Raw genomic sequence first — 72089 nt, 5'->3', positions numbered from 1 at the left:
ACAGCCCTTCCCGGTGGACCCTCGGAACCCTTCCGGTGGTCCCGGTACATTACCAACGATCTCCGAAAACTCATCCGACGATCAAAACTCCACTTAATATATATGAATCTTTACCTCCGGACCATTCCGGAACTCCTCGTGATATCCGGGATCTCATCCAGGACTCCGAACAACCTTCGGTAACCACGTATACTATTCCCATAGCAACCCTAGCATCATCGAACCTTAAGTGTGTAGACCCTACGGGTTCGATAACCATGCAAACATGACCGAGACACCTATCCGGTCAATAGCCAAAAGCGGGGTGTAGATATCCATGTTGGTTCCCGCATGTTTCACAATGATCTCATCGGATGAACCACGATGTCGGGGATTGATGACCCACAAGTATAGGGGATCAATCGTAGTCCTTTCGGTAAGTAAGAGTGTCAAACCCAACGAGGAGCAGAAGGATCTGACAAGTGGTTTTCAGCAAGGAAATATCTGCAAGCACTGAAATTATCGGTAACAAGTGATTGTGTGATGAGATGATTCGTAGCGAGCAACAAGTAACAAAAGTAGCAACGGTGCAGCAAAGTGGCCCAATCCCTTTTGTAGCAAGGGACAAGCCTGGACAAAGTCTTATAGGAGGAAAAATGCTCCCGAGGACACACCGGAATTTCTATCATGCTAGTTTCATCATGTTCATATGATTCGCGTTCGTTACTTTGATAGTTTGATATGTGGGTGGACCGGCGCTTGGGTACTGCCCTTACTTGGACAAGCATCCCACTTATGATTAACCCCTCTCGCAAGCATCCGCAACTACGAAAGAAGAATTAAGACAAAGTCTAACCATAGCATTAAACTAGTGGATCCAAATCAGCCCCTTACGAAGCAACGCATAAACTAGGGTTTAAGCTTCTAGCACTCTAGCAACCCATCATCTACTTACTACTTCCCAATGCCTTCCTCTAGGCCCAAATAATGGTGAAGTGTTATGTAGTCGACGTTCACATAACACCACTAGAGGAAAAACAACATACCACATATCAAATTACCGAACGAATACCAAATTCACATGACTACTATTAGCATGACTTATCCCATGTCCTCAGGAACAAAAGTAACTACTCACAAAGCATAATCATATTCATGACCAGAGAGGTAATGAGTAGCATCAAGGATCTGAACATAAACTCTTCCAAAAAATAATCCAACTAACATCAACTACAAAGAGTAATCAACACTACTAGCAGCCTTACAAGTACCAATCGGAGTCGCAAGACGGAGATTGGTTACAACTGATGAACTAGGGTTTGGAGATGAGATGGTGCTGATGAAGATGTTGATGGTGACGAGTCCCCTTCGATGAGAGGAGTGTTGGTGATGACGAGGGCGACGATTTCCCCCTCCGGGAGGGAGGTTTCCCTGGCAGGATCGTCCTACCGGAGCTCTAGATTGGTTCTGCTCAAGTTCCGCCTCGTGGCAGCGGCGAATCCTCGAAAAAGCTCCTCCTTGATTTTTTTCTGGATGAAACCCTTCATATAGCAAAAGAGGGCGGCAAGTGGGCCAGCAAGTTGCCCACAAGCCCTCATGGCGCGGCTTGGGGGGTGGTCGCGCCGTGCAGGCTTGTGGCCAACCCCTGGCGCCCCTCTCACACTTCTTCGGCCCAGTATTTTTGATAAATCAGGAAAAAAATCCTCGCTGATTTTTACAGCGTTTGGAGTTGCACAGAATAGGTATCTCAACTTTGCTCCACTTTCAGGCCAGAATTCCAGTTGTCGGCATTCTCTCTCTTCATGTAAACCTTGCAAAATAAGAGAAAAAAGGTATAAGAATTGTACCGTGAAGTGAAATAACAGGCCAAGAAGCGATAAATATCAACATGAAAACATGATGCAAAATGGACGTATCAACTCCCCCAAGCTTAGACCTCGCTTGTCCTCAAGCGAAAGCCTAGCTCAATAAATATGTCCACATGTTTAGGGAGAGAGGTGTCGAAAAAACAACATACGAACATGCATGCATCATGATCAAGATCAAAACAACAATACCAACATATAATCTCTCATGCTAAAGTGATAATTTCTTCACAAAGTAAAGAATGGATCAAGAACCTTACCGAGAAGTAACAACCGATATCCTTAGTCATTGAAGCAATTGCAATTTATCACAACGTCAGAAAGAGTCAAATAAGAGCTTGTAAAGCAAATCCACATACTCAATCATTCTTTCGTTCTCTACAATTGCTACAACTCACGTGGTACTCATGAGATCAAAGTTTCTGCAGGACACAGAGAAAGATAGGGGCTTATTGTTTTGCCTCCCAACTACTTACCTCAAGGGTAATGTCAACAATAATAATTCATGAATGCTTACCTCCAAGTTGACATATGAATGTAGATCTTTCCCAAGCATATGACGTTAGCCAAGACAAAGGCGAAATAGGGAATTGGTGAAGATCACCATGACTCTTTCAAAGGCAAAAAGTAAAGGTACAAGATAGGCTCTTCGCAGAGGGAAGCAGAGGTTGTCATGCGCTTTTGAGGTTTGGATGCATGTCCTCTTAGTGCGGAGCAACGTCACTTTATATTGCCTCCTCTGATAAAGAACTTTATTATGCAGTCTGTCGCTTTTATGTCTTCCTCATCACAGGTTCGTACAAAGCTTATTTTCCACACACTAATATATCATACATATTAGAGAGAAATTTTTATTGCTTGCACCGATGACAACTTACTTGAGGGATCTTATTCAATCCATAGGTAGGTATGGTGGACTCACATGGCAAAACCGAGTTGATGGTTTATGGATGCACAAGTAGTATCTCTACTTGGTGCGGGAGTTTTGGCTAATATGAGGTGGAAGCAATCGTCACATGCTAAGGGATCTCTAATCATATAACATTGTTCAGAGCCAAGCAAACACAATTCATTACGTTGTCTTCCTTGTCCAATATCTACTTCTAGGCATGTAATAGTTTAGTGAGTGTTCACAATCATAGATGGTGTGAGAGATGATATATTTATATGTGAACCTCTCCTTATTTATCACTTCCTATTAATTGCAACCATGACCAAGGTCTACGTTTGCCTACCCTCAACAAGTTTCAATCATCATTCTTTTTATATGTGAAGCCATCACTTCCCATAAGATCATTACATGATCTTTCATGCTTTTGTTCTATTCTCACTCTTTTGATCATGGCAAGAGGCAAAGACCTTCAACTAAGACACTCTTTATTATATGGTTCATGAGCAAGAATACATCGGGGGTGAGACAAAGCAAAACTCAAGACTAAAACACTAAGACTTTTAAACTACTAGAGAAAAAGAAAACTGAAAAGGAAAACTAGAACAAAGGTAAAGGCAAAAGATGTGATGGTGATACGATACCGGGCAACTCCCCCAAGCTTGCCACAAGCCAAGGGGATTGCCCATACCAATGCTCGGTTGTCTTCCTTTGGTGGTGATGGTGGAGGAGTTGCAACATGAGTTTGATCCTCCGTCTTCCAAGGCATAGGTGCTCCATCATGGAAAGATGAACGAGTCTCTGGAATCCTCTAATCTGTAGCCAACCGTATTGATTTAAATATATACTCATACTCACAGTTTTGGTTCTGCAGGTCATAGATCTAGGCCTCGAGTTGATCAATCCTGTCATAGAGCCTCGAGAGATGCTTCCCAATGTCATTGGCATCAATCTTGTGCTTGTTGGTGAACTCTGTGATCATCATGTGGTTGGCGTTAAGTCCACGCTCCACCATCCCTTGGCACTTGAAGACTTGTTGCTCCATTGCTTCGAGCCTCGTCTCCATGCTTCCGGTCTTCTTAGGCCCCTCAACATTACGGATGTGCAACATCCCCTCACGCATCTCGATAGATTGAGGGTGTTGCAGCACTCCCGTGAGGTAGGGACTGATGACCTTCTCGAAGATCTTGTCCTTCGGAGCTTTTGGGGAAGTCATGGCGTTCTAGATCTGCAACAGAAACAGGCTCGAAACGAAAAATAGAGGAAATCTGTGTGATGCAGGGGTCAGACCAAACGGAAGTATATATAATGATTTTTTCCAGACCAGAAGGAGTACCGTGCACGAAAACGGAGTCCGAGAGGCGCACGAGGTGGCCACAAGCCCTCACGGCGCAGCCAGGGGGTGGGCCCGCGCCGTGCAGGCTTGTCGCCTCCTCGCGCACTTTCCGGACTACTTCCAATTTCTGTATTTTTTCAAATATTCCAAAACAGAGAAAAATTTCTCCTCGAAAAGTTTTGGACTCTTTTTTCTTACCGAATCACATACCTCTTCGTTTTCGGAGTCTGAAACAGGCTGATAAATGTCCCTTAGGTATTCTTCCGGAGTTATCGTATTGATGATATTGCTTTCAACATTTATGGGAGTACCTGAGATATAATGCTTGATTCTCTGCCCATTTACCACTCTCGGACAATTACCTTCCGTGTTGTTGATCTTGATAGCATCGGAACGATATACTTCCTCAACAACATAGGGACCTTCCCATTTAGAGAGAAGCTTGCCTGAATCCTTACCTTCTTCAAGCTCCCAATCTTCAGAGCTGCGTTTAATTCTCTCCAATAAATTCCATTTGAAGTCAATATCTCTCTTCATAAAAGAACCGGTACAAGAAGTGTCAAGCATGGTGCGATCATCATGAGAAAGCCGAGCATAGAAGTTCTGAATGATAATTTCTCTTGAGAGCTCATGATTGGGGCATGAATATAGCATTGATTTAAGCCTCTCCCCAGCTTGAGCGATGCTTTCTCTGTCACGAGGCCAAAAATTATAAATATAATTCCGATCACGATGTACTAAATGCATAGGATAAAACTTTTGATGAAATTCCAATTTCAACCGATTGTAGTCCCATGATCCAGTGTCATCACATAGCCTATACCATGTCAACGCCTTATTCTTCAAAGATAAAGGAAAGACCTTCTTCTTGACCTCATCCTCGGGCAAACCTGCAAGCTTAAATAAACCACAAACTTCATCTACATAGATTAGATGCAAGTCTGGATGTGATGTTCCATCTCCTGTAAAAGGATTAGCCAGAAGTTTCTCAAGCATACCCAAAGGAAATTCAAAGCAAATATTTTCAGTAGGTGCAGCAGGTTGAGGAGCAACTCTTTGTGCTTCCGTTCGAGGTGAAGATACCCCGAACAAGCCCCTCAAAGGATTAGTATCCATAGTGACAAGTGACAATAAATTTCAGCACACTATATGAATGTTTCCTTACCTTGTTCCACTTATGAAAGGCGCTTCACTCCCCGGCAACGGCGCCAGAAAAGAGTCTTGATGACCCACAAGTATAGGGGATCAATCGTAGTCCTTTCGATAAGTAAGAGTGTCGAACCCAACGAGGAGCAGAAGGATCTGACAAGTGGTTTACAACAAGGAAATATCTGCAAGCACTGAAATTATCGGTAACAAGTGATTGTGTGGTGAGATGATTCATAGCGAGAAACAAGTAACAAAAGTAGCAACGGTGCAGCAAAGTGGCCCAATCCCTTTTGTAGCAAGGAACAAGCCTGGACAAAGTCTTATAGGAGGAAAAACGCTCCCAAGGACACACGGGAATTTCTGTCATGCTAATTTCATCATGTTCATATGATTCGCGTTCGTTACTTTGATAGTTTGATATGTGGGTGGACCGGCGCTTGGATACTGCCCTTACATGGACAAGCATCCCAGTTATGATTAACCCCTCTCCCAAACATCCGCAACTACGAAAGAAGAATTAAGACAAAGTCTAACCATAGCATTAAACTAGTGGATCCAAATCAGCCCATTACGAAGCAACGCATAAACTAGGGTTTAAGCTTGTGTCACTCTAGAAACCCATCATCTACTTACTACTTCCCAATGCCTTCCTCTAGGCCCAAATAATGGTGAAGTGTTATGTAGTCGACATTCACATAACACCACTAGAGGAAAAACAACATACAACATATCAAATTTCCGAACGAATACCAAATTCACATGACTACTATTAACATGACTTATCACATGTCCTCAGGAACAAAAGTAACTACTCACAAAGCATAATCATATTCATGAACAGAGAGGTAATGAGTAGCATCAAGGATCTGAACATAAACTCTTCCACCAAATAATCCAACTAGCATCAACTACAAAGAGTAATCCAGACTACTAGCAGCCTTACAAGTACCAATCGGAGTCGCGAGACGGATATTGGTTACAAGTGATGAACTAGGGTTTGGAGATGAGATGGTGCTGATGAAGATGTTGATGGTGACGAGTCCCCTTTGATGAGAGGAGTGTTGGTGATGACGATGGCGACGATTTCCCCCTCCGGGAGGGAAGTTTCCCCGGCAGGATCGTCCTGCCGGAGCTCTAGATTGGTTCTGCTCAAGTTCCGCCTCGTGGCGGCGGCGAATCCACGAAAAAGCTCCTCCCTGATTTTTTTCTGGGCGAAACCCTTCATATAGCAAAAGAGGGGGGAAAGTGGGCTAGCAGGTTGCCCACAAGCCCTCATGGCGCGGCCTGGGGGGTGGTCGCGCCGTGCACGCTTGTGGCCAACCCCTGGCACCCCTGTGACACTTCTTCAGCCTAGTATTTTTGATAAATCAGGAAAAAAATCCTCGTTGATTTTTACGGCGTTTGGAGTTGCGCAGAATAGGTATCTCAACTTTGCTCCACTTTCAGGCCACAATTCGAGTTGCCGGCATTCTCTCTCTTCATGTAAACCTTGCAAAATAAGAGAAAAAAGGTATAAGAATTGTACCGTGAAGTGAAATAACAGCCCAAGAAGCGATAAATATCAACATGAAAACATGATGCAAAATGGATGTATCAACTCCCCCAAGCTTAGACCTCGCTTGTCCTCAAGCGAAAGCCTAGCTCAATAAATATGTCCACATGTTTAGGGAGAGAGGTGTCGACAAAACAACATACGAACATGCATGCATCATGATCAAGATCAGAACAACAATACCAACATATAATCTCTCATGCTAAAGTGATAATTCCTTCACAAAGTAAAGCATGGATCAAGAACCTTACCGAGAAGTAACAACCGATATCCTTAGTCATTGAAGCAATTGCAATTTATGACAACGTCAGAAAGAGTCAAATAAGAGCTTGTAAAGCAAATCCACATACTCAATCATTCTTTCGTTCTCTACAATTGCTACAACTCACGTGGTACTCATGAGATCAAAGTTTCTGCACGACACAGAGAAAGATAGGGGCTTACAGTTTTGCCTCCCAACTGCTTACCTCAAGGGTAATGTCAACAATAATAATTCATGAATGCTTACCTCCAAGTTGACATATGAATATAGATCTTTCCCAAGCATATGATGTTAGCCAAGACGAAGGCGAAATAGGGAATTGGTGAAGATCACCATGACTCTTTCAAAGGAAAAAAGTAAAGGTACAAGATAGGCTCTTCGCAGAGGGAAGCAGAGGTTGTCATGCGCTTTTGAGGTTTGGATGCATGTCCTCTTAGTGCGGAGGAACGTCACTTTATATTGCCTCCTGTGATAAAGAACTTTATTATGCAGTCTGTCGCTTTTATGTCTTCCTCATCACAGGTTCGTACAAAGCTTATTTTCCACACACTAATATATCATACATATTAGAGAGCAATTTTTATGGCTTGCACCGATGACAACTTACTTGAGGGATCTTATTCAATCCATAGGTAGGTATGGTGGACTCACATGGCAAAACTGGGTTGATGGTTTATGGATGCACAAGTAGTATCTCTACTTGGTGCGGGAGTTTTGGCTAATATGAGGTGGAAGCAATCGTCGCATGCTAAGGGATCTCTAATCATATAACATTGTTCAGAGCCAAGCAAACACAATTCATTACGTTGTCTTCCTTGTCCAACATCTACTTCTAGGCATGTAATAGTTTAGTTAGTGTTCACAATCATAGATGGTGTCAGAGATGATATATTTATATGTGAACCTCTCCTTCTTTATCACTTCCTATTAATTGCAACCATGACCAAGGTCTACGTTTTCCTACCCTCAACAAGTTTCAATCATCATTCTTTTTATATGTGAAGCCATCACTTCCCATAAGATCATTACATGATCTTTCATGCTTTTGTTCTATTCTCACTCTTTTGATCATGGCAAGAGGCAAAGCCCTTCAACTAAGACACTCTTTATTATATGGCTCACGAGCAAGAATACATCGGGGGTGACACAAAGCAAAACTCAAGACTAAAACACTAAGACTTTTAAACTACTAGAGAAAAAGAAAACTGAAAAGGAAAACTAGAACAAAGGTAAAGGCAAAAGATGTGATGGTGATACGATACCGGGGCAACTCCCCCAAGCTTGGCACAGTCCAAGGGGATTGCCCATACCAATGCTCAGTTATCTTCCTTTGGTGGTGATGGTGGAGGAGTTGCAACATGAGTTTGATCCTCCGTCTTCCAAGGCATAGGTGCTCTAGCATGGAAAGATGAACGAGTCTCTCGAATCCTCAAATCTGCAGCCAACCGTATTGATTTAAATCTATACTCATACTCACAGTTTTGGTTCTGTAGATCATAGATCTAGGCCTGGAGTTGATCAATCCTGTCATAGAGCCTGGAGAGATGCTTCCCAATGTCATTGGCATCAATCTTGTGCTTGTTGGTGAACTCCGTGATCATCATGTGGTTGGCGTTGAGTCCACGCTCCACCATCCCTTGGCACTTGAAGACTTGTTGCTCCATTGCTTCGAGCCTCGTCTCCGTGCTTCCGGTCTTCTTAGGCCCCTCAACATTACGGATGTGCAACATCCCCTCACGCATCTCGATAGATTGAGGGTGTTGCAGCACTCCCGTGAGGTAGGGATTGATGACCTTCTCGAAGATCTTGTCCTTCGGAGCTTTTCGGGAAGTCATGGCGATCTAGATCTGCAACAGAAACACGCTTGAAACGAAAAAGAGAGGAAATCTGGGTGATGCAGGGGTCAGACCAAACGGAAGTATATATAATGATTTTTTCCAAACCAGAAGGAGTACCCTGCACGAAAACGGAGTCCGGGAGGCGCACGAGGTGGCCACAAGCCCTCACGGCACGGCCAGGGGGTGGGCCCGCGCCGTGCAGGCTTGTCGCCTCCTCGCGCACTTTCCGGACTACTTCCAATTTCTGTAATTTTTCAAATATTCCATAACGGAGAAAAATTTCTACTCGAAATGTTTTGGACTCTGTTTTCTTACCGAATCACATACCTCTTCGTTTTCGGAGTCTGAAACAGGCTGATAAATGTCCCTTGGGTATTCTTTCGGAGTTATGGTATTGATGATATTGCTTTCAACATTTATGGGAGTACCTGAGATATAATGCTTGATTCTCTGCCCATTTACCACTCTCGGACAATTACCTTCCGTGTTGTTGATCTTGATAGCATCGGAACGATATACTTCCTCAACAACATAAGGACCTTCCCATTTAGAGAGAAGCTTGCCTAACTCCTTACCTTCTTCAAGCTCCCAATCTTCATAGTTGCGTTTAATTCTCTCCAATAAATTCCATTTGAAGTCAATATCTCTCTTCATAAAAGAACCCGTACAAGAAGTGTTAAGCATGGTGCGATCATCATGAGAAAGCCGAGCATAGAAGTTCTGAATGATAATTTCTCTCCAGAGCTCATGATTGGGGCATGAATATAGCATTGATTTAAGCCTCTCCCAAGCTTGAGCGATGCTTTCTCTGTCACGAGGCCAAAAATTATAAATATAATTCCGATCACGATGTACTAAATGCATAGGATAAAACTTTTGATGAAATTCCAATTTCAACCGATTGTAGTCCCATGATCCAGTGTCATCACATAGCCTATACCATGTCAACGCCTTATCCTTCAAAGATAAAGGAAAGACCTTCTTCTTGACCTCATCCTCGGGCAAACCTGCAAGCTTAAATAAACCACAAACTTCATCTACATAGATTAGATGCAAGTCTGGATGTGATGTTCCATCTCGTGTAAAAGGATTAGCCAGAATTTCCTCAAGCATACCCGAAGGAAATTCAAAGTAAATATTTTCAGTAGGGTGCAGCAGGTTGAGGAGCAACTCTTTGTGCTTCCGTTCGAGGTGAAGATACCCCGAACAAGCCCCTCAAAGGATTAGTATCCATAGTGACAAGTGACAATAAATTTCAGCACACGATATGAATGTTTCCTTACGTTCTTCCACTTACCAAAGGCGCTTCACTCCCCGGCAACAGCGCCAGAAAAGAGTCTTGATGACCCACAAGTATAGGGGATCAATCGTAGTCCTTTCGATAAGTAAGAGTGTCGAACCCAACGAGGAGCAGAAGGATCTGACAAGTGGTTTTCAACAAGGAAATATCTGCAAGCACTGAAATTATCGGTAACAAGTGATTGTGTCGTGAGATGATTCATAGCGAGCAACAAGTAACAAAAGTAGCAACGGTGCAGCAAAGTGGCCCAATCCCTTTTGTAGCAAGGAACAAGCCTGGACAAAGTATTATAGGAGGAAAAATGCTCCCGAGGACACACAGGAATTTCTGTCATGCTAGTTTCATCATGTTCATATGATTCGCGTTCGTTACTTTGATAGTTTGATATGTGGGTGGACCGGCGCTTGGGTACTGCCCTTACATGGACAAGCATCCCACTTATGATTAACCCCTCTCGCAAGCATCTGCAACTACGAAAGAAGAATTAAGACAAAGTCTAACCATAGCATTAAACTAGTGGATCCAAATCAGCCCCTTACGAAGCAACGCATAAACTAGGGTTTAAGCTTGTGTCACTCTAGAAACCCATCATCTACTTACTACTTCCCAATGCCTTCCTCTAGTCCCAAATAATGGTGAAGTGTTATGTAGTCGACGTTCACATAACACCACTAGAGGAAAAACAACATACAACATATCAAATTTCCGAACGAATACCAAATTCACATGACTACTATTAGCATGACTTATCCCATGTCCTCAGGAACAAAAGTAACTACTTACAAAGCATAATCATATTCATGACCAGAGAGGTAATGAGTAGCATCAAGGATCTGAACATAAACTCATCCACCAAATAATCCAACTAGCATCAACCACAAAGAGTAACCAACACTACTAGCAGCCTTACAAGTACCAATCGGAGTCGCGAGACAGAGATTGGTTACAAGTGATGAACTAGGGTTTGGAGATGAGATGTGTTGCTGAAGATGTTGATGGTGACGAGTCCCCTCCGATGAGAGGAGTGTTGGTGATGACGATGGCGACGATTTTCCCCTCCGGGAGGGAAGTTTCCCCGGCAGGATCGTCCTGCCGGAGCTCTAGATTGGTTCTGCTCAAGTTCCGCCTCGTGGCGGCGGCGAATCCACGAAAAAGCTCCTCCCTGATTTTTTTCTGGACGAACCCCTTCATATAGCAAAAGAGGGGGGCAAGTGGGCCAGCAGGTTGCCCACAAGCCCTCATGGCGCGGGCTGGGGGTGGCCGCGTCGTGCAGGCTTGTGGCCAACCCCTGGCACCCCTCTGACACTTCTTCGGCCCAGTATTTTTGATAAATCGGGAAAAAAATTCTCGTTGATTTTTACAACGTTTGGAGTTGTGCAGAATAGGTATCTCAACTTTGCTCCACTTTCAGGCCAGAATTCCAGTTGCCGGCATTCTCTCTCTTCATGTAAACCTTGCAAAATAAGAGAAAAAAGGCATAAGAATTGTACCGTGGAGTGAAATAACAGCCCAAGAAGCGATAAATATCAACATGAAAACATGATGCAAAATGAACGTATCAGGGATTCAGTCAATCCCGTATGAAATTCCCTTTGTCTACCGGTAAGATACTTGCCCGAGATTCGATCGTCGGTATCCCTATACCTTGTTCAGTCTCGTTATGTGCAAGTCTCTTTACTTGTTATGTAACGCATCATCACATGGATAACTCCTTAGTCACATTGAGGTTATTATGATGATGTATTACCGAGTGGGCCCAGAGATACCTCTCCGTCACACGGAGTGACAAATCCCAGTCTCGATTTGTACCAACCCAACAAACACTTTTGGAGATACCTGTAGTGCACCTTTATAATCACCTAGTTATGTTGTGACGTTTGATACACCCAAAGCACTCCTACGGTATCCGGGAGTTGCACAATCTCATGGTCTAAGGAAATGATACTTGACATTAGAAAAGCTTTAGCGGACGAACAATACGATCTAGTGCTATGCTTAGGATTGGGTCTTGTCCATCACATCATTCTCCTAATGATGTGATCCCATTATCAATGACATCCAAAGTCCATGATCAGGAAACCATGATCATCTATTGATCAACGAGCTAGCCAACTAGAGTCTCACTAGGGACACATTGTGATCTATATATTAACACATGTATTACGATTTCCGGTTAATACAATTATAGCATGAATAATAGACAATTATCATGAACCAGGAAATATAATAATAACCATTTTATTATTGCCTCTAGGGCATATTTCCAACAGCGCCCCTTGACTTGTCGCCTCCTCGTGCACTTTTCGGGCTGCCTTGAATTTTCGTATTTTTTTTAAATATTCCGACACTGATAAAAATTGCCATTGGAAAAGTTTTGGAGTCTGTTTGCTTACTGTAACACATACCTATTACTTTTCGAAGTTTGAAACGTTCTTATATGCCTCCCTAATGTACTCTTCCGGGGTTATGGTATTGACAGTGTTGGTTTCAACATTTATGGGAGTACGTGAGGTATAATGTTTGATTCTTTGCCCATTTACCACCTTCGAATTTGTGCCTTTGGCGTTGTTGATCTTGATGGTACCGGAACGATATACTTCCTCGATAATGTAAGGCCCTTCCAATTTAGAGAGAAGTTTTCCTGCAAAAAATTCTTAAACGAGAGTTGTATAGCAAGACATGATCACCTACATTGAATTCACGCTTTTGTATCCTTCTATCATGCCATCTCTTAACCTTTTCTTTAAACAACTTAGCATTCTCATAGGCTTGGGTTCTCCATTCATCAAGCGAGCTAATGTCAAATAACCTCTTCTCACCGGCTAGTTTGAAATCATAGTTAAGCTCTTTAATTGCCCAATAAGCTTTATGTTCTAGCTCTAGAGGTAAATGACATGCTTTACCATTAACCATTTTATACGAGACATACCCATAGGGTTTTTGTAAGCGGTTCTATAAGACCATAATGCATCGTCAAGTTTCGTAGACCAATTCTTTCTATATCTATTAACGGTATTTTGCAAGATCAATTTAATTTCACTATTGCTCAATTCTACTTGACCACTAGACCGAGGATGATAAGGAGATGCAATTCTATGATTAACATCATACCTAGCAAGCAATTTACAGAAAGCACCATGAATAAAGTGTGAACCACCATCAGTCATTAAATATCTAGGGACTCTAAATCTAGGGAAAATAACTTCTTTCAGCATTTTAATAGAAGTGTTATGATCGGCACTACTAGTTGGAATAGCTTCTACCCACTTAGTAGCATAATCAATATCAACTAGAATATGAGTATACCCATTGGACTTTGGAAAAGGTCCCATATAATCAAAAACCCAAACATCAAATGGATCAATAACAAGAGAGTGACTCATAGGCATTGACTGACGTCTACTAATATTACCAATTCTTTGGCATTCATCACAAGGCAATACAAACTTACGAGCATCCTTGAATAGAGTAGGCCAATAAAAACCAGATTGTAATACCTTGTGTGCAGTCCTATCTCTAGTGTGGTGTCCTCCGTAGGCCTCGGAGTGACACTTGTGTAGGGTATGTCCCTATTCATGCTCAGGTACACAATGTCTAATAATACCATCTACTCCTTCTTTATAAAGGTGTGGATCGTCCCAAAAGTAATGTCTTAAATCATAGAAGAAAATTTTCTTTTGTTGGTATGTGAAACTAGGCGGTATAAATTTAGCAACAATGTAGTTAGCATAATCAGCATACCAATGAGCACTGCGCAGAGCATTTATGATAGCTAATTGTTCATCAGGAAAGTTATCATCAATAGGTAGTGGGTCATCAAGAACATTCTCTAGTCTAAACAAGTTATCTGCTATGGGGTTATCAGCACCCTTTCTATCAATAATATGCACATCAAATTCTTGTAGCAGAAGAACCCATTTAATAAGTCTAGGTTTAGCATCTTTCTTTTCCATAAGGTATTTAATAGTAGCGTGATCAGTGTGAACAGTTACTTTGGAATCAACAATATAAGGTCTAAACTTATCACAAGCAAACACAAGTGCTAAAAATTCCTTTTTAGTGGTAGCGTAGTTTCTTTGAGCATTGTCTAGAGTTTTACTAGCGTATTGGATGACATTTAATTTCTTATCATCTCTTTTCCCTAGAACAACACCAACAACAAAATCACTGGCATCACACATAATTTCAAAGGGTATGTTCCAATCAGGTGGTTGAACAACAGGTGCAGTGATCAAGGCTCTCTTAAGAATTTCAAATGATTCTAAACAATCATCATCAAAAACGAATGGAACATCCTTTTGCAAAAGATTAGCGAGAGGCTTAGAAATCTTAGAGAAGTCTTTAATAAACCTCCTATAGATACCAGCATGACCAAGGAAACTTCTTATACCTTTGATATTTGTTGGACACGGCATTTTTTCAATAGCATCAACTTTAGCTTTATCAACGTCAATACCTCTTTCGGAGATTTTGTGTCCCAAGACAATGCCTTCATTAACCATAAAGTGACACTTCTCCCAATTCAAGACAAGTTTAGTTTCTTCACATCTCTACAAAACTCGATCAAGGTTGCTCAAGCAATCATCAAAAGAAGTTCTGTAAATGGAAAAATCATCCATGAAAACCTCAACAATCTTTTCACAAAAGTCACAGAATATAGCCATCATACATCTTTGAAATGTAGCAGGTGCATTGCATAAACCAAAAGGCATACGTCTATAAGCAAAGGTACCAAAAGGGCAAGTAAAAGTGGTCTTCTCTTGATCCTCTTTTGACACGGGTATTTGAGAGAAACCAGAATAACCGTCTAGAAAGCAAAAATGTGTATGTTTGGATAGTCTTTCTAGCATTTGATCAATAAAAGGTAGCGGGTAATGATCTTTCCTAGTAGCTTTATTTAATTTTCTAAAATAAATTACCATTATATATACTGTAACAATTCTTTGCAGGATCAATTCATTTTTATCATTAGAAACAACGGTAATACCTTCCTTTTAGGGACACAATGAACGGGACTAACCCATCTACTATCAGCAATAGGATAAAGGGAAGCTCTAGGCATCAGACCACTGATGCCTATCCGTGCATCAGACCAATGCCCCACCGTTGGATGAGAAAGCTTTGACTGGTTAGATTTGATTTGAGAACGTGGGTGCATGATAGTTTCCACGTAACAAAAGGATTTGAATGCGATTTGTTTCCTAAAACTGTCCAGCGGAAATTACGTGCCCCCCTAAAATCATGCAAGCAGAATTGGCAGTCTGTTTATTTTTTTCTTCTTTTTGTTGAAAATTTGGTTCAAAAATGTCTGTATGCCATGCATGCTACTAAAATCTGACGCATATTAATTTTGCGTCCACCGGAATGCAAGTGTGCTTCCATAAGTTAATAAATTTGCTTCAAAGTAAAATATGTTCTACTTAAGGAAAAGTTGTTTTGTGTTGGATAAACTTATTTATCTAACGTCGCAGCTCGAATGGGGAATTTGTTTGCTTCTGATGCATACCAAAATTTCTTTAGTGTAACACACGTTTTCAACACAATGAAATCATGTTTCAATGAACTCGAGAATTTGCGTGTGGTGCAACAAAAATAAGCTTCTATGTTTTTCTCCTTTGGGGAACATAATTATTATGTTTGACCATCATAGCTTTATTAGAGAATTTGCTTCCACGAGATAGATACATGTCTCCAATGTAACTGAATATCCGTTTCGACAGTAAAACTTGGGCCATCAAATTATACAGTTTGCTTCTCTTATGGTTAGATTTTTTTAATCTATATACATATTAGGTGTGCTATATCTTGTTCTGGATCGTTCGTTCGTTCTTTGCTTCATATGTTCATGTAACATGTTTCCAACAAATCTAAACATTTGCTTCATTTAAGTGCCAATGGCATACTGTTCCCATCAACGGTTTCTCACTAGCTACAAATTTGCTGCAATCTACTTGCTAATATGCTTCCTAGATGCTTCATATACTGAAAAACAAATATATTACGAGCACTCCTTTCCCTTGTTTTCCAACAAGTAGCCACAAGGCTATTAACGCAGAACTATTGCATGAGGTGGAGTGTGTATGGAGGCGCAAGATGGGTCGTGCATGTAGATGTAAGGTAGATCAATGTTTACAACAGACATATGTGAAAAGCAAAGAAGCATGGCGGCCTTGTATCCATCAGACTTCAGTACAATAGAAGCATAACCAAGAGTCAAGAGAACCATGGATGTTAGTATATGGATCAGAACTAAACAATATGAGAATGAAACTAGCACGGCCTTTTGAGACCTCGTCGTCAACCAGCTGCAGGGCACTTGCAAGAATATGAACAAGTGAACACCGTCCAGGGAGGCACATCTTGTCCAATCCAGAGATGATGTGGCTGACATGGATCAAATGAAATAGCTGTGAGACGGGCATGGACGGTGCGTCAGCGACGAGGAGACATGCGAGGTGAGAGGAATGTAGGACGGTGAGGGCGATGCAGAGCGGTTGTTGGCGACAGGAGGAGGGGAGAGGGATATACGGGGCGAGCGATTAGGGCGGAGGTTACGTACGGGGATTTTGTCCGTGCGGATGGTTAGCTCGCCGAGGGGATTTTTTTTGTACGAAGCAAGTTGTGACCGTGAGATCCAAATCATATCAACGACAGTCATCAGGTCTGAGGATTGTATCGTCTCAGACTATAGATATGAAGTGTTTCCCTAGGATAAATTACCCTACTACGAATTAGGCTATTAACGATCATCTACAAATAAATTTGGTCGTTACTTGAACGATGCCACATCCCACATTCATCTTAGGCTCATCGGGCCTTCGTGGGGCATCCCGTCGTTAAGTTATTTTATAGAAAATGGTCGTTGTTGGCTAATTAGCTTCTTTTTAGGAGTAGTTAACGATTCCTAAACTCGTTTGCATCGAGAAACAAGGATAAATAGCAATCTACAGTATTTATTAACTCAAGGTATCCTAATATACTATACTTAAATCTCACGTATGTCCATGAGATCCATGGCGGCTGAACCATGTGCCCTCGAGTACTGTATCCCCTCTCTAAGAGCGACGACTGCGGGGCGGTAAGGCAGATTCCCCCGTTTCTAGCGTCGGTGGCCTAGCAGAGGTCGTTTTCCTCCGGATCCGCTGATCTAGTTGGAGGATGAACAATTGTTCAGGTCCAGATCCATCCCGTGCGGATGTTGGGCGTTCAACATGGATTGGTGTGGGTGTTCGTGAGTTTGTCGCTGTCTTCTTGCTCAGCGATATAGGATAGAGGAAGTTCATCCTATTCTTCTTAATTGAGCAGCGGTAGTCTGCAGCAAGCCAAGTACGCAGGTACGAGGGAGTGCTCCATCCGAGGGAATTCCTATAGGGCCAGGGATGCTTCTACACCACCAGCATGATCACGCTTCCTCCTTGGAATTCCATGGAAGGTTTGTCCCCATTATTTCATTTTTCTCGTTCTATTGACCTTACGACCTTGCTCCCATTCCGCACGGCTACCTCTCGGCTCCTCCTTTGTGGTGTGTGCGTGCGTGCGTGCGTCGGTGATCAGGGCTTCCACTTATGGGAAGAGGAGGTTGTTGCGTGATGTGTTGTTCCCAGGACTGCCCATCACATGTTTGAGGTAATGCCAAAGTTAAACTAGGACACTTTGTTTTAATGTTCTCTTCCAGTCATGACCGAGAATCTTGACCATGTTACACTATTCATTGCTTTATTGATCACACGACTATTCTTCAGCACACAATTCATCAGCTGATTGGCCGTAAACAGTTCAGACATATAATTTGAAAGCAGGTACATAGTATAACTTCTCTTGTTGCTTTATTTTGTACCTATAGGAAAAATAACTGTAGTTTTTGATACTTTGGTTTTTTTAGTACTTTGCTATCAAACATGGCCTTAGTTTAAGTGTAAATGATTGTTCTCATGAAAGCCAGCATGACCATGTAAGTTGTTCTCATACATTGATTTCATACGATATTATACTTTGTGCTAATTTATTTACATAGACTAATATTCATAAATTACTCAATGTTTTGTAGGACTAATGGTCCATCATAATATATAGAAGCATCAGGAGGCACTCTAATCTCCAATAAAGAATGACATCAATACGAACAAGAATGGTGTCCCTCAATTGAAGCTTAATAAATATTATCTTTCATAGTTGTCTCCTTTTCCAGTTAGATAAGGGCAAGTACATTGGTCATATAAGGAGTGCTTTTGAATTGAAAATTTTGAAGGATACTTTTGTTCCATTATTGTATGTCGAAATATTGTTATTAATTTGATTTTTACTAATAAAAGAAGTTATGGTCCTTTCAATTCAGATTTTGTTTTCTATATGTGGATGTTAATATTCAAATGTTGGATGTTGCATAAAGTGATCCTTGAATGGAAAGAATACCAAATATAAGTTGTCCTACGCTATATAAAAGTGAAGAGAGTGATCGTAATATTAGAAAGTAGTCGTTAATGATAGTTTCGGTCAACATTAGAACATTATTACAGATGAAAAATGTGGTCGTTAATACTACAATTATGATCGTTGTTGCATCAGGATTGACAACGACACAATATCCCGTCGTTACAAGAATAACGACCACAAAAGGTATGTGGTCGTTATACTTTTAACGATGGAGCCTACTATGACCAGCAAATTGTGGTCGTTAGTGACTTTTAACGACTACAATCCGACTTTTAACGACCAAATATATCGTCGTTAAAAAGTGTTTTCCTAGTAGTGATACCTGCCTCCAGAAGCTTTAGTATTTCATTTCTTACCACTTCCTTCATTTTAGGATTTAATCATCGTTGGTGATTAACAATTGGTTTAGCATCAGGCTCCATATTGATTTTGTGCTGACATAGAGTGGGACTAATGCCCTTAAGATCATCAAGAGTATATACAATAGCGGCACGGTGCTTCCTCGGAGTTTTCAATAATCTCTTTTCTTCATGCTCTGAAAGGTTAGCACTAATAATAACAAGATATATCTCCTTTTCATCAAGATAAGCATACTTGAGAGTATCACGTAATTGTTTAAGCTCAAACACGAGATCACCCTTGGGTGGAGGAGGATCCCCAAGTATTTCAACAAGAAGGTTGTGTTTCAAAATGGGTTGTTGATCAAAGAAAATCTTATCTATTTCATTCCTTTCATTAACATGCATATCATTTTCATGGTCTAGCAAATATTGTTTTAAGGTATCAGTAGGAGGCACAGCGATAGAAGCGAGACCAATAATTTCGTCTTTACTAGGCAATTCTTTGTCATGGGGTTGTCTACGAAATTTAGAGAAGTTGAACTCATGAGACACATCCCCAAAACTTAAAGTAACTGTTTCTTTCTCACAATCAATCTTAGCATTAACAGTATTCAAGAAGGGTCTAACGAATATAATGGGACAAAAGTCATCTTGTGGGGAACCAAGAACAAGAAAATCTGTAGGATATTTATTTTCCCACACAAGACTTCAACACCTCTAACAATCCCAATTGGTGCAATAGTATCTCTATTAGCAAGCTTGATGGTAACATCAATTTCCTCTAATTCGGCTGCTGCAATATCATTCATAATTTCTTGGTATAAGGTAAAGGGAATTGCACTCACACTAGCACCAACATCACATAAGCCATGATAACAATGATTTCCTATTTTAACAGAAACAACAGGCACGCCAACAATAGGTCTATGTTTACCTTTAGCATCAGGTCTAGCAATTCTAGCAGCTTCATCACATAAATGAATGACATGCCCATCAATATTATCAACTAACAGATCTTTAACCATGGCAATATTAGGTTCAACTTTAATTTGTTCAGGGGGTATAGGTGTTCTAGTACAACTCTTACGAACCACGGTTGAAGCTTTAGCATGTTCCTTTGCGTTGTGGTGTTCCAGGGGTGTCAACTGTGAAACAATTCCACATTGTCTTAAGTGAGCACCAAACTCGTAACTCAGATACTCACCTCCTCGATCAGATCGTAGGAATTTGATCTTCTTGTTACGATGATTTTCAACTTCACTCTAAAATTGCTTGAACTTTTCAAACGTTTCAGGCTTGTGCTTCATCAAGTAAATATAACCATACCTACTCAAATCATCACTGAAGGTGAAAAAATAACGATATCCACCGCGCGCCTCTATGCTCATTGGTCTGCACACATCAGTATGTATGATCTCCAACAAGTCACTTGCACGCTCCATTATTTTGGAGAACGGTGTCTTAGTCATCTTGCCCATGAGACATGGTTCGCATGTGTCAAGTGATTCAAAATCAAGTGACTCCAAAAGTCCATCAGCATGGAGTTTCTTCATGCGTTTTACACCAATATGACCTAAGCGGCGGTGCCACAAGAAAGTGGCGCTATCATTATTAACTCTACATCTTTTGGTCTCATTGTTATGGACATGGGTGTCGTCACTATCGAGATTCAATATGAACAAACCCCTCACATTGGGTACATGACCATAAAAGATATTACTCATATAAATAGAACAACCATTATTCTCTTATTTAAATGAGCAACCGTCTCACAATAAACAAGATCCAGATATAATGTTCATGCTCAACACAAACACTAAATAACAATTATTTAAGTTCATCACTAATCCCGATGGTAACTGAAGTGAGATTGTGCCGACGGCGATCGCATCAACCTTGGAACCATTTCCCACGCGCATTGTCACTTCATCCTTCGCCAGCCTTCGTTTATTCCGCAGTTCCTGTTTCGACTTGCAAATGTGAGCAACAGAACCAGTATCAAATACCCACACACTACTACGAGAGCTGGTGAGGTACACATCAATAACATGTATAACAAATATACCTTGTTTGGCGTTGGCCGCCTTCTTATCGGCTAGATACTTGGGGTAGTTTCGCTTCCAGTGACCAGTTCCCTTGCAATAATAACACTCAGTTTCTGGCTTAGGTCCAGCCTTGGGTTTCTTCGTCGGGGGGGCAATAGATTTGCCACTCTTCTTGGAGTTACCCTTCTTTCCTTTGCTGTTTTTCTTGAACTGATGGTCTTATTGACCATCAACACTTGATGCTCTTTCTGGATTTCTGACTCTGCGACTTTCAACATCGCAAACAGCTCGGTGAGTGACTTATTCATCCCTTGCATGTTATAGTTTAACACGAAGCTCTTATAGCTAGGTGGCAGTGATTGAAGAACTCTGTTAGTGATAGCCTCTTGCCGGAGTTCAATCCCCAGCTCAGCTAGACGGTTAGAATACCCAGACATTCTGAGTATGTGTTCACTGACACACCCGTTCTCCTCCATTTTGCAAGCATATAACTTATCGGAGGTATCATACCTCTTGATCCGGGAAATTCTTCTCAAAGATAAACTTCAACTCCTAGAACATCTTATATGCTCCATAACATTCAAAACGTCTTAGAAATCTCGGTTCTAAGCCATACAAAACTGCACATTAAACCAATGAGTAGTCATCCTTACGCGACTGCCAAGCGTTCAAAACATCTTGGGTCGCCGTAGCGGGTGGTGCATCACCTAGTGCGGCATCAAGGACATATTGCTTTTGGCTATCCGTGAGGATAAGCCTCAGATTACGAGCCCAGTCAAAAAAGTTGCTTCCATCATCTTTCAGCTTAGCTTTCTCTAGGAACGTATTAAAATTCAGGGTTTCTACTGTTCGAGCCATTGATCTACAACATAAAATTTTGCAAAGATTACTTAGACTATGTTCAAGACAATTGAGTTTAGCTAATCATATTTCTAATAAACTCCCACTCAAATAGGCATCCCTCTAGTCATTTGAGTGTCACATGATCCAAATCCATTAATTCAAGTCTGATCATCATGTGAGTTGAGATTCGTTTCAATGGTGAACATCTCTATGTTGATCATATCAACTATATGATTCATGCTCGACCTTTCGGTCTCTTGTATTCCGAGGCCATGTTTGTACATGCTAGGCTCGTCAAGTTTAACCTAAGTGTTCTGCGTGTGCAACTGTTTTACACACGTTGTATATGAACGCTGAGTCTATCACACCCGATATCACATGGTGCCTCGAAACGACGAACTGTCGCAACTGTGCACAGCCGGGGAGAACACAATTTTATCTTGAAATTTTAGTGAGTAATCACCTTATAATGCTACCGTCGTCCAAAGAAAAATAAGGTGCATAAAAGGATTAACATCACATGCAAATCAAAAGTGACATGATATAGCCATGACCTTGTGCTTCTTGATCTCCATCACCAAAGCACCGGCATGATGTCCATCTTCACCGGCGCCGCACCATGACCTCCATCATTGTGCTTCCATCGAGGTTGTTGCGCTATCTATGATGTTACTAATAAAGCTACTGCCTAGTGATATAGCAAGATAATCTACAGGTGCAAAATAAATTTAAAGACAACCCTATGGCTCCTGTCGGTTGCCGTAGCATCGACATGCAAGTCGATATTTAACTATTACAACATGATCATCTCATACATCCAATATATCATATCATGTCATTGGACATATCACATCACAAGCATACCCTACAAAAACAAGTTAGACGTCCTCTAATTTGTTGTTGCATGTTTTACGTGGCTGCTATGGGTATCTAGTATGATCGCATCTTACTTACGCAAAGCCACAACAGTGATATGCAAATTGCTACTTAACCTTCTCCAAGGACCGCCTCGGTCAAATCCGATTCAACTAAAGTTGAAGAAACAGACACCCGCCAGTCATCTTTATGCAACAAGTTGCATGTCAGTCGATGAAACGTCTTCGCGATCCAAATCGCCACCGTCCCACGATCCGTCCCGATCTAGCGTCGAATGGACGGCACCTCCGCGTTCAGCACACGTACAACTCGATGATGATCTCCACCTTCTTGATCCAGAAAGAGGGGGTGGAGAGGTGGATGATTTCTCCAGAAGCACGATGGCATGACGGTGATGGTGGTGGAGCTAGTCCAGCACAACTTTGCCTAAGCACCGCTGAAACTAGACTAGAGGAGAAACGGATCTAGAGAGAGGTGTTAGAGCATATATCTCCATATGTGGTTTTGGTAATTGATGACAATTCCTATGGGCTAATGGTTGCCTTAAGTTATATTTATAGGATTTGTCCATAGGCACTTCTTGAAGTCCATCTGTTGGGTTCAAGGAGTTTATATGATGACCAAGATGGTATTCAAGGTATTATCCAAAGAATGGTCATAGAGACACTAGGTTGATCAAGATCTCAGACAAAGACTAAATCAAGATGGTCAACACACAAAGCGTATAAGATGTACCGAGAGGGATCAAGTGATCCCATGGTATGGTAAGCATTGTCCATTACGTGTTTGTGTACTAACCCATGGTCTTTGTGAGAGTCCTATGTGGGGGTTAGGTGTGCTTCCATGTGCTTGCGTCAAAAGGAAGATCTCATACAACCCATGAAGGATGACGTCAAGTGGTGATCATCATCAAGATTGTGGTGTGCAAGTTCAAGTGGATCAGCACGAATATATCATTGAAACTATTGTTAATGATCATGTGTTGATAAGGACAAGCTCATGTGCTAACAAGGACAAGATCAAGATAAGCATTCCTGAGCACTACATGCTTGATTCTTGTGGATGTTCACATGGTGGACAAATGAAGATGAATACATAAGCTAGGCTTTCCACATTGTGTATGGGAGAGCTGCTTGAAGACTTCATCATGTCTTGCTTTCAACTTGAGCCAAGAAGGAACAACAACATCAAGCTCAAGTGAAAGGGCTAACTCAAAGGTATCAGTTCCTTTGACGTTAGTGGTGTGGAGTGATGATCAGCGAATAAAAGTATACACTCAAGTATGGATCATCAGTACCCCTTTTACAATTCTTGAGTCTTTAGGGATCCCGCACTATTAAGCGGGGATCACAGGTTTTGTGATGAACTTGCTCAAACTAGATATCCACTGTTCTGCTCTTACCACATCTCCACTGCTGTGCTGTTATCAGAAAACAAGACCAGAGCCTCGGACATCCTGCCTCCTCCGGACGTCCGAGGCTCGGACATCCGGACTCCTCCGGACGTCCGTGGCCCGGACATCCGGCCTCCTCCGAACGTCCGAGGCCCGGACGTCCGACCAGCTTCGGAAATCCGGAACTATGCACCAGAGAAACTTGAGCCATATAACTCGGACTTCCGGCTCCCTCCGGACGTCCGAGGGCCGAACGTGTGACCAGCTTCGGAAATCCGGAGCTTTGCACCAGAGAAACTTGAGCCATATAACTCGGACTTCCGGCTCCCTCCGGACGTCCGAGGGCCGGACGTCCGTCCCCTTTTGGAAATCCGGAATCTTGCACCAGAGAAGTTTGAGTCGAATAACTCGGACTTCCGGCCTTCTCCGGACGTCCGGTCCCTGTTCAACTCCATAGTGGTTCCAGATATATTTACAGCCCTCGGACATCCGACCGCTGTCGCACGTACGACCCCTTGTGGACATCCGGACATCCGTGAACTGCCGGATGTCCGACCCCTGTGTGACTTAAAGTGTCCCCAACGGCTGTTTTTCTCTCCCCATTATAAATACCCCCCTCCCACTTCGTGAGAGGGTGTCCCAACACAGCCTTATCCTCATAAGAACTCATTTCTACCTCACACACATTTGCTCACACCAAATCTTAGATCCCAAGAGCATTTGTGAGCCCCTTTGAGAGTTGTTCCAATCAAAAGATAGATCGTCTCCCTCTCCTTCTCTCAACCCAAGCTATTTGAGATTTGAGCAAGTTTTGAGCATTCCCCGTGATCTTGTTACTCTTGGAGGTTGGAGACTCCTAGGCGGTAGGAGTTCTTCGGAGAGGAATCAATCCGTGTGATTACCCCCCGGAAAAGTTTGTGAGGGTTTGGAAGCCACCTCAAAGGCTTACCACTAGTGGTTGAGAAACGCCTTCGTGGTGTTATCTCAAAGGGATAATAGGGTGAGCCTTCGTGGCGTTGGTGTGCCTTCTTGGTAACATCCACCTCTCTAACGGTGACTAGCTTCCCTCCAAGGAAGTGAACATCGGGATACATCTTTGTCTCAGTGACCTTGGTTATCCTTAACCCTAACTCCTTACTTGTGGTTTACTTGTGTTACTTGAGCATACATACATTGCATATTGTTTGTGCTCATTATATTGTGTTGGCTATTTCTTGTACAAGATTAATCATTCAAGCATACCTTCTATATCCACACGTTCACACTTGCAGCTTTTGATATATTGTGTGCTATAGTGTGATCTAATATCTTGTGTCGTTCACCTACTTGTCGTGTGATATAGCTCAAGTAAGTTTGTGTAACTTACTTGTGCTTGTTAGTAACTGTATTGTGTCCATCTTGGTAGATCGTGTTGTTGATACACGTTGCAGTGCCTAGTTCATTTAGGATTTGTGCTTGACAAGTATCCTCTTAGTTTATTTCCGCATTAGGTTTAAGCCAAATTCGAAGAAGTTTTTAAATAACCTATTCACCCCCCCCTCTAGGCGTCATCGAGGTATTTTCAATTGGTATCAGATCTAGGTCTCTCTTTAATTAGGTTTCACGACCTAGAGAGTATCGATGTCGACTATTGGATTAGTGCACAATGGCACCTTTGACTTTGATGGCACAAATTATACCCTATGGAGAATCCGTATGCTTCATCACTTTCGGGCCATGGGCCCAAATACTTTACGAATTGTTCTTGTAGGGATTGCCGACAAAAGGAATGATGCATCTTCATCTACTAATGAAATGTATCTTGATTGTCAGGCTTTTCTTGCCATTCATCGAACCATAAGTCCTGAAGTGTTTAAGTCTATCTCGACTTGCAAGTCAGCTCATGAAGTTTGGACTAAACTTGAAGATATATATGGTGGGTCCAATCTTGATGAAGACGATATTGTGATGAAGGAGTTGGTGCATGAGCTCTTCACTCTTTTCGATCATAAAGAGTCCACCACTACTTCCATATCTGATTGCTTGCACACCTCAGCATCTTCAATCTCACAAGGTAACGATATGGTGAGTGAAGAAATACATGTTGATGAAAATGTCATAGCCTCCATGGACACGAGCATATCTAGCACCACACATAGTGTAAATTATTGTGTTGATAGGTCATGCATTTCACCTAAAGATCCCTCGACAAATGTCTGTGGTGATATGCCTGCTTTCCCGTGTCCTCTTGATCAAAATATCTTGTTTCTCCCTAGTTGTTCTATGACTAATCATTTAGGGGAAACCAAGAAATATGAAGTACTTTTGACTAATGAAGAATCTGATTCACCAAAAGAATCATCATCAACTCCTCCAGTTCACATGTGCCTCATGGCAAGAGGTAATAATGAGGTATCATCTTCCCTGTGCAATAATGATGATATTTGCGATGAGGATGATGATGATGACTTGACTGAAAACATCTATGTGATCAGTAAAATTCTTCATAAAGCTAAAAATAACGCTCTTCAAAGATTCCAAGGTGTTCTTGCTTACTTTGAAAATTGTAATGATTCACTTAATCATGAACAAGCTAAAAGTGAACAACTTGAACATGAACTTGAGAAGAGTCATCAAGCATGTAGAGACTTAAGATCTTCAAAAGGAGAGATTAAAGTTGCTCATGATAAACTTAAAAAGGATTTTGAGGTCCTTCTCCTTGAATGCAAGAACGTCAAGGGAGAGCTCATCAAGACCTCTAAGATCTATGAGGAGCTTCAATCTACTCATGAGAAGTCTCTAATCGCTACTTACTCCTCTCATATTGTTGATGATACTTGTACATCTAACCCTATCTCTTTTGAAGTATCAACATTGAAGGAGAATGTTGAGCTACGTGCTCAACTTGATTTACTAACTAGCAATTATGGGAAGTTGGAAGATAACCATGTAATGCTCACAAGCTCTCATGTCGATCTTCTAACATCCCATAATGTGCAAAAGTTATCTCATGAGGCTATCATCACCAAGGTAACACCAAGTGAGCCTCATGTGGACAATGGCACTACTTCTAGTCAAAGTACTATATTTCCATGTGCTAGTCCTCGTAATTCGTCTACTCATAATGTTGCTACCTCGTGTGATGAATTACTTTCCTTGCCTTGTTGCTCTAACATTGAAGCTTACACTTCCTCTAGTACTTGCATTGATACTAACTGTGCAGAGGAAATCGAAGAGCTCAAGGCCCAAGTCACTTCTTTGAAGAAAGACTTGGAACAGTGTCATGAAGGGATGTCCACACTCAACAACGTCCTGTGTGAGCAAACATCTCTGAATGATAAAAATGATGTTGGAGTAAACTCAAACAAGAACAAGAGGGGCCTAGAACAAGTCAAGAATTCGGCCAAAATCATTTGCTTCAAGTGCAAAGTTAAAGGGCACCATGTTAGATCTTGCCCTCTGAAGACGAAGTCTCAAAGTCACAAGCAACAAGGGAAGCGGCCACACACTCAATCACATATTCAGCTACAAGTTGAAGGAAGGCCTCTTCCCAATAAGACCCAAGCCAACACTCCCTGAGGTGAGAAATCAACTGGGAAGAAAGCAAAGGGTAGATGTTGCTACTTATGTCGTGAGAAGGGTCACGTCGCTTCGTCTTGCACAAGAGGTAACTTATCCAACCCAATCACTATTAGTGATATCTATTACCTTGTGAAGGATAAGGTTGGCAATGCGTTTGCCAAGTTTGTTGGTACTCAAAATGGTGTCAAGAAAAGAACCATTTGGGTTGCCAAGCCTATTGTGATTAACCTCTTAGGACCCAACGTAGTTGGGGACCAACAAGCTCAAACTTGATCAATAGGTGACTATGGAGGACATTAGAGACTTGGATACATAATGAAGAATTAAGGGGTCTTCATCATTCATATTATCTCAAGCCAAGTCAGTTGGATTATCGAGTTTCTATCTTATATCCAATGTGCCTCCTTACGGTAACTTGTACTTAAACTGTTTACATTGTTAGGTGCTTGCCCCTTTGCATGTTGTGGTTTTGTACCTTGCATACGTTTGTATATGTTGTGCTTCCAACTTGCTTATCTTGAGTAATCGAGTATGTGTATGTTGGTTTGCATATCATGTACATGTGGGTCTTGTATTGAGCCTTTTGCATCTTGTTTGTATTTTTGTTGGCTCTTGTGAGAGACTAATGGATTATCCCATTGTGGGGGAGTGATGTGCTTTTCACACCTCACAATCCTATAAATGTGTATACATGGGGAATACCACTTAGTTTTCATATTTCAAGATTATCTAGTTTCTATGTGGTATGTCTTACTCATGAGAAATTCAAATTCTATATGGTCCATTAATTATCTCTTGTTGGTTTCAATTTGCCACTTGTTAATATTATTGGTTTATCACATTATGGGGGAGTAATATGCTATGTGCATATTACAAACCTAGAAAATGTGTACATTTGAGGTGTTGTCACTTAGTGTTGATATTGTAAATTATCTTGTTCCTAGGTGGCATGTTAGCTCTACAAGTGTCATTTGCTTGCGTTTTATGGGTAAAGATGATCTTGGATATATTTGCGATCTACCAATGAATATCACTTCCAAAATACTTCTTGTCCTTGACAATTGGTATTCCCATCATGTGATAGGAATTGCTAATCGTCTTTACATTGGATTTTGTGTTTCGTTTGTCTTCCTTGCCTCTTATGGATCTATTTTAACATGTCTAGTGTTTTTATAGATATAGAGAACGTGATGATCCCATCGTGTGCATTTTGTATTTAAATGCAAATTCTATATAATGCACGTCCCTTGGGGGAGCTATCCTATTTTCTTTAGAACACTCTCTTTATTCACCCATCATAAAATCTTTTGATCCCCATCAAGTGTGTGTTGATGGGAGGCAAGTCTTGCACTTTATGATGCTTTGTGCCATCATGAAAATTTGTCGAGGGCTTGGTTTGTTGGAACCTAGCTCTCTTTTGGAAATTAGATACCTCGTGTTTGTTTTCCTTCAATTGGTTTCTTGTTTCCTTTTATTTGGCATGTGTCAATGGATATCTCATTCCTTGAGGTATCTTTTAATTGATATCCTTCAAGTGATAGTTCCTTGTTTTTGTTTAAGATCTTATTATCACTTGATACCTTGTCTTTTGGTGACTTATCAACTTTGTGTTGAGTTGATTCTTGAGAGTCTTGAGCATGCATATCTACTATATACAACTTCTTTTGCTTGCTTTCCTTCTTTGACCCAATATATAGGGGAAACTCCACCTTGTCATAAATTGGCTAAAGTGTGCATGAAATTCAAATTCATATCTATATGCACATATGTTTGTGGAGTTTGTCCTATGTATTGCTGGTTGTCTAACTCTTTGGTCCCAATGAGTTTGGGCACCATTTTGTTTGTTTTTTTGCTCTTCCAGGAACAACTGGAGATGCATTGGATGCTCGGCTCACCTATAAGGAAGGTGTTGAGACCATGTGATTATTGGAGCCAAGTTGGGATGATCAAAGAACAACTATCGACTACACCAATCCAATGTTGTCTCGGTAACAAGTATCCACTTCATGCACTCTTTTCTTGCAAAGGCCCCAACCTGTCTTTTCTTTTCCAGGTTGCATCATGGCATGAATCTCTTGATTCGTTCTTGTAGTACTTGTTTTCTTTCTCAAAGCATCCGAACGATGATGTATTACTACTAGTTGGGATGTCTTTGATGTTCGTATGTTGGAAGTTCATATTGTACAATAAGAAAATATTAGGCCATGTGCTATGCTTCCAAGCAAAAGATCTCATTGATATATTTATGACTTCCTTTTGGATATCTAGTTTGTTCCTTCTTGTAACCATTTCGTGTGTACATCCTTATTTGTGGATATATATCATCATGATTGTCTTCTACTTAGAATCTTTTACACATGAGAGAAGTTACATCTCTAATTGATATCCTCTTTTCTTTCACGTCCATCATTGCATTACCTTTTTCAGTTTTTGGTGGCTTCGTGAAAGGATTTGTTTTGAGTGTGTATCTTATTTTCCTACATCTTGATGCACTCTTTGGCCGTGAAGATTATTTTTCCTCATGCTTGTCTTGATGAGGGTTTTGCCATTTCAATTAGTATCCCTCCTCTTGACAAGGTTCTTACTTCCTAGCTTCACAATGGGTTGTCACAAGCGTTGGTTCTTATTTTGTTTATTAGTAAGCTTGTGAACCCATTTTCTAGTATGTGTGTGTGGGAATGATATGTCTTGCACTTTGTATCTCATTTCATCAAGACTATGTTGATGAGTAATTCTCATCCTTATCTTAGTCTTCTCAAGTGCTTTGCCATGACTCACACACATTACTTTGGTTGAGCCTATTCTTAAGTTGCTTCTTTTACATGTTGCTCAACCATTTGTTTTGTGCAATTTATATGCTTATTGTCTCATCTATCTTCTTGCACTCGTTGTGTGTTTTTATTCATTTTGGGGGAGCAACGATCCTATTTTGTGCACCTGTATCAAATACAAAAATCTCATATTAGTGCACAAATCATGGGGAGCTTCTCTAGTTTTTGATAAAACACTCTGTTGCCTTTATCATAATATCTTTTATTCATGTGGTTCGAAGGACCATATGATTGTTTGTTCCATCTGGAATCTTTTGATTGCTTGCCTCTATTTTTGTATGTCTTTGTGGCATACGATCCTTTTATTTGCAATCTTTGGGTCCTCAATATAGTTTGTTTTCCTTCAACTACTTATCATTGTATTTGTGTATTTCTCTGCACTCATGTGCTGAGAAGTACACATTTTTTGGAGGACCACCTACTACATTGGCTTTCTAAACTTTTCATCCATTTTGGCAATCGATGCCAATGGGGGAGAAGTTTAGAGAGTTTACTTTGGATATGTTTAGAGGGTTTTGCTTTTATTGCGTAAGCATTTACATATTGCACGCATGCATTATTACCTTGTATGTCTGCGCTTGGTTATGCTTATTTCCTTATATAAACTCTCTTGAAGTGGTTGTCTTCAATTACCAAAATGGGGGAGATTGTTAGAGCATATATCTCCATATGTGGTTTTGGTAATTGATGACAATTCCTATGGGCTAATGGTTGCCTTAAGTTATATTTATAGGATTTGTCCATATGCACTTCTTGAAGTCCATCTGTTGGGTTCAAGGAGTTTATATGATGACCAAGATGGTATTCAAGGTATTATCCAAAGAATGGTCATAGAGACACTAGGTTGATCAAGATCTTAGACAAAGAGTAAATCAAGATGATCAACACACAAAGCGTATAAGATGTACCGAGAGGGATCAAGTGATCCCATGGTATGGTAAGCATTGTCCATTACGTGTTTGTGTACTAACCCATGGTCTTTGTGAGAGTCCTATGTGGGGGTTAGGTGTGCTTCCATGTGCTTGCGTCAAAAGGAAGATCTCATACAACCCATGAAGGATGACGTCAAGTGGTGATCGTCATCAAGATTGTGGTGTGCAAGTTCAAGTGGATCAGCACGAATATATCATTGAAACTATTGTTAATGATCATGTGTTGATAAGGACAAGCTCATGTGCTAACAAGGACAATATCAAGATAAGCATTCCTGACCACTACATGCTTGATTCTTGTGGATGTTCTGAAAGTGCGTTATATCGACTAGAGGGGGGGTGAATAGGAGATTTTTAGAATTTCATCACTGAGGAAATTCCTTTTGAGGAAATTCCTCACTGATGACTAACTTACAGCGGAAACAGTTAAGGATCAGTTGTGCAATCGTTCTCAATAGCAGTATTACAGAGTGTAGATTATGAAAAATAGATTGCACAGCAAGCAGGCACGCAGAATACAGATGATGATTAACTCAAGTGAAGAATTTGGGGTTGAGGAAATTCAGAGAAAGTCTTCAGCAAATTCTTCAAACAGTCACAGTGAATGTCATCAACACATAATACAGAGAATGTAAAGAGTTGAGGAATTAAACCCGATTCTTAGTGAAGACTGTTGTTGATGACCCAGTTCCAACTGCTGTGACAGTTGTACATCTGGTTTGGAGCGGCTTGGTATTTAAACCAAAAGGACACCCAGTCCCGGGACACACAGTCCCTACCGTATTCTCCTTGAGCTAAGGACACACAGTCCTCGCCCAACACTCGTGGTAAGTCTTCAGGGCAGACTTCCAAACCCTCACAAACTCGGTCACCCGGCGATCCACAATTGACTGCTGGATTGCTCTAGACCATGACGCCTAACCGTCTGGAGGATGCACAGTCCTCAAAGGTAAAAGGCTTCAGTCCCACACAGGAACAACTTCTTCAGTGATGCTCAATCACTAGGTTTGGTTTGTGGTTTCGGTGGGTGGTGTATTTCCTCACTGATGATTTACTCTCGAAAGCTCTGAGGAATTTGGGTTGCTCTTATGACAAGTGTCAGTTTCTAGCGGAGCAGCCAACCAGCTAGTGGTTGTGGGGGGCGGCTATTTATAGCATGGGAGCATCCCGACATGATTTGACATTAATGCCCTTAAATAATATGACCGTTGCAGTGGATAAGATCAGTGACTTGGCGTGGCTTATCGAAACGGTCGGGACTCTCAACTGTGAGAGTCCTCATGTCTCTCATATTCCTCACTTGAGGCTTTTGGTAGGATTTGGCTTGGGTTGAGCATCATGAGGAAATCCATTCCATAGTGTTACTTTGACCCCCTTTAACAGTATGGTGTTCCTATTCATCAAATGCGAAGAAAGTAAAACAGAAAACGTAAATCTTCACGCTTCAATTTCTTCAGAACGATTTTCTTCAGGAACCACCGATCTTCTCAATATCAATATCTTCATGAGGAATATCAATTTCATCGCAAATTCTTCGCGATTCATTTCTTCAGCTTCAGACCAATTTCTTCAACTGAAGACATATATTTTTAGGGGTCGATATTCTTCAAATATCTCAAACTCCTCAATGACTTATAGATCCTGTGTACACTCAGAAACACATTAGATACTTAACCTATAAGTCTTCAAACCACCAAAATCACTAAGGGGCACTAGATGCACTTACAATCTCCCCCTTTTTGGTGGTTGATGACAATTAGGTTAAGTATTCAACAGGGATCAAACATATGAAGTGTAAATACTCATTTGAGGAATTTGAAAACAAGATTCACAGAGACTCCCCCTGAAGATGTGCATACCTTGAGGATTTTGCTTTTATAGCATATGCACATTGATGATTTATATCATGGAGATCTCCCCCTCAATCTTGTAAATCATGCATACATATAACATATTATATGAAGAAAATGAAGATGTATGATGACAAATGGTATCTGACGAATTTCAGCATGCGTGCATTAAAACTTGAGGAATAAGCATGCGAAGAAAAACGTTCAAAAGCGTCAGAGTACCATCGGGCTTAAGTTACAACTCATTACATAAAAACTTCAGAAGAGCCAAGAGTTTGTAACTTAAATATAGTTCATAAGCCCCCAAAAAATAATTCCCGTTTGAAGACTAACTCTCATGTTTCTCCCCCTTTGTCATCAAGTGACAAAAAGGGACAAACTGAGGACTAACGCCCGTGAAGACTTCATTGCTTGGCAGTTGAGGAAGAGCCTTGGCGCTTCTTGGGTGTAGTCTTCTTCCTTGGGCCTGTCGCGGTGTCAAGGTGTTCCTCATCAGATTCGGCGGTGCGAAAGGACGAGAAGGAACTGTCTTCAAGATCTGGCACAGGAATGGGCCTGAACTTCTTCTTGGGAGGCCACGACCAGTCAAAGTCCTGCTCAAAGTTCAATTCTTCAAGCTCAGTCTGGGTCTTCAGATGTGCAAGGGTAGCCCAGGTGCGATCAAACACCTCATGCAGATAGTGATGATTAAGCTTCACACTGTTCTGTGTCTCAGTGAGGGTTTTCACAATGGCACCAAACTGGCGTTTGACCCATTTGTGATTGTGATCCACCTTCTGATGAAGACTGAGAAGAAGTTCTCTGGTGGTTAGCACACGAGGAGGAACAGGGCTTGGTGGACGTGACTCAGTGTCGTCCCATGAGGAATATGCATCTGGTTCTTTGAACTGGCCATCAAGGGGCCTGCTTCCTTCATCAATCACAGACTTGTCTTTTCCCTCAATGGGCTCGAAAGTCTTCTTGTTGACCCGGATAGGAGGCATATAACCAACATGGTTCTGGAAATCTGCGTGAAAGTTGATGCCTGTCCTTGTCCTGAGGAATCTCATGATCCATGGTGCATAGATTTTGTGATCATAGGGGCACATTGAGTTGTCAGCAAAGTCCTCAAGAAGAAATCATGGATATTCATGGGGATACCATGAATGATGTTGAAGAGGATGTTCTTCATGAGGCCGACGACATCTTCGTCATCATCATGGCCTTTGATTGGCGCTAGCACACTGCAGAGAATGCGGTAGACAGACCGTGGTGTGTACTTTAGTTCATGGACGAGGAATGTGGTTCTTGAGGGTTTTCCTGCAGCCAAAGGCTTCATGAGGACTTCCATCATTCCATTTGGCAGCTCACGCTCACCATAAAGCTTCACTGCCCCTTCTGAAGGAATTGGTACGGGCAGTTCTCTGAGGAGTTCAGACGGTGGAGCCTTGTAGTGAGTATTTAGGGTCATCCAGTCGAACACCCAAGTGTTGATGTCATCAGCATTGCCCGAAATGTGCAGAGTTGAATAGAACTGAAGAATTAGCTCACTATTCCAATATGATATGTCAGAGCACATAGGGAGCAAACCTGCATCATGTAGGACACTGAGGACTGGTTCCATGCAGGGAATTTCTTCAAGGTCAGCATGACGAATGTGCCTGTGCTGGAATATTTTGTTGCGGCCACAGAGCACAGAAGCATAGTAGTTCATCTGCGTCCTTGTCCAAAACTTCAGATGCCTCATTTGAGGCTTGTCATAAGGATTCTCTCCGATGAAATACATACGTTCCTCAAAGAAATTCTCTTTCTGAAACATGGGCCTCTTCGAGAATGGCAGGCGCTGAACTGGATTGAGATTGTGCTGAGGAATGGGAGGGGAAACAACCATGGCAGATTCTGGGTTGAGGACAATGAATTCATTGTCAGGGGCGGGAACATTTTCTTCAGCAGTTTCCTCAGGATGAGGAATTTCTTGTTCTAGCTGAGCATCAGGCTGAGGAATTTCTTCATCCTTCTCAGCTTGAGGAGTTTGATCAGCTTGTTCAGTGGGAGGAGCCTGCTCAGACTGGACATTTTCTTCAGCTTGATTTTCATCAGCTGACTTTGTGGCAGAAGCAGATTCATCAGCTGCTACAGCTGAGGCTTCAGTAGTCTTTTTCTGAGGAATATGAGGTTGAGGACTGTCATCAATCTGTATTTCCTCATCAGTATGCTCCTCAGAGGCAGCATCCTTCATTTCCTCATCTGCCCTCGTAGTGTGGTCACCAACGACGACCATTTCAAATGAGGGTGCAACATTAAGAGGCACCGGGTCCAGTGGGGCAGATTCTTCAATTTCCTTGAGGCGTTTTGCCTCAATCTTTTCTTCTGCTAAGGAAGCTTTTCTCTTCTTTGCTTCCTTCTCAGCAGCCCTTGTCTTTTTCACGTCTGATGCAGACGGAATTAACTTCTTCACCTTTGAAATTTTTGGGGAAGGTGTATCCTTAACAGATTCTTCAGCTGCCAGTGAGGAACCAGCTGGAACATAGTCATCAGCCTGCTTTGGTGAAGCAGCTGGATCAGTAGGGTTTGCAGTTTCATCAGGAGCGGTCTCAGTGACGATTTCTTCAATGGCCGGCTCATCAGCACGACGCTCTTGGTATTGTTCCTCAGCTTGAGGAATTTCCTCCTCAACAGGAGATGCATCTTGTGGCTGTTCAACCAGGGGCTGAGGAGTTGCTGCTGGTGGGGGGTGACGTCTGTTGTAGTCATCAACAGCACTAGTGGCTAGCTTGATGAAATTGCTTTTGATGCTTGTGCGATCTGACAGTTTCTCACACTTGTCAGTCAAGACTTGCAGTTCTGCCTGGGTGGACACCAATGCTTCAGGCGTCAGTTTGAGAACATTCTGCCTGAGGAATTTCTCCTTTCTGGCCTTTGCAATCTTTGCATGCTTGGCCTTCTGTTCCTTCCACCTGGCTTCGTTTATGAAAGTAGCCACCATGTGGCTTACACCAGGAGGAAGTTTCAAATCATCAATGGTTGTGTTTGGATCTTCATACCACACGTTGATGAAATCGAGGAGGACCTTGGGGTCCATCGCCAGAGGAATAGCACTGCCTGATGCTTGTGCTACCCTTTCTTGTTTGTTCCTGATGATGGCTTCCAGAGTTTCATCATCATATTCTTCACTTCCCTCTGATGCAGACATGACTGAGATGATTTTGCTTGGGCTGGGCAGAGGTGCAGGTTCAGTAGTAGCCAAAGTATTCACATGGGGAGTTGAAGACTTTGTCTCCGAGCTAGTTGCAGCTGGGAGTGAGGAGTTGGAGCTGGCAGTCGTAGTCTTCACGACTTTCTTCTGTACTGGCTTTGGAGGTGGAGCTGAGGACTTTGGTGAAGGTGCGATTGGTGCTGAGGGTTTTGGTGTGGACGGTTTTGGAACCGAGGGTTTTGAAGCTTTTGCCTTTGCTGGCACAGACTTTGGTTGAGGAATCTCAGAGCCTGATGTTTCTGCTGCTGAGGAATGAGCAGCACCGGAGGCAGCAGCTGAAGATTCATGAAATTTCTTCACTGCTGTTTCTGCTTGCTTCTTGAGCTTGGCCAGATGCCTTTCTTTTTCTTCTGGGTAGTCATCAAGTGTCATAAGACTTGAGGGATGAGCAACTTGATGATCCTCAAGCGGGGCCCTTCTGCCAGGAGGCTTCAAGGCGAATTTCTTCGCATACTTTGGAGTCACAAACCTGTACTCCTTCCACTCCTTTGCCCATCTGCGTTCAATTTTCTGCAGCCTAATCTTCCTTTTAGGCATAGTCTCAGGTTCATCATCAGGCGCGCAGTAGTCCATGTATATGTCATCAGGAATGTCCACAGCTGTGTTCTGCTCCAGTTTCTTTCCTCCCCTCTGTTTCCTTTCTTCCTCCATTTTCTTCAGACGAGGAACTATCTGAGGATTTTGAACTCTTGAGGATTCTGATGAGCCTTGAAGAGTTTCTTCCAGAAACACTGCAAATGAGTTAATGTGATGAGAACCGAGAGATTCATCAGCTGACATGTGTGTACCTGTGAACAGAGTATAGTTGCGAGGAATTTGGAGAGGTCATATGCGTTCTCAGATTTGAGGAAAATGGAAAAGTTTGACAGTTTGAGGAATATAACCAGTGGTTGAGGAATTTGCTTAAGCATTCTGTTCTTGGGTTCCAGAGTTGTACAGATCCGAAAATTCGCACAATTGAGGAATCTCGTGAAAATCTTAGATGCTTAGCTAGTTCATCAATGATTGTGGTGATGGATAGTGTGTGAGGAATCATGTGCGCATCGTATCTTGAAGAAAAACAGATTTCACAAGGGAGAGGTAAAATTTTAGATCTAATCTGTTGTAAAAATGGGATATAATTACACTGGAAGGTGCGAACGAAGAACAGAAAAAGGTGGTGTTGGAGAGGTTCTTCGGTCAAGTGTCCAATGCACCCTAACTTGGCAGCAGAGAACGTCTACGGCGGAGGCGGACGTAGATGTTCCGTCTCCGGCGTGATCCTGGCGGCGAGAAGGTTGAGGCAGTGAAGCTCTTCCTTGCCGGCGTCAAGACTTCCAGCGGTGGCGCTAGGGTTCGGTGTGCTGTGGCAGGAGAGCGATGAGGCGAAGAATATGATACCGAGGGGGTTAAGGACATATTTATAGCCCGAAAGTTACTGTTTGGCGCGAAAGTTTCGGACCGAATAGCCCTTGCCTCTACGTCTCCGCAGGACACGTGTAGCTCCCGTACGATGCGGTGGAGATAGTGGAGATCGTGGCTATCCAATCGTGGGAAGTGGGGGTTCAGTTACTGTTCCTTTGAAGAAAACAATTTTTCGAAGATTTGAGGATTTTCGTTACAAAATCATCAGCTGACAAGGATGCAGTGAGGATTTGGAACAAAGTTTCAAGTAGAACGCATATGAAGAATTGAATAGACTGGATAAGTATAGCATAGAGGGAAGATCGGGTCCGATCACATTCACTTAGCAGAAACATCAACTTGAAGAAATAGCAATAAGTGAATGCTGTTGAGGACTAGAAATCTCAGTCTACCTAGGCAAATGAAAGTCATCAAGTGTTTTTGAAGATTTTGCAATAGATCATCACAATGAAGAACAACTGTTTTGAAGAAAAATGCATTGTGAGGAATTTGATCATTTGAAGAAAATCAACTTGAGGAATTTCACATTGGGCGGTGGCGTTGCCCACCATATAAGAAAGTTGATTACAGACGCCGCGTACAATTGTCGTAGGGCCCTGAGAATCAATTTCTTCGTTGATTTCTTCACATTCAGAGTGACTTTCTTCATAGGTTGAAGAAAATCGTTTCATCATGTGTTGCACATCTAAGTCATCAACTTTGCATAAGTGTTAGGATGTGTGCATGTTTTTACAAAACATTTGAAGATTCTAAGATATTTAGCTCACACCGCAACTTGCAAAACCTTTTCTCATCCAAGGGCTTAGTGAAGATATCAGCCAGTTGATCATCAGTCTTCACATGGTCGATGAGGATATTGCCCTTGAGGACATGGTCCCGAAGAAAATGATGACGAATCTGGATGTGCTTGGTCTTCGAGTGCTGTACTGGGTTGTAGGCAATCTTGATAGCACTCTCATTGTCACAGTAGAGAGGCACATTCTTCATGTTGATGTCGTAGTCCTTGAGGGTTTGCTTCATCCATAGTAATTGAGCACAGCAAGAACCAGCAGCAATGTACTCAGCTTCGGCAGTGGAGAGTGATACGCAGTTCTGCTTCTTTGAGGACCAGCAAACAAGTGATCTTCCGAGGAAATGGCATGTGCCAGATGTTGACTTGCGATCCACACGGTCACCGGCATAGTCTGAATCAGAATACCCTACCAGATGAAGATTGGAGCCCTTGGGATACCATAATCCTAGTGTTGGTGTGTGAGCTAAGTATCGAAGAATATGTTTCACAGCCTTATGGTGTGATTCCTTCGGTTTTGCTTGAAAACGTGCACACATGCAAACACTAAGCATTATGTCTGGCCTAGATGCACATAGATACAATAAAGAGCCAATCATAGAACGGTATACCTGCTGATCGAAATCTTTACCATTTTCATCAGTGCCGAGGTGACCGTTGGTAGGCATTGGAGTCTTGGCACCTTTGCATTCATGCATGTCGAATTTCCTCAGAACATCCTTGAGGTATTTCTCCTGTGATATGAAGATTCCATTGTTTTGTTGACGAATTTGAAGACCTAAGAAGAATTTCAGCTCCCCCATCATAGACATCTGATATTCTTCACTCATCATATAGGCAAATTCATCACTGTATCTTTTGTCAGTACAACCAAATATGATATCATCAACATAAATTTGACATACAAACAGTTCATTATCATAAGATTTTGTGAAAAGAGTTGGATCGAGTGAACCAGGTTTGAAGCCTTTCTTCATGAGGAATTCCTTCAATGTATCATACCATGCCCGAGGGGCTTGCTTGAGGCCATACAGAGACTTTTTGAGTCTGAAGACTTTGTCTGGATTCTTTGGATCCTCAAAACCTGGGGGCTGAGCAACATATACTTCTTCCTCAAGCTTACCATTGAGGAATGCACTTTTCACATCCATTTGATATAAGATGATGTTATGATGATTAGCATAGGCAAGTAGAATTCGAATAGCTTCAAGTCTAGCAACAGGTGCAAAAGTTTCATCGAAATCTATTCCTTCAACCTGGGTGTAGCCTTGGGCTACAAGTCGTGCCTTGTTCCTCACCACTTGACCGTCCTCATCTTGCTTGTTTCGAAAAATCCACTTGGTGCCGATGATGTTATGCTTGCGAGGATCGGGTCGTTTGACGAGCTCCCATACGTCATTCAGCTTGAATTGAAGAAGTTCGTCTTGCATGGCTTGGATCCACTCCGGTTCCAGAAAAGCCTCAGCTACTTTTGAGGGTTCTGTGATAGATACAAAAGAGAAATGCCCACAAAAGTTAACTAAATGTGAAGCTTTTGAGCGAGTGAGAGGACCTGGCGCGTTGATGTCGTTGAGGATTTTGTCAAGTTCTACTTCATTTGCAATCCTCGGATGAGCTGGTTGAGGATTTTGTCTGGGCTGAGGAAGTGGTGTTGTAGCTATTTCCTCAGGAACATCTTCTTGTCTTTCATCAGCGATGGGGATTGTTTCTTCACCAATTTCCTCAGTGGGAACAATGTCTTCAGTAGGTTTAAGCTTTATTGCTTCCTCAGGAGACAGCTTATCTGGATCAGAAGGCAATTGCTCTCTTTGCGAGCCATTAGTTTCATCGAACCGCACATCTACAGTCTCAACAACTTTGTTGTGATAGTTGTTGAAGACTCTGTAGGTGTGCGAATCCTTTCCGTAACCGAGCATAAAACCTTCATGTGCCTTAGGTGCAAATTTTGAGCTATGATGAGGATCTCTAATCCAGCATTTTGCACCGAAGACTTTGAAATAACTTACATTGGGTTTCTTGTCAGTGAGGAGTTCATATGAGGTTTTCTTGAGGAATTTGTGAAGATATACCCTGTTGATGATATGACATGCAGTGTTGATTGCTTCAGGCTAGAATCGACGAGGAGTCTGATATTCTTCAAGCATAGTTCTTGCCATTTCAACCAGAGTCATGTTCTTTCTTTCGACGACACCATTCTGCTGAGGAGTATAAGGAGCAGACAATTCGTGAGTAATACCAAGTTCATCAAGATAATCATCAAGACCAGTGTTTTTGAACTCGGTTCCATTATCACTCCTAATATGTTTGATCTTGATGCCGAAGTTCGTCGAGGCCCTTGAAGAAAATCGTTTGAAGATTTCCTGCACTTCGGTTTTATACACTATGATATGCACCCAGGTGTATCTGGAATAATCATCAACTATGACAAAGCCATATAGAGATGCTGCATTGGTTAGTGTTGCATAGTGAGTAGGTCCAAACAAATCCATATGAAGCAATTCAAATGGACGGGTAGTGGTCATGATGGTTTTGGAGGGATGCTTGGATCTGGTCATTTTCCCAGATTCACAAGCACCGCAGAGATGATCCTTGAGGAATTTGACAGATTCGATGCCAATGACATGCTTCTTCCTTGCAAGTGTGTGCAAATTCCTCATGCCTGCATGACCTAGTCTTCTGTGCCACAACCATCCTTCTGTGGTTTTTGCTAGTAAGCAAGTGGCTGGTTGAGGACCTGTAGAGAAGTCAACAATGTATAAATCCCCTCTTCTTACACCTTCGAAGACTTTGGATCTGTCAGATTCCATGATGAATACACATCTATATCTACCAAAGATAACAATCATATCAAGATCACAAAGCATCGAGACTGACATGAGGTTAAAACCAAGGGATTCAACAAGCATCACTTTGTCCATATGCCTATCCTTGGAAATAGCTACTTTGCCAAGTCCCAATACCTTGCTTTTACCTTTATCAGCATATGTGATTTGCTTCAAAGGTGATGGAGTTAGTGGCATATTCATCAGTAGGCTTTTATCACCAGTCATGTGATGTGTGCAGCCACTATCGAGAACCCACTCAGTATTTTTGGGTTTGTCATCCTGCAGATGAATTAGTACAGCTTACCATCTCATATGCTTCAAGTTTGAAGAATATGATACTAATTTCATCATAACAGAAATGTAAGGACGTGTGAAATATTTCTATTTCATCAATCATTAGCTTGCGTCCTATCAAGCATTTCTTCAGGTCTCCAGCAAATTCTTCAGATGATGATTTTCATCTGGAGACCTGACCTGCAGAAGTGATTAGTTTGATTTCTTCACCACCCACATATGAAGGGGTGGCAAAGCGTTCATCATCCTGCGAGCACCATATGAGAAAGGTGGCATTGAAGCTAATGCACTTCTCTTAACAGTAGGGGGGTTAAAGTACTCATATGAGTATGCAAAGAACTGGTTTGAGGATTTATGAACACAATCATTTGAAGAATAGCGCTCATAATCATATTCCTTGTAGTTTCCCTGCATGTTAGACGCATAAGCACGGGTATGAGCATAGTTTTGACCAGTTGAGGATTTTGATCCTCTTGAAGACTTTGGTCCTCCTGAGGAATTTGATCTGGGGTTCAGATTCTTCAGATGTGATGTCATGAGGACATTCACTTGAAGATTTTCAAGACAACTTTTGGGAACCCAGATTTTCCTCAGAGGAGGGCCATTCCTGCAGTTAGTTCCAACATATCGAGCAAATACTTCACCAGATTGATTTTTGAACAGTTTATAGTTGGAATCAAATGACTCATCAGAGGAATAGGATAATTCACATGAGAAGCCAGTTAGATTAGATGGATCAAAAGGAGGCCCAGTAGCAGCAACCCATGAGGTTTTGGGATACTGCTCAGGTTTCCAATAAGATCCATCAGCATTCAGTTTCCTCTCAAAGGCAATTCCTTCTTTCCTCGGGTTCCTGTTCAAGATCTGCTTTTTGAGCACATCACAAAGGATTTGATGTCCTTTGAGGCTTTTGTACATGCCTATCAAGTACAATTCCTTCAACCCTGCATTTTCATTAGTGACATTTGTGTTTTCCTTAAGTGAGGAAATAGACACAACAGGTGCAGTTGAAGAATTTGTAGCAGTGGTAGCATTTGAAGATTCTGGTGAAGAATTAGCAGTTTCACGATCAATGCATTTAAGACATGGAGGAATAAATTCAACTTGACTAGCGCTGATCTGTTGAGCTAGTAATGAATCATTTTCAGTACGAAGATCATCATAAGACATCCTTAGCTTCTCAAGATCAAGCTTCCTTTGAAGAAATTCGTAGGAAAGCTTCTCATGATCAGTGAGGAGTGTATCATAACGATCCTGAAGAATATCAAATCTAGACTGAAGATTTTTCATGTCATCAGCAAGGATTTGATTAAGATTCATTTCATCATTCAACAGATCATCACTTTTGTCTAGCAGTTTTTGAAGCTTTTCCAGAGCAGTTTGTTGTTTAGTGGCAATGATGGCAAGTTTACTGTAACTGGGTTTTTTGTAATCATCATGTTCACAGTCACTTGAATCAGATGAGGAGGCATTATGTGATACCTTTGAACCTTTTTCCATGAAGCAATAGGTTGGAGCGAAGTCATCAGCATAGTCATCAGTATGGATGGTGCACTCATTTTCTTCATGATTGAAGATTGACTTGCTGACGAAATTGGTTGCTAGTGCAAGACTAGCCTGTCCGGATTCTGAATCTTCTCCAGAGCCTTCTTCATCATCACATTCTTCTGATTCTGCCTCGGAATCCATTTCCTTGCCAATAAGTGCCCGAGCCTTTCTGAAGCTAGTCTTCTTGTGTGAGGAGGACTTTGAAGATGAGGATTTTGAAGATTTCTTTTTCTTCTTTGAGTCATCAGAACTGTCATCCTTGTATTTCTTCTTCTTTGATTCCTTTCCCCAGCGAGGACAATCAGCAATGTAATGACCTGATTTCTTGCACTTGTGACAGGTCCGTCTCTTGTAGTCCTCAGATGCAGATTCTGATTTCCTCATGTCTCTTCTTGATGATTTACCGAACTGGCCTCATCGTGTAAATCTCTGGAATTTCCTCACAAGCATTGCAAGTTCCTGACCAAATTCTTCAGGGTCACAACTGTTGTCATTTGTGTCTTCTTCTTCAGATGAGGAAATTGCTTTTGCCTTCAGTGCACGTGGTCTGGAATAGCTTTGTCCATATAGATCTCTCTTTTCTTCTAACTGGAATTCATGAGTATTTAGCCTTTCGAGGATATCAGCAGGATCTAGCATCTTGTAGTCTGGTCTTTCTTGAATCATCAGAACTAAAGTGTCAAATGAAGAATCCAAAGATCTCAGCAGTTTCTTCACAACTTCGTGATCAGTGATGTCTCGAGCTCCCAGTGCTTGCAGTTCATTTGATATGTTAGTGAGGCGATCAAAGGTGTCTTGACAGCTTTCATCGTCATGTCTCTTAAAGCGATTGAAGATATTGCGAAGAATATCAACACGAGAGTCGCGTTGGGTTGATACTCCTTCATTTACCTTGCACAGTCTCTCCCAGATCAGTGTTGCAGAGCCTAAGGCACTTACTCTTCCAAACTGGCCAGGGCTCAGATGACCACAGATGATGTTCTTCGCTTGAGAATCGAGTTGCTTGAATTTCTTCACATCAGCTGCAGTGACACTAGCAGAAATGATGGGAACACCATTTTCCACAATATACCAGAGATCATTGTCTATAGCTTGTAGATGCATTTGCATTTTATTCTTCCAGAAGGGAAAGTTCTTTCCCTCGTAGGTAGGACATGCTGCAGTCACCTTAAACATGCCTGCAGTCGACATAACTAAAACTCCAGGTGGTTAAACCAAAATCACACAGAACAAGGGAGTACCTTGCTCTGATACCAATTGAAAGTGCGTTATATCGACTAGAGGGGGGGTGAATAGGAGATTTTTAGAATTTCATCACTGAGGAAATTCCTTTTGAGGAAATTCCTCACTGATGACTAACTTACAGCGGAAACAGTTAAGGATCAGTTGTGCAATCGTTCTCAATAGCAGTATTACAGAGTGTAGATTATGAAAAACAGATTGCACAGCAAGCAGGCACGCAGAATACAGATGATGATTAACTCAAGTGAAGAATTTGGGGTTGAGGAAATTCAGAGAAAGTCTTCAGCAAATTCTTCAAACAGTCACAGTGAATGTCATCAACACATAATACAGAGAATGTAAAGAGTTGAGGAATTAGAACCCGATTCTTAGTGAAGACTGTTGTTGATGACCCAGTTCCAACTGCTGTGACAGTTGTACATCTGGTTTGGAGCGGCTTGGTATTTAAACCAAAAGGACACCCAGTCCCGGGACACACAGTCCCTACCGTATTCTCCTTGAGCTAAGGACACACAGTCCTCGCCCAACACTCGTGGTAAGTCTTCAGGGCAGACTTCCAAACCCTCACAAACTCGGTCACCCGGCGATCCACAATTGACTGCTGGATTGCTCTAGACCATGACGCCTAACCGTCTGGAGGATGCACAGTCCTCAAAGGTAAAAGGCTTCAGTCCCACACAGGAACAACTTCTTCAGTGATGCTCAATCACTAGGTTTGGTTTGTGGTTTCGGTGGGTGGTGTATTTCCTCACTGATGATTTACTCTCGAAAGCTCTGAGGAATTTGGGTTGCTCTTATGACAAGTGTCAGTTTCTAGCGGAGCAGCCAACCAGCTAGTGGTTGTGGGGGGCGGCTATTTATAGCATGGGAGCATCCCGACATGATTTGACATTAATGCCCTTAAATAATATGACCGTTGGAGTGGATAAGATCAGTGACTTGGCGTGGCTTATCGAAACGGTCGGGACTCTCAACTGTGAGAGTCCTCATGTCTCTCATATTCCTCACTTGAGGCTTTTGGTAGGATTTGGCTTGGGTTGAGCATCATGAGGAAATCCATTCCATAGTGTTACTTTGACCCCCTTTAACAGTACGGTGTTCCTATTCATCAAATGCGAAGAAAGTAAAACAGAAAACGTAAATCTTCACGCTTCAATTTCTTCAGAACGATTTTCTTCAGGAACCACCGATCTTCTCAATATCAATATCTTCATGAGGAATATCAATTTCATCGCAAATTCTTCGCGATTCATTTCTTCAGCTTCAGACCAATTTCTTCAACTGAAGACATATATTTTTAGGGGTCGATATTCTTCAAATATCTCAAACTCCTCAATGACTTATAGATCCTGTGTACACTCAGAAACACATTAGATACTTAACCTATAAGTCTTCAAACCACCAAAATCACTAAGGGGCACTAGATGCACTTACATGTTCACATGGTGGACAAATGAAGATGAATACATAAGCTAGGCTTTCCACATTGTGTATGGGAGAGATGCTTGAAGACTTCATCATGTCTTGCTTTCAACTTGAGCCAAGAAGGAACAACAACATCAAGCTCAAGTGAAAGGGCTAACTCAAAGGTATCAGTTCCTTTGACGTTAGTGGTGCGGAGTGATGATCAGCGAATAAAAGTATACACTCAAGTATGGATCATCGGTACCCCTTTTATAATTCTTGAGTCTTTAGGGATCCCGCACTATTAAGAGGGGATCACAGGTTTTGTGATGAACTTGCTCAAACTAGATATCCACTGTTCTGCTCTTACCACATCTCCACTGCTGTGCTGTTATCAGAAAACAGGACCAGTGCCTCGGACATCCGGCCTCCTCCGGACGTCCGAGGCCTGGACATCCGGTCTCCTTCGGACGTCCGTGGCCCGGACATCCGGCCTCCTCCGGACGTCTGAGGCCCGGACGTCCGACCAGCTTCGGAAATCCGGAACTATGCACCAGAGAAACTTGAGCCATATAACTCAGACTTCCGGCACCCTCCGGACGTCCGACCAGCTTCAGAAATCCGGAGCTTTGCACCAGAGAAACTTGAGCCATATAACTCGGACTTCCGGCTCCCTCCGGACGTCCGAGGGCCGGACGTCCGTCCCCTTTCGGAAATCCGGAATCTTGCACCAGAGAAGTTTGAGTCGAATAGCTCGGACTTCCGGCCTTCTCCGGACGTCCGGTCCCTGTTCAACTCCATAGTGGTTCCAGATATATTTACAGCCCTCGGACATCCCACCCCTATCGGACGTCCGACCCCTTGTGGACGTCCGGACATCCGTGAACTGCCGGATGTCCGACCCCTGTGTGACTTAAAGTGTCCCCAACGACTGTTTTTCTCTCCCCACAATAAATACCCCCCCCTCCCACTTCGTGAGAGGGTGTCCCAACACAGCCTTATCCTCATAAGAACTCATTTCTACCTCACACACATTTGCTCACACCAAATCTTAGATCCCAAGAGCATTTGTGAGCCCCTTTGAGAGTTGTTCCAATTAAAAGATAGATCGTCTCCCTCTCCTTCTCTCAACCCAAGCTATTTGAGATTTGAGCAAGTTTTGAGCATTCCCCATGATCTTGTTACTCTTGGAGGTTGGAGACTCCTAGGCGGTAGGAGTTCTTCGGAGAGGAATCAATCCGTTTGATTACCCCCCGGAAAAGTTTGTGAGGGTTTGGAAGCCACCTCAAAGGCTTACCGCTAGTGGTTGAGAAACGCCTTCGTGGTGTTATCTCAAAGGGAGAATAGGGTGAGCCTTCGTGGCGTTGGTGTGCCTTCGTGGTAACATCCACCTCTCTAACAGTGACTAGCTTCCCTCCAAGGAAGTGAACATCAGGATACATCTTTGTCTCAGTGACCTTGGTTATCCTTAACCCTAACTCCTTACTTGTGGTTTACTTGTGTTACTTGAGCATACATACATTGCATATTGTTTGTGCTCATTATATTGTGTTGGCTATTTCTTGTACAAGGTTAATCATTCAAGCATACCTTCTATATCCACACGTTCACACTTGCAGCTTTTGATATATTGTGTGCTATAGTGTGATCTAATATCTTGTGTCGTTCACCTACTTGTCGTGTGATATAGCTCAAGTAAGTTTGTGTAACTTACTTGTGCTTGTTAGTAACTGTATTGTGTCCATCTTGGTAGATCGTGTTGTTGATACACGTTGCAGTTCCTAGTGCATTTAGGATTTGTGCTTGACAAGTATCCTCTTAGTTTATTTCTGCATTAGGTTTAAGCCAAATCCGAAGAAGTTTTTAAATAGCCTATTCACCCCCCCCCCTTTAGGCGTCATCGAGGTCTTTTCAAGAGGGAAACACGTGGTTGATTGTTGTGTCCAAAACCCTTAAAAACCTCTAGTATATATAGGAGAAGAGGAGAGGAGGCAGCCTTGGACCCTACTCCAAGGAGAAGGGGTCGGTCGAACCAAAGGAAGAGTCCACCTTCCCTTGTGGGTCACCGAACCTTAAGTGTGCAAACCCTGCGGGTTCGAGAACTATGTAGACATGACCGAGACACTCACCGGTTAATACCCAATAGCGGGACCTGGATGTCCATATTAGATCCTACATATTCTACGAAGATCTTATCGGTTGAACCTCTATGTCAAGGATTCACACAATCCCGTATATCCTTCCCTTTGTCCTTCGGTATGTTACTTGCCCGAGATTCGATCGTCGGTATCGACGTACGTATTTCAATCTCTTTACCGTCAAGTCTCTTTACTCGTTCTGTAATACAAGATCACGTGGCTAACTCTTTAGTCACATTGCTTGCAAGGCTTGTTTGTGATGTTGTATTACCGAGTGGGCCCCGAGATACCTCTCCGTCACACGGAGTGACAAATCCCAGTCTTGATCCATGCTAACTCAACGGACACGTTTAGAGATACATGTAGAGCACCTTTATAGTCACCCAGTAACGTTGCGACGTTTGATACACACAAGGCATTCCTCCTGTGTCAGTGAGTTACATGATCTCATGGTCTTATGAATGTATACTTGACATGCAGAAAACAATAGCAACAAAATAACACGATCATATGCTACGTTTATAGTTTGGGTCTTGTCCATCACATCATTCTCCTAATGATGTGATCCCGTCATCAAGTGACAACACTTGTCTATGGCTAGGAAAGCTTGACCATCTTTGATCAACGAGCTAGTCAACTAGAGGCTCACTAGGGACATTGTTTTGTCTATATATCCACACATGCATTTATGTTTCCATTCAATACAATTATAGCATGGATAATAAATGATTATCTTGAAACAGGAAATATAATAATAACTATTTTATTATTGCCTCTAGGGCATATTTCCAACATATCAAACGTCGCAACGCAACTGGGTAACTATAAAGGTGCTCTATAGGTATCTCCAAAGGTGTCTGTTGGGTTAGCATGGATCAAGACTAGGATTTGTCACTCCGTATGATGGAGAGGTATCTCGGGGCCCACTCGGTAATACAACATCACAACAAGCCTTGCAAGCAATGTGACTAAAGAGTGAGCCACGGTATTTTGTATTACGGAACAAGTAAAGGGACTTACTGGGAACATGATTCAAATAGGTATAGACATACCGACGATCGAATCTCGGGCAAGTAACATAGCGAAGGACAAAGGAATGTTATACAGTATTAACTGAATCCTTGACAAAGACGTTCAACCGATAAATATCTTCGTAGAATATGTAGGAGCCAATATGGACATCCAAGTCCCGCTATTGGTTATTGATCGAAGAGTGTCTCGATCATGTCTACATAGTTCTCGAACCTGCAGGGTCTGCACACTTAAGGTTCGGTGATGTTTCGGTGTTATTGAGTTATTTATGTTGGTGACCAAAAATTGTTCGGAGTCCTAGATGAGATCTCAAACATCACGAGGAGCTCGATAATGGTTCGTAGGTAAAGATTGATATACAGGGAAGTGCATTTGGCTTCCGGAAAGACTTCGGGCATTACCGGTAAAGTACCGGGAGTGACGAATGGGTTCCGGGATTTCACTCGGAGGGGCCACCCACCCGGAAGGGGACCAAATAAGCCTATAGGTGGTGCACCAGCCCTTGGTGGGCTGGGCAGCCAGCCCGATAAGGCCTATTCGGTCAAGGTGCAAAGAGAGGGAAGGAGGAGACCAACTAGGAAGGGGAGTCCCCCACCAAACCGAATTGGAGGAGGACTCTCCCCCTAGCTTCGGCCGAACCTCTCCTCCTTGGAGGAGGGGACAAGGCAGCCCTCCCACCCCTTCCTCCTATATATAGTGGAGGTATTGAGGGCAACACACACTTGAAAAAGCCACGTGCTACCCTCTCCTCCATAGATTGTCTCCTTCGTCTAGATTAGTCCGACATAGCTTGGCGAAGCCCTGCTCGATTAGTTCACCACCACCACCACCATGCCGTCGTGTTACCGGAGAACTCATCTACCTCTTCGCCCCTCTTGCTGGATCAAGAAGGCGGAGATCGTCATCGAGTTGTACATGTGCTCAACGCGAAGGTGTCGTCCGTTCGGCGCTAGATCGTGATTGGATCACGGGACGGCTTGCGATTTGGATCACGAGGACGTTCAACTACATCAACCGCATTTCTTAACGCTTCCCGCTTAGCGATCTATAAGGGTATGTGGATCCGATCTCTCCTCTCGTAGATGGTCATCATCATGGATAGATCTTATGTGTGCGTAGGAAATTTTTGTTTCCCATGCAATGTTCCCCCACAAGGAGGTCAGTGGCTGGCGGCCCTGGGAGCCTTGCTCGTCACTGCTGGGCTTTTCCCACCTGCCACTGCTAGGCATTCTTGCACTAGTGGCCCATACATACTCACATACATCCATCCTTATGAATGCACGCAAACACAACCACACCTATGAGCACCTCTGAGAGACCGAGTCAATACATCCTCTTGAGATTGACGAATTCGTCACATGCACATTCGTAGTCAACGAAAATGTTTCCTCCCATTGATCGCACATCGTCGAAAGGACTGAAATAAGCGAGGAAAATGCGAACACCGGTGTCAAGTTTAGGACTTCAACTCTCGTGTGGTGAGGATATCGCAATTCTTCTAAGCATCCAACCACGGATTAGTTTGTCATGGTTATATGTTACTATTTTTTATACTTTATACATTGGGCTTTACTATCTATGCATGTCAACCCGACCCATCGTGGATATATGAATGCCTATCATGGGAGATGAACGAAAGAGTCTTAAAAGTCTTTTATGAAAGAATTTATGTTTTCGTAGTTACGACAATGGTACTTTTTTGATGTGGAACAAATCAAGCTCGAGATATTGTGATATAACCTAATTAAGATTAGATTTTTGGACCGAGTCCACCGTATATTTGGACTAAAATTATTATATTTTGCGTGAGTTTACTATTATTACTTATCGATGGAGTGTATTGCGGTTTTTAGAGGGACTATACGAACTATTTGAGAATGCCATGGAAATAAAAAAACAGATACAAAAAACCATGAAATTACGTGAACAGAAAGAATAAAGTAGGACATAAAAGGAAGGAAGGAAGAAAAAAAAGTAATAGTAACAAGCACTGCCCGAGGGCTCCATTTAGCAATACGTTTGATCTTTTTAGGGTTGGAGGATTATGATAACCTATCTTTTGTTATTTTTGTTGTTTGTCTAACCAATTGTTGCACGCTTTCGTAGCCATTTTTCTATAAAACAAGGTTCTAGCAGAACCAACTGCAGCAAGCGCAAACGGGCCTATGAGCACATTTACTTGTTTCTTGATGTCAAAAAGAAAAGAAAAACTTGTTCCTTATCTTTCATTAAGATAACTTGTTATATTTCTTATGTAGCAACACCATTAAAAGGACTGCCCCAGATGATACGATATTTTGGGACGTTATTAGATTTGTTATCCTTGATAGAGTATATTATAACCTGCCGAACTATGTAGGTGCGATCACTTAGCATTAGTGGTAAACTATATAAAAAACTATACAGATGCGAGAAAAAAGAACGATGATGCATAATGGCAAAAAATTGAGCGTGAAATTTGTTGTTCGTTTTTTAAAGATATAGTGAAGTTGAGATCTATTCGACTTTACTGATGAAAACCTAATTTCTCTATTCTTACCAAGGATCTAGTAATATTCATTTTGAGTTGTATCTATCGGATCCCATGAAAGGAAAATCAATGGCCGAGATCAATACTATTACGAAATTCGAATTTTTAAGCAGAAACCTTGGGGCAATATCAAAGCTAAGCTTGTATCGTTTATCTCTCCAACAAAGAAGAACCTCTACCGCTCAAATGTACCGTAGGTAATAATATAAGGTAAAAAAAAGGAAAAATAAATTTACAGCTCCAATAGGCAGCTGGCATACCTGTAGATATAGAATAATTAAACAAAACAAAGGCCGAAAGAAAACCCGCTCGCACAATAAAAAAACAATAAATAAGCAGCATCAGCACGAAAGAAAAAGGAAAGTAAGTCGGAATATAACACATGAGATTCAAAAACTTGGGAGAGACCAAACAGACCTCCTCCTGCCCATCAGCTCTTCCTCCCTTCCCTTGCCCCCCCTCCAACACCACCCTCCTCCTGCCCCATCCCGAATCCGGCCGCGGCACCGATTCCTCTCCTCCTAATCCTCCCCGCGGCCCTCCCGAATTCAGCTCCCTGGATTTGATCCCTCCTCTTGGCGCCCATCATTTCGCCGGCTTCCTCATCCGCTGTTGAGTCCGGAGTCGCCCAAGAACTCGGGTTCTTGATCCAAACCCTGCCAATTCCGCGGGCCAGAGCGCGAGGGCCCGGTTCCGAGGTCTCCTGGGGCGGCTCAGGCGCCTCAATCGGAGAGCCCGCCCGGCGAATTCGTTTCCCTGACCTAAACGGGTGGGAATTTCTCTGATTCGCGATGGAGCCGGGGAATCAGCAACAGGTCCAGCCTCCGGCGCCCCCTGCAGCTCAGCTGATGGCGCCGCCGCATCCGCCGCAGCCGAGGCCAGTGGCCCAGGTGCATGCTGTCTTCTCCTCGACCAGGCAGTGGCCAATGTCCTTCACGCCTATGTAAGCAATTATTGTTTTTGCTTTCACAGTTTGAAATCTGCCTCTGTTCTTTGCTCACGTGGCGGTGTGAAGAACTTGGCTCGATTGAGGCGTTTTGAATTTTATTTTTGCGGGTGTGATTTCCAAGCAAAATATGTTGTCTTATGGAGCCAGGAAGGATTTATTTATTGAGGTTAGAGAAATTTTGGCGGTTGGGGATTCGATATGCTTGTGGACGTGATGCTAGTTTGCACTGGCCTGTAGTATATTGAACATAGTAGCTAGTGACAAGGCTGTGGTTACTGAATTTGCTATCTGACTTTTAGGGTTTTAATGTTTTGCTTTGGACGTTTGATGCTTCAGCATTCCGAATTTAAGTATGAAAATGCTACTTGAAGTGGTGTGCATTGAGAAGAATGTTGGGTATACATCATTCACCGTGGTGCCATACTTTCCGTGTTTTTTTTTTTTTTTTGCCTTAATGAGTCTTGTACCTAGAAGCGTTAATGAAGAAAGTCTGCTAAAATCTCAATGTTACAGTAGAACCATCTCCGTTCTCCATTCTTAAGGGAAACAAAATTCCATGATGTTATTGGTCATTGGAGGAACTACTTTGTTGCTTGTAACTCACGAGTCACATATTGCTTCTTTCTTTGGTTAGATATAACAAATGCAAGCACAATACTGTATCTATAAAAAGTTCGTTACTGATGATCTGTTTTTTACTTGTATTTTTCAGCAAGCCAATGGTCGAAATCAAGAGTGTGACTCCACCAAAGAGAAAGAAGCAGTGCAATTGCAAAAACTCACACTGTCTAAAGCTGTGAGTTTTCTTGTGCACGACTATTTGTTTTTACAATGCCGATCAAGTAATAGAAATATTCATTTTAAGTGGGAACCTTTGCAAATGCATGCTATGACATTCTATTGCCATGCAAAGAAAGTTAGTGCTGTGTTAGTGATTAACTAAACTGTGTGGTGTTGTTTGAAAAAAAAGGAAACCTCATGTACCTTCAAGATACCAACTACTAGATAGGAATAAGATGATCAATTGCAGTAACATAGATTCCTCCATTTTCCTTTTCCTCATTAATGGAGAATTTGCAGGTAACGTATCACATTGTGGTGTGTGTAGAAGGCTAGAAGTTTTGTGTTTCCTTTTGGTCCAAAGTGATGTTTGTAGTCATTGGCAAAAATATGAAGCATAAAATACATTGAGCTTAACTAGTAAGATCAGTTTGTTTTGAAACAAGATACACAGGTTCAGCTTTCATGCTCTTGTTTTCTTTTGGGGTGTCAATGGTAATGTTGTATTCTCAAGTTTCTACCAAATTACCACTTTGGCAGTTTTATTATTTTAATACATTCATATAAAATTTAAGGTTTCTTGTTTTATATGGTTATTAGTTGACTAATCCCATCCAATTTATAAATGAACTCATTTATTATCAAATTTATTATCTTTTGAATAGAAGGTGCAATCACTAACATGATATTTATTTATTAGGTACTGTGAGTGTTTTGCAGCAGGCCTTTATTGCGACGGCTGCAATTGTAAACAATGTGGAAATAAAGTTGAGAATGAACATGCTAGGCAGGAGGCTATTAACAGCACTAAGCTACGGAATCCAAAGGCTTTTCAACCTAAGATCGAAAACGTTCCAAGTACTCTTAGTGTTCGAAAGGTACATTCTTTCCTCTTATAGAATGGTTTAAATGCATCTTACAACAGTAGAAGTGAAGTTATATAAAATGGATAATGAAAGTTTGACACATAAGAAACATCAGTTCTGCACTTCTATCATCGTTTTTATGATGTTCCTACATGATGTAATAATTATATGTTACAACTTACAAGATATGCTTGTGTACACGCCTATTAAGCATGCTGTAAGGCTGTAAGTTCGAAGGAATCCTAGAATCGATGCCAAGGACAGTCCGTAAACTATACTTGAGGAACCTGTTCAAGAACGAGCTAACATGAGCATATTTGTATGAACTAAACTTGATGACTCTATACTAAACAGTGATCAACAAAGCACATTGCATTTATATGAAGACTATTCGGTATTATCAGTTAGTTTGTATGAAATGTGTGACAGTAGGCTTCTGAATTATGTGGTATTCATGCAGAAACTCTAGCGGATTATCTTCATCTTAAATATCATATATTTCCAACTAGCGTGTAATATTTTTGGTTATACATATAGAACATCCGATCTCTGCCAACTATTAACCAAGGGCAGAAACTAATTTCTCAAGTTTTATGTAAAAAAAGTATTCGGGTGCTTTTAGTTGCTGCACATGATATGTTTTTGCCAACCCGACAAAAAGAGGCTGCAGAACAAGATTTATTTATGTGAGGAGAAAAGTACAAAGACTGGAGGCCAGAAGAAGGAATACTGTACTTGGGTTATAATTCAATCCAAGAATTATCTCACTGTTTTATCGCGCAACTCAATACATCATTATCATTTTGAAAACCGGCTCCACTTCCCTCCTCGTTTGGCACATCTGTGCCAGACGGTTTATTCCTGGTGCCGCACAAATGTCTGTTTGATGATCATTCCCATGCCCAAAGGTGTGTAGGCGACCAGTAGGCTGATTTAATTGCAATAGTCAGTAACAGGGACATGTTGTTCATTTATGCCTTTTGGCTTAATCTTAGGCCACGAGTTACTTTCCATGGACGAACCTTGCGGGTAAAACCTTGGATTTTGGGGCATTATACTCTACCAATTTTTTTCATTACCGAAGCCAACATTCTCAGTTCTGCTTCATCGGCTCCTGCTTTCATTATTGCTTCCTTTAAGATGGAAACACCGATAGCTCACATTAACTTTTGCATTATATGTTGATGTCTGAACTGAAATCCTTTTGTCCTGCCCATCTAGTTAAATTGATTATCAGATGTTTCATATTTCATTCTGACCTGTCTCTCCTTGTGACCATGAGGTCACGGGTTCAAGTCCTGGAAAAAGCCTCTTGCAGAAATGTAGGGAAAGGCTGCGTAAAATGGACCCAAAGTGGTCGGACCCTTCCCTGGACCCTGCGCAAGCGGGAGCCACATGCACCGCGCTGCCCTTTTTTCCTATTGATAAATAATAATTAAGTTTACTGCATTTAAATAAATAAAATATTTTCTTGTGACTCTTTTTCGTGCATTTAACTAATCTTCGCTGCCATCAGGATGCTGGAGCACCTTCACTTCCAAAACATAATAAAGGTTGTCACTGCAAAAAATCAGGGTGTCTCAAGAAGTACTGTGAATGCTTCCAAGCAAATATCCTTTGTTCCAAGAATTGTAAATGTATGGATTGCAAGAACTTCGAAGGAAGTGAGGAGCTACAGGCTATAATTCAAGGGGATAATGCATCTGATAAAAATAGCATTCAGCAAGCAGCTAACGTCACTCTGAATGGTGCCATTGGATCCTCTGGGTATAAATATTCACCTGTACGTAGAAAAAGACACCCAGAAGACCCCCTTGGTCCAGAGGTAATTTCAAGATTAGCCAGTTCTGCAACTTTAATAATCTCCCATATTAAATTCTGATCTCGTGTAACACATCTACTTTGTTGGTAGTATCCGTTTACTCTGCCTGGTTGTGTCAAAATCCAATTGGGTGTACATCCACTTGATCACTGTTACTGATTTTTATCTAACTATAGCTATAAATTTTGATGGTCTGGTAATTGTTTCATGTGTTCCAGGCTAACCACTTCGATGCTTCACAAGTTGCTTCTTCCAGTGGACTTGAAGGCTGTATTGGTTATCAGAGTAGATCTAAAATGGTCTATAGGTAAGTAAAAAGTGGTGCCCTGGTTAATTTGAATACTTGATAACCTCGCAGAAATAAATAGATGAATAAAACCTTAGAACAAAACTGATCTAACTAAACTCCTGGCCAAATTATTAGCCACAATGTATATGTCTGCCACTAAAATATTATTTTCATTTGACCAACCAAGATACTTTTACTTGTCAATTATTGAAGTTAATTTTTTACTGCCCGCTCTATATAGCTTATGAAAGTAGGTAGTGCCTTGTAAAACTATTGGTTACGAAAGAACATGTATCGATACAGCTGTACATTGATGCTTCATTCGTGCATTGTTTATTAAAAAAATATTCAATTTTACAGGTCTCCGCTAGCAAACACTGTCCATCCTACCGATGTTAATGATCTTGCCAACCATTTGGTGATTGCATGCAGAAAGGCAACAGAAGCCTTCTTGACAATAGCTGGTAACTTCTTTTTTTTATCCTTTTCATTTGATTTTTTTCTTCATAAATGCAGTTAGTGCACACTAGAATTAGGCACTATTCAAGCATTCTTGGTGAAAAGATAAACTACCCTAGTGCCCAGGAAGAAAACATCGTTGTGTTTGTTAAGTTACAAATCTTGATTTTTATAATTAAACCTGGCTCCTAAAATAACATGTTAATTGGACATAGATATAGGATTTCAGATGCTTTGCATAGGTGTTATAAATGATAAAATAAGAGTGAAAATATTAATATCAAAACTTCTGAGATATCATTTGCGTCAGTTTGGCTACCTGTTATCTGGTTTCCCATTAAATAAATACCTGCATGTAGAAGAATAGCTTTGCTTCATCAAAGATATATCTAGTTTGAACAATCATTTTGTCGCAAAGTTGAAAGAAATGCCATTTTCGTTTGAGCACCTAATGCAGGCAGCAGTGCTGTCAGTCCAGATTTATTTTCAGCTAAAGTGTCTTCACATTTGCAGATAACAAAGTTGAGATGGAAGTAGAGAGGGGAATTCACACAAATGCTGACCTAAACAATGATAGCATGAAAAACCGTGAAGTTCAGAACGGTGTTATTAGTCAACCTGATGTTGCAACCCATATAGATCAGCGGACTGCTGGTGATCTCGAATCACCTTGCGGTAACACCCAAGAGGATTATAGACCTGCCTCTCCAGGAACACAAGCGCTGCTGTGTGACGAGCAGGGCACCGCATTTGGATCGGATTATAGAACTTCATTTCCAGCGGCATTTCATGATCAGGACACTCCAAAGCTAAGCGTTCTGCAAGAAAAGACGGTGTTGACAGGGTTGCGAGAGTACCTCCGGGTAATCATCACGCGCGGCAAGATAAATGGTGAGGATAATTTTGCTAAGATCTTTCTACCCTTCCATCTCACTGATGACTTGACACTGATCTGAGGTATCCAACTAGTTACAGTTAGGTACACTGCAAGTAAATTCACCCTATGCTACTACACTTTAGTTTTTAAATCGGTCATTTTAAAATAAGCCACATTCACAAAGAAAAGTCAACAGGTTGAGCTTAATTGAGCCTCAGTTGTGACTTTCCCGATGAAATCAGAACTACACGCAGGCTCGATAACAGTTGATAGTGAGCAAATATCATGACTGCAGGTGGTGGACTCTTGGGAGTGTAGGCGCAAAGAATACTAGTCGAGTAGTTCATATATCGACTGTGAACAAAATATTTAACATCCCATTCTTGTCCAGCATCATGTTTCAGCCGGGATACGCTAACAAATGGTGCTTTCGATGCTGACAAACTTCACTGTAAACCCTAACGTTTTCTTCTGTTGCCTCACGTGTAACTTGCAGCCAATAACTCAGCCGGGATGACAGAAGCCAACGCGTCGTCCGAGCCCGCTATGGAGCTGGACGCTCGAAGAAACCATGGAGCAACCACTGGTCCCGGTGTGAGTTCGCTTCCATCAGAAGCTGTGGAAAGACCAAAAGCCCCCGGCGACCCCGAGAATCCAAGAACAAGTGACCCCTCCGCATAGAACTGTTGATTAGAAGGCCAGAGTCAGTGTGACTGTTAAAGTGGTAGGTTCACCCACGAAATTTGTAATAACAAAGCCTCTCTATTCATGTGTATATGTGGATAGCTATAGTCTCTGTTGCCGGTTTTCCGGCAACCGGCCCGCCATTGTAGCATCAGTCAGTCCCGAGGTGTAAAAGTAGGCAAAGATAGGTGTCCCTTTGATTGTGTAATTAATTTGATTGATACTAATGATTTTCATATTCTTATATCGTTATCTTATACTTGTAATAATGTTTGGAGTTTGAGCGGAGCGTTGTTCCTGGGGAATCGGCGTGTCTTGAAGCTTCGAGCCCTGCATGATTGGCTGATTGCATTAGCTACAGGAAACACTTGCGATGGTTTGCAAAATTTTCTACCATATACAGCATCATTCCTTCCCTTCCAAACACACCACAAGAAAGTGTATAAATTTGTGACATGCTTTTTCTGAACTTTGACATTTGATTTGGAGATGGGCGGTACTAGATGAAAGCTAGCGCCTCATCGTCTGAGAGCAACGTCAACCCGAAGACCCAAACAAGCATGCGTTTTATCCGTTTGGGTCGGCTGCAACAGCAGCAGCACCAACAGTAGTGTCCAGGTGCATTTTCTTGCGCATGGATTTCAAAATAAACAACACGTTCGAATTCAACATAAATAAACATTAAAAGACGATCAACCGATCATGTTGGGTGGCAACCCCGCAGGGCGGCCGATGGTGGCGATGGAATGCGCGGGCGGGAGGAGCTGGCAGCGGGGGACCTTCCACTTGCCCTTAAAAAATCTAATGATGAGAGCAACTCCAACGGGCCGACCCCAAACGGACGGCAAATTTGTCCGCTTTTTGTCCTTTTGGGTCGGTCGTCCGTCCGGCATCCGTCCTGTTTTAGATTTTGGTCGACAATGTGTCCAATGCGCCGACCCATTTCATGTCCGCAATCAACGAAGTCGGGCACCGGGTTGCAAGCCGACGCGCGGGGCGAGTCGGGCAGCACCGTCCGAGGGAAGGCGGATGAGCCGGTGCTGAGCGCGGCGGCCACGGCGGCGTTGACGAGCCCATGTTGGCTAGGGTTTAACCCCAGCATGCGGAGCGCCTCCCTCGTTGCCGCCGCGACGCAAGCGCTGGTGACTTGCTGCTGCGCGACGGCCGCCGCGATGGCTTCATCCCTCGCGTCCACTGCGTGCCTCCGGTCCTTCCTCTTGATCGACTCCTTTGTCCGCTGTTCGGGCGTCAGCACCTTCTTCGGCTTCGGCGCGGCGGCCTTCTGGGGGGCACGAGGCTTGCCTTTGCCGGACGAGGCGAGGCCGGCGGCGGCGTCGAGGTCGAGGTCGTCGTCCATGACGGGCGTGGGGCGGGAGCGCGCGCGGGCGGGAGGGTTTTTGGGGAAAATGAGGGGAAATGGTGGTGGATGCCACCGATTGGCGGGCCTGGGGAGAGGAGTAGGGGCGCGCGCGCGTCCGTCTCGTGTCCACGCCGACGCAAATCCGGCTTAAAATTGGGCCGGGAATGGGTCGCCAAGCAGACGCCAAGCGGACGCCCGTCCGTTTGGGTCGGCGCGTTGGGCCGACTTTTGTGTCCGCGTCGACCCAAACGGACGACGGCGGACGAAATGGGTCACCCCATTGGAGTTACTCTGAGCAGGTTAGAGTTTGGCTAAGGTTCTGATCTGTTGGAAATATGCCCTAGAGGCAATAATAAATTAGTTATTATTATATTTCCTTGTTCATAATAATCGTTTATTATCCATGCTAGAATTGTATTGATTGGAAACTCAAATACATGTGTGGATACATAAACAACACACTGTCCCTACTGAGTCTCTAGTTGACTAGTTCGTTGATCAAAGATGGTCAAGGTTTCCTGGCCATAGGCAAGTGTTGTCACTTGATAACGGGATCACATCATTAGGAGAATCATGTGATGGACAAGACCCAAATTATATTCGTAGCATATTGATCATGTCATTTTATTGCTATTGTTTTTTGCGTGTCAAATATTTGTTCCTATGATCATGAGATCATATAACTCACCGGCACCGGAGGAATACCTTGTGTACATCAAACGTCACAAACGTAACTGGGTGACTATAAAGGTGTTCTACATGTATCTCCGAAGGTGTCCGTTGAGTTAGTATGGATCAAGACTCGGATTTGTCACTCCGTGTGACGAAGAGGTATCTCAGGGCCCACTCGGTAATACAACATCACACACAAGCCTTGCAAGCAATGTGACTAAGTGTAAGTCATGGGATCTTGTATTACGTAATGAGTAAAGAGACTTGACTGTAACGAGATTGAAATAGGTATGCGGATAGCAACGATCAAATCTCGGGCAAGTAGCATACCGAAGGACAAATGGAATGACATACGGGATTATATGAATCCTTGACACTGAGGTTCAACCGATAAGATCTTTGGAGAATATGTAGGATCCAATATGGACATCCAGGTCCCGCTATTGGATATTGATCGAGGAGTACCTCGGGGCATGTCTACATAGTTCTCGAACCCGCAGGGTCTGCACACTTAAGGTTCGATGATGTTTCGGTATAGTTGAGTTATAGGTGTTGGTAACCGAAAGTTGTTCGGAGTCCCGGATGAGATCCAGGGTATCACGAGGAGCTCCGGAATGGTCTGGAGGTAAAGATTAATATATAGGAAGTCCTGTTTGGTCACCGGAAAAGTTTCGGGCTCATCGGTAGTGTACCGGGAGTGCCGGGAGGGGTGTCACTCCCCAAGGGGTCTCATGGGCTATGGGAAGAGATAAACCAGCCCCTAGTGGGCTGGAATAAGTTCCCACTAAGGCACATAAGTTTTGAGAAGGAAAAAACACAAGGTGGAAAGAGTTTCCAAGTGGGAAGGTGGAATCCTACTCCAAGTAGGATTGGAGTAGGACTCCTCCACCTCCAATTTCGGCCAAACATTGAGGTTTTGAGCCTGCCTCCTCCCCTCCCTCCCTCCTATATATAGTGGTGATTTAGGGATGATTTGAGACAACTTTTTTCCACGTGCAACTCAGATCTAGACACCATAGTTCTTCCTCTCGATCGTATTTCTGCGGAGCTCGGGCGGAGCCCTAAAAGATTAGATTGTCACGACCACCGGAGCGCCGTCACGCCGTCGGAGAACTCTTCTACCTCTCCGCCCCTCTTGCTAGATCAAGAAGGTGGAGATTGTCATCGAACTGTACGTGTGCTGAATGCGGAGGTGCTGTCCGTTCATCACTAGATCGAAACAAATCATGAGACGGTTCGTGGGACGGATCACGAGACGGATCGCGGGGCGGTTCGTGGGGCGGTTCGAGGGACGTGAAGACGTTCCACTACATCAATCGCGTTTTTTAACGCTTCCTGCTGTGCGATCTACAAGGGTACGTAGATCCAAATCTCCTCTCGTAGATGGACATCACCCTGATAGGTCTTCGTGTGCGTAAGAAAATTTTTGTTTCCCATGCAACGTTCCCCAATAGTGGCATCATGAGCTAGGTTCATGTGTAGATGTTATCTCGAGTAGAACACAAAGGGTTTTGTGGACGATGATGTTCGATTTGCTGCCCTCCTTAGTCTTTTCTCGATTCGGCGGTATTGTTGGATTGAAGCGGCCCGGACCGACATTATTCATACGCTTACGAAAGACTGGTTTCATCGATTGACATGCAACCTCGTTGCATAAAGATGACTGGCGGGTGTCGGTTTCTTCAACTTTAGTTGAATTGGTTTTGACCGAGGCAGTCCTTGGAGAGGTTAAATAGCAATTTGCACATCTACGTTGTGGTTTTTGCGTAAGTAAGATGCGATCATACTAAATACCCAGAGCAGCCACGTAAAACATGCAACAACAAATTAGAGGACGTCTAACTTGTTTTTGCAGGGTATGCTTGTGATATGATATGGCCAATGACATGATGTGATATATTGGATGTATGAGATGATCATGTTGTAATAGTTAATATCGACTTGCACGTCGATGGTACGGCAACTGGTAGGAGCCATATGGTTGTCTTTAAACTAACGTTTGTGTTTCAGATGCGTTTACTATATTGCTAGGACGTAGCTTTAGTAGTAATAGCATAAGTAGCACGACAACCTCGATGGAGACACGTTGATGGAGATCATGATGATGGAGATCATGGTGTGGCGCCGGTGACAAGAAGAACGTGTCGGTGCTTTGGTGATGGAGATCAAGAAGCACAAGATGATGGCCATATCATGTCACTTATGAATTGCATGTGATGTTAATCCTTTTATGCACCTTATTTTGCTTAGAACGACGGTAGCATTATGAGGTGATCTCTCACTAAAATTTCAAGACGAAATTGTGTTCTCCCCGATTGTTCACCGTTGCGACAGTTCTTCGTTTTGAGACACCACGTGACGATCGGGTGTGATAGACTCAACGTTCAGATACAACGGGTGCAAAACAGTTGCACACGCGGAACACTCGGGTTAAACTTGACGAGCCTAGCATGTGCAGACATGGCCTCGGAACACAAGAGACCGAAAGGTCGAGCATGAATCGTATAGTTGATATGATTAGCATAGAGATGCTTACCACTGAAACTATTCTCAACTCACGTGATGATCGGACTTGAGTTAGTGGATTTGGATCATGTACCACTCAAATGACTAGAGAGATGTACTTTTTGAGTGGGAGTTTATTAAGTAATTTGATTAGTTAAACCCTAGTTATCATGAACATAGTCAAAAGGTCTTTGCGAATTATGATGTAGCTTGCGCTATAGCTCTACTGTTTTTATATGATCCTAGAGAAAATTTAGTTGAAATTTGATAGTAGCAACTTTACGGACTAAGTCCGTAAAACTGAGGATTGTCCTCATTGCTGCGCAGAAGGCTTATGTCCTTAATGCACCACTCGGTGTGCTGCACTTCGAGCGTCGTCTGTGGATGTTGCGAACATCTGACATACACGTTTTGATGACTACGTGATAGTTCAGTGCGTGATACTTAATGGCTTAGAAGCAAGGCGCCGAAGACGTTTTGAAACGTCGGGGGACATAAGAGAGGTTCTAGGAGATGAAATTGAGATTTCATGCTCGTGTCCTTGTTGAGAGGTGCGAGACTTCCGACAAGATTCTTTGTCTAAAAACTAGAGGAGAAAAACTCAAATTATTGAGCATGTTCTCAGATTGTCTGAGTACAACAATCGCTTGAATCAAGTGGGAGTTAATCTTCCAGATGAGATAGTGATGGTTCTCCAAAGTCACTCCCACCAAGCTGCTAGAGCTTCGTGATGAACTATGAACATATCAAGGATAGATATGATGATCCTTGAGCGATTCGCAATGTTTGACACTGAAGAGTAGAAATCAAGAAGGAGCATCAATTGTTGATGGTTAGTAAAACCACTAGTTTCAAGAAAGGCAAGGGCTAGAAGGGATACTTCATGAAATGGTAAACCAGTTGCTGCTCTAATAAAAACCCAGGATTGAACCCAAACCCGAGACTAAGTGCTTCTGTTATGAGGGGAACGGTCACTGAGCCGGAGCTACCCTAGATGCTTGGTAGATAAGAAGGCTGGCAAAGTCGACAGAAGTATATTTGATATACATGATATTGATGTGTACTTTACTAGTACTCCTAGTAGCACGAGGGTATTGGATACCGGTTCGGTTACTAAGTGATTAGTAACTCGAAATGAAAGCTACGGTATAAACGGAGACTAGCTAAAGGCGAGGTGACGATAAGTGTTGGAAGTGTTTCCAAGGTTGATGTGATCAAACATCGCACGCTCCCTCTATCATCGGGATTGGTGGTAAAACCTAAATAATTGTTATTTGGTGTTTGCGTTGAGAATGAACATGATTGGACCGTGTTTATTGCAGTACGATTATTCATTCAAAGAGAATAATAGTTGTTCTATTTGCTTGAATAATTACCCTTCAATGGTTTATTGAATCTCGATCGTAGTGCTACACATGTTTATAATATTGGTGCCAAAAGATACAAAGTAATAATGATAGTATCACTTACTTGTGGCACTGCCACTTGAGTCATGTTGGTATAAATGCATGAAGAAGCTCCATAGAGATGGATCGTTTGGACTCACTTGATTTTGAATCACTTGAGACATGCAAATCATGCCACATGAAACAAGAGAGTAACTTGTTGGGAGTAATACATTTTTGATGTGTGCAGTCCAATGAGTGTTGAGGCACGCAGTGGATATCGTTATGTTCTTACTTCACTGACGATTTGAGTAGATACAGGAGTATTTACTTGATGAATCACAAGTCTGGAATATTGAAAAGTTCAAAGCTATTTCAGAGTGAAGATCGTCGTGACAAGAGGATAAACTGTCTACGATATGATCATAGAGATGAATGAGTTGCGAGTTTTTGTACACAGTTAAGACAATGTGGGAATTGTTTCGCAATACATGCCACCTAGAACACCATAGTGTGATGGTGTGTCCGAACGTCATAGCCACGCCCTATTTTGATATGTTGCATACTATGATGTCTCTTATCAAATTGCCACTATCGTTTATGGTTATGCATTAGAGACAACTGCATTCACTTTAAATAGGGCACCGCGTATTTCCTTTGAGATGACACAGTATAGACTATGGTTTGGAGAAACCTGAGCTGTCGTTTCTTGAAAGTTTGGGGCTCCGATGCTTATGTGAAAAAGTTTCAGTCTAATAAGCATGAACCCGAAGTGGATAAATGCATCTTGATAGGATATCCAAAACAATTGGATACATCTCCTATCTCAGATCCGGAAGCAAAGTGTTTGTTTCTAGAAACGGGTCCTTTCTCGAGGAAAGGTTTCTCTCGAAAGAATTGAGTGGGAGGGTGGTGGAACTTGATGAGGTTAGTGAACCGTCACTTCAACCAGTGTGTAGCAGGGCGCAGGAAGATGTTCATGTGACGCCTACACCAATTGAAGTGGAAGCTGATGTTGGTGATCATTAGAGCTTCGTATCAAGTTACTACAAACCTCGTAGGTCGACAAAGGTCGCGTACTACTACAGAGTGGTACGGTAACCCTGTCTTGGAGGTCATGTTGTTGAACAACAATGAACCTACGAGTTATGGAGAAGCAATGGTGGGCCCGGATTCTGACAAATGGCTGGAGGCCATGAAATCCAAGAGAGGATCCATGTATAAAACAAAGTGTAGACTTTGGAAGAACTACTTGATGGTAGTAAGACTATTAAGTAAAGATGGATCTTTAAAAGGAAGACAGACAATCATGGTGATAAGTCACTATTAATAAAAGCTCAACTTGTCGCAAAGATGTTTTCGACAAGATCAAAGAGTTGACTATGATGTGACTTTCTCACTCTTAGCGATGCTAAAAGTATGTTGGAATTATGTTAGTAGTTGCTGCATTATTTGTGAAATATTGCACATAGGAAGTCAAAACATTGTTTCCTCGACGGTTTCCTTGAGGAAAGATTGTATGTGATACAATCAGAAGGTTTTGTCGATCCTAAGGATACTAACAAGTATGCAAGCACCAGCTATCCTTTTATGGACTGGTGCAAGAATCTCGGAGTTGGAATATACGCTTTGATGAGATGACCAAAGCTTTTGGGTTTGTGCAAGGTTTATGAGAAACTTGTATTTCCAAAGAAGTGAGTGGGAGCACTATAGAATTTGTGATAAGTATATGTGGTTGACATATTGTTGATCGGAAGTAATGTAGAATTTATGTAAAGCATAAAGGTTGTTTGAAAGGGGTTTTTCAAAGGAAGACCTGGATAGAGCTACTTGAACATTGAGCATCAAGATCTATGGAGATAGATCAAAATGCTAAACAGAACTTTCAAATGAAATGCATGCCTTGACAAGTTTTTCAAGGAGTTCAAAATAGATCAGCAAAGAAGGAGTTCTTGGCTGTGTTGTAAGGTGTGAATTTGAGTAAGACTCAAAAGCCCGACCACGGTAGAAGAAAGAGAAAGGACGAAGGTCGTCCCCTATGCCTTAGTCGCAGACTCTATAGTATGACATGCTATGTACCGCACCTAATGTGTGCCTTGCCACAAGTCTGTTAAGAGGTACAAAGAGTGATCCAGGATTGAATCACTGAACAGCGGTCAAAGTTATCCTTAGTAACTAATGAACTAAGGAATTTTTCTCGATTATGGAGGTAGTTAAAGAGTTCGTCGTAAAGGGATACGTTGATGCAAGCTTTGACACAAATCCGAATAACTATGAGTAGTAAAACAGATTCGTATAGTAGAGTAGATATTTGGAGTATTTCCGAATAGCACGTAGTAGCAGCATCTATAAGATGACATAAAGATTTGTAAAGCACACACGGATATCAAAGATTCAGAACCGTTGACTAAAACCTCTCTCACGAGCAAGACGTGATCAGACCCCAGAACTATATGGGTGTTGGATTCGTTAAAATCACATGGTGATGTGAACTAGATTATTGACTCTAGTGCAAGTGGGAGGCTGTTGGAAATATGCCCTAGAGGCAATAATATATTAGCTATTATTATATTTCCTTGTTCATAATAACCGTTTATTATCCATGCTAGAATTGTATTGATTGGAAACTCAAATACATGTGTGGATACATAGACAACACACTGTCCCTAGTGAGCCTCTAGTTGACTAGTTCGTTGATCAAAGATGGTCAAGGTTTCCTGGCCATAGGCAAGTGTTTTCACTTGATAACGGGATCACATCATTAGGAGAATCATGTGATGGACAAGACCCAAATTATACACGTAGCATATTGATCGTGTCATTTTATTGCTATTGTTTTTTGCGTGTCAAGTATTTGTTCCTATGACCATGAGATCATATAACTCACCGGCACCGGAGGAATACCTTGTGTGCATCAAACGTCACAACGTAACTGGGTGACTATAAAGGTGTTCTACAGGTATCTCCGAAGGTGTCCGTTGAGTTAGTATGGATCAAGACTGGGATTTGTCACTCCGTGTGACGAAGAGGTATCTCGGGGCCCACTCGGTAATACAACATCACACACAAGCCTTGCAAGCAATGTGACTAAGTGTAAGTCACGGGATCCTGTATTACGGAACGAGTAAAGAGACTTGACGGTAACGAGATTGAAATAGGTATGCGGATATCGACGATAAAGTCTCGGGCAAGTAACATACCGAAGGACAAAGGGAATGGCATACGGGATTATATGAATCCTTGACACTGAGGTTCAACCGATAAGATCTTCGGAGAATATGTAGGATCCAATATGGGCATCCAGGTCCGCTATTGGATATTGATCGAGGAGTACCTCGGGGCATGTCTACATAATTCTCGAACCAGCAGGGTCTGCACACTTAAGGTTCGATGATGTTTCGGTATAGTTGAGTTATAGGTGTTGGTAACCGAAGTTATTTGGAGTCCTGGATGAGATCCAAGACGTCACGATGAGCTCCGGAATGGTCCGGAGGTAAAGATTAATATATAGGAAGTCCTGTTTCGTCACCGGAAAAGTTTCGGGCTCATCGGTAGTGTACCGAGAGTGCCGGGAGGGGTGTCACGCCCCAAGGGGTCTCATGGGCTATGGGAAGAGATAAACCAGCCCCTAGTGGGTGGAATAAGTTCCCACTAAGGCCCATAAGGTTTGAGAAGGAAAAAACACAAGGTGGAAAGAGTTTCCAAGTGGGAAGGTGGAATCCTACTCCAAGTAGGATTGGAGTAGGACTCCTCCACCTCCAATTTCGGCCAAACCTTGAGGTTTTGAGGCTGCCTCCTCCCCCACTCCCTACTATATATAGTGGTGATTTAGGGCTGATTTGAGACAACTTTTTGCCACGTGCAACTCAGATCTAGACACCATTCTTCCTCTAGATCGTATTTCTGTGGAGCTCGGGCGGAGCCCTGCAGGATTAGATCGTCACCACCACCGGAGTGCCGTCATGCTGCCGGAGAACTCTTCTACCTCTCCGTCCCTCTTGCTGGATCAAGAAGGTGGAGATCGTCATTGAGCTGTATGTGTGCTGAACGCGGAGGTGCCGTCCGCTCAACACTAGATCGGAGCAGATCATGAGACGGATCGCGAGACGGTTCGTGGTACGGATCGCGGTACGGATCGTGGGACGGATCGCGGGACGGTTCGTGGGGCGGTTCGAGGGATGTGAAGACGTTCCACTACATCAACCACGTTTTTTAACGCTTCCTGTTGTGCGATATACAAGGGTACGTAGATCCAAATCTCCTCTCGTAGATGAACATCACCATGATAGGTCTTCGTGTGCGTAAGAAAGTTTTTGTTTGCCATGCAACGTTTCCCAACACGATCGTCCAGGAGGAAGCAAGTTTGGTCAGATGTAGACCAAGGGGGGAAATGGATGGGGCCCACATATCACACGAGGTGACATAATGGTACGAACACATCGAGAAGGGATGCAGTGACCACTCCTGTCTCCATCCGACAGGGACGCAATTTCAGTGACTTTGTTAAGTGAAGTCACGCGGGGCTTTAGCCCCCAACATCCACCACACATTTCACGATCTAGTAGGGAGCACGCCCTAGCTCGTTTACTGCTTTGAAAATTTCAATGGTAGGCTACAAAAAAGAATATACACTGAATATTGAATGCTTGCAAATTTCAATGTTACGTTGTTCATTTTCTTCCTTGGTTGGTTCAGACTTTCAATGTTTTATGCTTCTAAAACTTCAGTGGTACACCACGGAACGTGAAATGTTTGCAAAATTTTAATGTTATGTTGTTCATTTTTTCTTTGTCTAACGGGATTAGTTTCTGCATTTTGCAATTATTTCAGTTTTCGTTTCATGTTATGTTCAGCGATCAAATAATTTCTGCGTGAAAATATTTAGGTTGGAGTGTCCAGGGCATCCTTGCAAGCTGAAAAAGCCGGCAAAATTGACAAAAATGACCCCTGGGGGAAAGAACTCACGGAGTGACCCCTCGGGGAAAATATGTCACCCGGCTGACCCTTTTGTGTGGCGCCCGACACCTAGGCGCCACACTACACTGTGTGACGCCTAGCCGTTCGGCGCCACAACCCCCGACCACCTGGCAGAGAGGGCCCACCCCCCCCAGACCGTGTGACGCCTAAGTCTCAGGCGTCACACATTGTAATGTGTGGCGCCGAGCGCTTAGGCGCCACACAATGACTTAACAGGCCACGGGCCAGCCCCCCTCCCCACCCCCTCCCCATTCCCCTCCCTCATTCAAACAGAAACAGGAACGGCGGCGGCTGGCTCTCTTCCAATCCCTAATCCCCTACCCCATCTCCTTCAGATCTGGTGATTTCTTCCTTGGATTGATCCCCCAAGGTTGGCTACTAGGTAATCTCTTCCGTTTCCCATCCTTCTATCCAAGTGGAATAGGTTTTTGTTGAGTAGATTGATTTGAGTAGTTAGGATATGAATTCTTAGGATTTGACTAGTTAGGATATGAGTTCTTAGGATTTGAGTAGTTAGGATATGAGTAGATTCATATTAGTAGTTAGTATTAATAGTTAGTATATGACTAGATTGATATGAGTAGTTAGGATATTAGTTCTTAGGATTTTAGTAGTTAGTATATGAGTAGATTCATATGAGTTCTTAGGATTTGAGTAGTTAGTATATGAGTAGATTCATATGAGTTCTTAGGATTTTAGTAGTTAGTATATGAGTAGATTCATATGAGTTCTTAGGATTTGAGTAGTTAGGATATGTAGATGAGTGGATTAGTAGATGAGTAATTTTTTGAATATGAGTATTTTTTTGTGATTTGTAGGATGGTGTGGCTTCTGAATAATGTTTATGACGGTGAACACCGGGCCTATTTCATGTCGGAGAAGAAAATGGTAAGTAGATCATATGATAAAAAAACATGTATTTAATAAGCACTTGAAAATGTAATAAGCACTTGATATCACTTACTCCTATCTGTTTGCAGGAGCTTACGCCCTTGAAGATTCGGTCTCATGGGGCATCGTCTGTAATGCAGTACGATGAGCGTACACCCCATACATCGAGATGACGGGACTCCTTCCATTCATTTAGCTTGTGAGTCGGTCAACGCCCAATCTGAACGCTGCAGCAGTCACAACACTTATTGATCGTTGGAGGCCGGAGACACATAGTTTTCACCTCCGGACCGGAGAGATGACAGTTACTCTTGAAGATGTTTCCATGATCACCGCACTTCTGATCGAGGGGAAGCCTCTTTGTATGAGCACTGATTCCGAGGGATGGCGGCAACATGGAGGCCCTTATTGGTATGTCGCCGCAGGAGCCGGAGGTAGAAGATGGAGGGAAGAAAGATATAGTCCCGGCCGGCACTCCTTTCACTTGGATTGCCGCAAACTTTGCTCATTGTCCTGAGGACGCAGATGACGAGGTGATCCATAGGTATGCTCGCGTGTACATGTGGTACGTCATCTCTAGGACTATCTTTGTTGACGGCACTGGCAAGAATGCTCCATGGATGTGGCTGAAGGCGTTGACTGTTTTCGACAACAAGTTCAGTTGGGGCTCGGCTGCACTGGCTTACTTGTATCGGCAGGTAATAAATTGTTAATATTAAGTACTCTCTGTTATCTTTTTCTGCTAAACCGATGCATGTTTGTTGTTACTTGTAGTTGGACGATGCTTGTCGCAGGACCACAAAGGACGGTGGAGTTGGTGGTTGTATGCTCCTACTTTCAGTATGGAGCTGGGAACGCCTACCTGTTGGACGCCCTAAAAGCTCAAAGTGGAATACCTGGGATGACCACGGCAACCCTGTACGACTTCCTACATGGGCTTACAAGTGGGACTTGGTATCGGAGGTGGCAAGCGAAGTGAACCTATTGTACAAGCAATACACCAACGAGATGGATTCGCTTACCCCCGAGCAGGTAAGATGGTTTCAGAGTTGACTTCCAGTTTTTATGTTGTGAGTAAAATGAATTGTGCCTTTTATGTTGTGTTGTAGGTGGAATGGCAGCCATATGGTGCCGGGCCAAACTTTGGTGATGCACACACGTTCGAGCTCAATCCACTATGCCTGCAGGAAAAACATCTTTGGCTAATGCGTTGTCCCCTTATATGCAATTGGGCGGTTGAGTTTCATCTCCCGCATAGTGTGATGCATCAATTTGGGTTGTTTCAGCCACACCCGCCGGAGTGGGTGGACACAGACACACAGCTTCACAGGTAACAAAATCATGCACAATAAAGAAGTACTGATTAGTTTTGTTCTTAGTGTTGAGCGAGCTACTGATGGGTTTTGTTAAAAGCAGGTTGGATAGGAGGAGGCAGCGAAAGATCAAGGATTGGCATAAGCATCATAAGAACTATGTCATTATGTTCGAGCAAAGTGTGCAGGCAGCTTCGAGTGCGCAACGAACCCATCACCGCTAGCATTGTCCGCTTGCGTTCAACAACTACCTAAGATGGTTTCAGGAGAGTACTCGTGTCGAGATTTGTCTGCCGGCTTACGAGGAGGACATATTGGAAGAACCCACTGAGTACGATGCACTTGCCCAAGGCGATTACAACAAGTTAATTCGCGAAGGGTACCAAACTTCCTTCCCCCCTGTCCTGAACTTTGTGGTAAGTGTGCTCACCTATGTTAAGTATGAATGCTAGTACACCTATTCACTTGCATGTCATTGTCTTGTGATCATAGCGCAAAGAGGTCAAGAAACAAGCTGATGAGTCCGAAGATATTCTAGAGAAG

At 42.5% G+C, this 72089-nt stretch overlaps 1 protein-coding gene and 1 long non-coding RNA gene across 3 annotated transcripts; both read left to right on the top strand.

Annotated features, from left to right (window-relative positions):
* The first annotated feature begins 17072 nt into the window (after positions 1-17072).
* LOC123411246 lies at positions 17073-18504 on the top strand. Of its 2 annotated transcripts, XR_006613215.1 has the most exons (3): positions 17073-17796; positions 17913-17969; positions 18053-18504. It is a non-coding gene; the product is annotated as an uncharacterized LOC123411246 (long non-coding RNA). The 2 variants fall into 2 exon arrangements; XR_006613214.1 differs by having other exon boundaries at positions 17913-18504.
* Positions 18505-52110: 33606 nt separating this feature from the next.
* Positions 52111-58687, top strand: LOC123412272 (protein tesmin/TSO1-like CXC 5). The gene is made up of 8 exons (XM_045105219.1): positions 52111-52660; positions 53379-53462; positions 54147-54324; positions 55829-56137; positions 56353-56441; positions 56784-56887; positions 57396-57773; positions 58256-58687. Exons 1-8 carry the CDS (start codon positions 52509-52511, stop codon positions 58438-58440), a joined length of 1479 nt encoding a protein of 492 aa, XP_044961154.1. The 5' UTR covers positions 52111-52508; the 3' UTR covers positions 58441-58687.
* Positions 58688-72089: the final 13402 nt, after the last annotated feature.

The sequence above is a fragment of the Hordeum vulgare genome, chromosome 7H (assembly GCF_904849725.1).
Source record: "Hordeum vulgare subsp. vulgare chromosome 7H, MorexV3_pseudomolecules_assembly, whole genome shotgun sequence".
Classification (NCBI taxonomy): Eukaryota; Viridiplantae; Streptophyta; class Magnoliopsida; order Poales; family Poaceae; genus Hordeum; species Hordeum vulgare.
This window is presented reverse-complemented; position numbering and strand designations above follow the sequence as displayed.

Coding starts and splice junctions, on each gene's coding strand:
- LOC123412272 (XM_045105219.1), top strand. CDS start 52,509: ATGGAGCCGGGGAATCAGCAACAGGTCCAGCCTCCGGCGCCCCCTGCA. Junction 53,463..54,146: donor AACTCACACTGTCTAAAGCT/GTGAGTTTTCTT, acceptor TTTATTTATTAG/GTACTGTGAGTGTTTTGCAG. Junction 56,138..56,352: donor AAGACCCCCTTGGTCCAGAG/GTAATTTCAAGA, acceptor CATGTGTTCCAG/GCTAACCACTTCGATGCTTC.